This window comes from Zingiber officinale, chromosome 9A (assembly GCF_018446385.1).
Source record: "Zingiber officinale cultivar Zhangliang chromosome 9A, Zo_v1.1, whole genome shotgun sequence".
Classification (NCBI taxonomy): domain Eukaryota; kingdom Viridiplantae; phylum Streptophyta; class Magnoliopsida; order Zingiberales; family Zingiberaceae; genus Zingiber; species Zingiber officinale.
Genome location: NC_056002.1, coordinates 27,658,674 through 27,730,762, shown reverse-complemented (window position 1 = coordinate 27,730,762; position 72,089 = coordinate 27,658,674). Strand labels below are relative to the sequence as shown.

Below are 72,089 nucleotides of genomic sequence, written 5' to 3'. Positions count from 1 at the left end.
TCAAGCTTTACAATATTCGGCTCGTTAGCTCGTGAACACGTTCGTTAAGCTCATTAAGGAACTTTCAAATAAAAAAATAATAATTTTGATATTAAATTTATAGATTTTATACTTTACTTAAGAAAAATATAGACAAATATATTAAATTTATTTATTAGAATAAAGTTATCAATTTTAATAATAATATTATAATTTTTTCTAAATATATAATTCAGTTTTTAATGAATATTTAAATTTATGATTTATATTTATTAAGCTCGTTTAAGAGCTCATGAGCCATGAATATATTCGTTAAATAAAACTCAAACTCGATTCGATTATAAACGAATCAAACTCAAACATTCAAGAGTTTGATTCGACTCGATTACATTTTTATCCTAAACTCTTGCTCTACTTTTCGTTCGGAGTGAAAGAAATGGTCACAGAACAAAAGCTGCTTTATTGACGAGGCAATTAAGTCTGGAAGGGCATGTTCACATGAGAGAGGAAATGCAATGTGCCGTTGCCTTCAACTTTTCCACTGTCTATTTATTTATTTAATCAACAGCTTTCGAAGAGGAGACATTTGCAACTCCTTTAAAGACAATAATTATTCACTGTTTTTTATATTTTTAATATTTATTATTATTATTTATAATCAAAATATTTCACTTTCGAACGGACTAATTTAAAAGATGATGAATCTGATTATTATTAAAATAAATTAAAAAATATTTATAGAAAATTATATCAATGATCAACATTGTTAAAGTTATCATTTTATTTTAAAAAAATTTCTATGTAATACGTCGGTTGGGATTCAACCCTTAAATATTTGATTAACCATTTGAATAATTTAACCGATGTTTCATTATCTCATAGACTTATTTTTAATATTTACTATTAGAGTAAAAAAAAAGTTGATATTATATTATTCATTCTAGGTATTTTATATCATCACTCTTAGATAAAATATAGATAAATAAATAAAAATATATATTTTATTCAAATATACTAATCCTTTATATTTGAATAAAGGAAGGCATTTAATAAAATATTTTATATTTAAGTCTATATCAAATGCGTCGTGTTTTTAACACTTACGTTTGTTGGTCAGATGGGTAGGCTTTTGTCTTAGCCCTGACTTCTCTATCAAAGCGTAGAGCTGTGACCACATTAATGACAGATTGGCCTACTTATGCCTATTAATTCTTCTTAGAAATTAAATGCCGTGTCATTTAAGGGAGCTCCATTTTGATGTGGCTCTGCTAGTGCCTACTTAGGATGGGTAGACTAGAATAAAAGATTCGTCGGCAAAAAATTTAAAGTGCGTCTTATTATATTAGTGTATTAAAATAAATTATTTTTCAAATTTAACTTAATTAAAAATATTTAATATTATTTAAATTTGATCAACATCATTTTTAAAAAGATTAAAATTATTGTAGCGGCTTTTAGCGACTAACAGCCAATTTGTGGCCGCAATCAGTGTCAGTCCATGGCCAAAAGCTTGCGGCTAGTTCATGACTTGTGAAACGGTCCTATGCCGGCAACATGAGGACAGTCCATGGCGGTCGTGAACTTGCAGCTCGAGCACAGTTATGAGCTCAACGTGAGCTCGCAGGTTGCTGTTGGGCTCAACGGAATGCCGGGGAGTTGGCTCCAGAAGAAAGAAAGGTTATTTTCCATCCCTTCCCGTTGGAAAATACACAACTATAATTTACTTACGGTGAATGTATAATTTGCCAGTTCATGGTGTTCGGTTGTTTCTCGTAGAAATATTCTCACTCTTCTTTTTTTTTTTTTTTTTTTTTTTTTTTTTAAGTTTGACCATTTAAAAATTTTGTAACAATTTGTCTGCCGAAGCAATTGACCTGGGTAGCATTGTAAAAAAATTTTGTTGTTCACTCTATTAAAATTTTTAAATAGAAAAAAAATATAATTTAATTTTAAGTCAAAATTGATGATCTCAAAATTTGACGTAGTAGATGGAAAAATATATATTCCTTTTTATTCATAAAATTATATCATATATTAAAAAAAATGATATATGTATCTTTTTTAACTCATAAAATTATACTATGCATCAAAAAAAATAATGTATGTATATTTTTTTTATTTATAAAATTGCATCGCATATATTTATCTTCCTCTATCAAGATAAACAAGCTTACAAAAAAGAGATTTTTTCAACTTTTCTCTTTTTTTCCACCATAAATTTGTTTCTATGGGTACTAAATCTGAAAAATTATGAGGTAGGGGAATAAAAAGAATAATTTTCTTTTCTGAAAATTATAAAGTGTTTTTTAAATAAATATGGTATATTTTGCTGAACTCCTCTTTATTAGGTTGACCCAAGCATCCTTACAATCCGCCCTTAAATTATATAAACAGAGATAAATTATGAAGTTAATTTATAATTGATTGTCAAGTGATAAAAAAAGTGGGAGTTTCTAAATTGAATTCCTATAACTATATTCGTTTGTCAAAATCTCATCCAAAAATTACCCAATCTCTCTCTTATATTTTAGCAATTGACCAGGACGCACTTCAAGTTACAAAATTTTAATGTCATATTTAACTTTTAAAATTTTTAAACGTACATTCTATTTTCATTTTATCTCTCCTGCTAACTACCGTGGTATTACATTTAAAGAATCTCATCATAGAAAATAGTATCATTATGATATTATTTTTTTAAAAAAATAATATCACTATAATGTTAAATTTCAAAGTACAACACTAGTTCTACATTTTAAAATCAGCATCACAACGATGCCGTGTTTTAAAAATTAACACAACTTTATATAAATTCTAAAATCAATACTACTATAGTGTTAATATTTTGAAAATACCATCACAGTTATTTTGTTTTGAATATAACATTATAGTGGTTGTTAGGAGGAGTAAAATGAAAAACATAAGTACGTCCTTGAGAAATTTAAAAATGTAAGCCTTTTAAGATTTCACAATTTTAAGTGTGTTCAATTAATTACAACTTATATTTCTACGAGTCTTAAAGTCATTTTATTCTTTTAATTTTATTGTTTGAAGTCATCTCTTATATTTTGGCTTATGCCCCCTCTCTTATGGTCTATGAGCTTCTAAAGTCATGAGCCTAACGCCTATAATTACCTCAAAAGACTCTAGGGAACGTAATAGGAGGAATCATCTTTGAAATATAGAATATTGAGGGCTATATAATAATTTTGATTTTAAAAAATACTATAGGATTTTATAAGGCTCAAATAATAAAATTGAAGACCTTAGATGATTCCAAAGACCCTAGAGAAAACAACATATAAGTCACCTTTTAAATTAAGCAAGGTTAGCTTCATGTAGTAATTTTAATCCAAATTATTATGTGAATCTAAATGAGCCAAAATTGAAAAATAAAAGTATAAAATAACTTTAAAAGTTCCATAACACTTTAAGAGCATATAATAATCTTAATCAAAATTGTTAAAATGCCTCTGAAAGTATTTTTGCATGATAGTTAGATTTTTTTTTTCATTTTTTATTTCACAAATATTTAAAAAAATTTTGATTGGAGATGTAAATAATAGAAGTTCATTGACAAATAGACAAAAATGACATTTGCAACGACACAAAAATATAAAATGCCTCTGAAATAAAAATACAAAATGTCTTTGTCTGAAAGTATTAAAAAAAAAATGAAGGTTTGGGAAAGCAAATCCCTCGTGCTCGGACTCGTCATCGGGCTGCTGCCGGCTTAACAACTTGCAGTGGTCGGCTCTTGACTTTTCTTAAACTAAAATTGTTGGAACAACGCTATAAATTAATTGATGGGATTAATTAATATTTGATTATTGTTTATGTTTTATCAAAAATAATAAAAATAAAAAGGAGCGGCAGCTCTCCAACCCAATGTTACTTATGTCATCGGTATCCTTATAAATTATAAAATTAAATGAGATGTTTCAGTAAAAATTAAGAAAGATTAATTTTAGTTTTTAAATTTATTTTCTTTTAATGACATGAGACGAATTTCACTTTTTACTACTTACAAAATCGTTCATGTCATTGAAATAATGGGGTATAGATTAAATTTTTGACAGACGCATATCTTTAAAAAAAAAAAAAAAAAAACTACTCTCATCGTTTCGAATATAAATTATTTTCATAATTTATTTCTCTGAGCATATTCGACTGCGAGCGACTTAACGTAATAGGTGTATTTACCGCCTATAAAAATATCTTTTGGAGGAAAAATATATAATCTTAAAAAAAAATGAGACTTGTTTTGAAAGAAAGAAAGAGATAAAAGCAAAGCACGAGGATTCCTCCGTCGTCCACAACTACGACCTCAGCTGACAACGAACCAGCAACTTCATATCGCCTCTCCTCCTTTCTCCCTCTCTCTCTCTCTCTCTCTATCGTCACGGCACCGTCGACGCCTGCTGCTTCGCTGCTTCTCATCCTGGTGGCCGGCGCTGGCATGCTGGCATGATGCGCTACAGCGCGGCGGTAGAGGGGGAAATCGAAGAGGAGGAGGAGGAAGAAGAAGAAGAAGAGTTCCACGAGTCCTTGGACCGCATCCTCTCCTCCTGTTCCTCCGCCTCCGCCTCTGACGACGACTTGGATCGTCGTCGCCGCCACAGCTCTAGCTCCCTCCCGTCGCTCTCCTCGCTCGACATATGGACCTCCGTGCCCGCCCCTGTCGCCGAGCGTCGCGTGCTTCTCCTCCAGCGCCTCGGCCTCGCTGGCGATCCCTCCCTCGATCGTTTCGATGGCTCCCCCCTTGAGTCCGCCGCCTTCGGGATGATCCGATCCGCATCAGATGGCTCCGCCGAATCCTCCTCTGTGAGAAGACCCGATTCCGATCCCATTCGCCGGGCGTGCCGGCACAATAATCAGAGGTCGATCAATTTTCCTGTTTCCCACATGCCTACGGGCCACCACGAGGTCTCCGAGGGCGACGGAAGTAGCTGTGGCGGAGACGGCGAGGAGCTCGGATGCTCGATCAAGAACCTCGACAACGGGAGGGAGTTGGTGGTGAAAGGATTTGTGAAGGATGGGATGGGGAACAAGTTAAAGGAGGTAGGGACGGGGCGGCAGCTGACTATGGATGAGTTCGAGAACTGGGCCGGTCGGTCTCCCATCGTTCAAGAGCTGATGAGACGACAGAACGTGGAGGAGGCTGCCTCCGGCCGTGCGCCGAGCGGTGATGTGGTGCCTAAGGAAGTGAATAGGCCAAAGAAGAAAGGGGGTTGGTTGACGAGCATCAGGAATGTGGCAGGGGCTGCGCTAGGTGGAGGGGACCTTAAGGATCGCCGGAGTAGGAGTACTGATGTATGGCAATCATCGGATACGGGAGCCAGGAGGCTGAGCTCTTCCACGGATGATAACCAGGCGAGGACGCGTGGTCTCGACCCTCGAGTCAAGGTCCGGCAGCATGGGAAGTCCCACAAGGAGCTCACCGGATTGTACTTGAGCCAAGCGATTCAGGCGCATAATGGTTCCATCTGGAGCATCAAGTTCAGCTTGGATGGTCGGTACTTGGCCAGTGCAGGAGAGGACCGTGTCATCCACGTATGGGAAGTCTTTGAAATTTCTGCAAAGGATGGTTTTTTGCTGAAAGCATCAGAGCAGAATGAGACACTGAATCCATTTGCTTTGGCAATCAGTAGTTACCCAACAGATCCAGGACTAGGGCTGGTTAGTGGAGAAGCAAATCACTGGGAAAAGAAGAGAAGGGCAAAGATGCCTGGTAACCAGAGATCCGTTAGCTCCGACCCTCTTATAATGCCAGAGCAGGTGTTTTCTTTGTCAGAGAAGCCTATGTGCTCCTTCAGAGGCCATTTGGATGATATCCTTGATCTCTCTTGGTCAAGATCACAGGTAAAACTTGGTGCAATCACTACAATTTTTCGTGTGCTAACTGAATCTTCAATTGGGAGATAAATCATTGAGGCTTGCCTGCATTTGTTTTGGAGACGGATAACTTGATTGAAAATCATACATTGTAGAGTTCATTTTAATAAACGGTTCAAACTTAAAATTACTTTTAGAAAGTATGGATAAATTAGTAAGAAATGCACATACTTATATCAGCTGAAATATATTGTTTCAGACATATATCTATAAGAATCAGAGATTTTTTTTCTTTTCTTTAAGTATCTACTTGAACAGTGCTATTGTAGTATGATTGATTTAATTTTCTAGTATCAAGCAATGACAAAGGCGTTTAGGTCTTTGTCCCTTGCCCTATTATAATCTTTACTTGGATGCATGAAATAATAATGTCAGAAATGGAGTTGAGTTGATTAAGTAGGGTTGGGCATTTGATGCGCTTAAACATGTCAATCATATTATTCCTTTGTTTGCTTTTCAGTATCTCCTTTCATCTTCAATGGACAAAACAGTTCGACTGTGGCACCTGTCTAGTGTTTCCTGCTTAAAAACATTTACACACAGTGACTATGGTAAGTTTAACTTGACTCCTAACTTGTCAAAGGTTTCCCTGTTCTTGTATGCTATTGTTGTTCTAGCCAATGCCTTCATGGTCTTTTTCAATTGTGTCGATACAGTGACTTGCATCCAGTTCAATCCTATCGATGACAGATACTTCATCAGTGGGTCGCTGGATGAGAAATTCCGAATATGGAGTATTCCTGACCGGCAAATAGTGGACTGGAATGATTTGCATGAGATGGTCACTGCCGCTTGCTACACCCCTGATGGGCAGGTCTTTTGATAGACACCAAATTGCCTACTTGATTTAAGCATGACTCAGTTGAATTTTATGTCTAACTCTAGTTGTCTCTTTACCATTGAAGGGTGCTCTAGTTGGTTCGCACAATGGGAGCTGCCACTTGTTTGATACATCTGGTATTGAGGATCGAGATAAACCCCCCTCATACATTATCCTTCTGTTTTGTATGATCTCTTTGATTATATGATCTCTTCCTGTATTTAGGTAACAAGCTTCTCCAAAAATGTCGTATTGATTTGCAAAACAACAAAAAGAAGTCCAGACACAAAAAAATTACTGGATTCCAGGTAATTACATGAAAAATACTTCACATTTTTAAGACGTGGATCCTTATTTTAATTACCTTTATTGCGTGATCATCTTTTCTCACCTGCCTTGTTAACAGTTTGCTCCTGGGAGTTCTTCGAAGGTACTTGTTACATCTGCAGATTCACGTGTGCGGGTCATTGATAACAATGAACAAGTACACAAATTCAAAGGTTTGAGATTTCTCTTCAATAACTTACCAGATGCTTTACTAGCTGAAAATGTCCTGATTTCTTTTTGAGGATGACTGAGGCCAAACAATATGCATTTCACAAGTATTGACTAAATGCCTATCGGTATATAAGTAGGCTAACCAATGAACAAAATGTTCTTATACGAGAATTTCTACATCCTCATAGGTGCAGATTTCCCTACTTATCTATCTTTTCTGAACATTGTGTCAGCTTGGTAGTATATAGAATAATAACCAGTCGAGGGACATCTGCAAAGTTCATTTCAGTCATATTTCTTTTCATTAATCAATTAAGATGCCTTTTGTATTTCCAGTTAAGATTATAATCAAATGACTTGTAAATAAAATATGTTTATGTTCTGGATAAGAATAATATTTTAATAATTTGGATAATAGGAATGACAGGTGATGCGACTCTACTTTTCAACTACAAAAAAAATCTTTGATATTTAACATTTTCTTGCAAGTTACTTGATTATTGAAATGAATGTTTAAAAACAAGGAATCTATCCGAAGGGCAGCACACCTTTTAGATATATCATTTCCCAGCTATATAGGAGACTCATATCTGTCATCTGTGGAACTCATAAATAGCTGTGATTAAAATAAAATGCAAATTTTATAAAAATTTAAAATTTGGACAAATTTCTTGCTTTTTTCCTTACTCTGAGAAGTCCTATCACTGGGTTTTCCTATATGCCAAATACTTTATCATAGCCCAGTGAAAGTCTCAGTCTCGATGTAGATGTTATCTAGTTCTGTCTTGCCAATATTCTATCATCCAGTTTATCGATGTTTTGCTATATCTTTTTCAGGGTTTCGCAATACAAGCAGCCAAATCTCAGCGCACTGGGCTGCTAATGGAAAATATGTTATCTGTGCTAGTGAGGACTCTCATGTATACCTATGGGGATGTGATGAAGATTCAAGGTCTAGGAAATGTAAAACTGTCGAATCTGTCACAGAAACTTATGAGTACTTCCGTTGCCAGGGCATCACAGTGGCTGTGCCTTGGCCAGGCTCAAGAACTGGAGAGCTGGTCAGAAATCTCTCGAATAAGCAGAATGAACTAATTGGAGATTCTTATATTCTACCTCCTGTTTACCCAAGAAATGCCAGGCTCATTACAAACCAAACTCCCTTCAATGACAAGGTTTCTGCAACTTGGCCTGAGGAGCTCATGGTCGATAAACAGACACCCCAAAGTAATGGACTTCTTTTCAGCCGGCAATCGGCAACTCAAAGCAGATCGGCCTGGGGCCTGGTGACGGTCGCAGCAAGTCGAAGTGGTGAAATTAGAATTTTTCAAAATTTTGGAACTCCATTTCAAATGTAAATTGATTCATTTGCAGAGTGGAGACAGATCCATCAAAGATTGTGGTTTAAGAGCATCGCCACTTGACCTTCCATTCCCCAGGTTGATGCTCCAGCGAATGAAGGCATGTAGCAGCTACTACTCACCTTGAATTGGAAGAGAATGAAGCCAAAGTCAAGTGGTATTCATGGATATATACAACACTGCAATGATTGTAAACTGTACATTGAACAGACAGCCAACGATAGTTAATCACTAGGGCTGATTACTTCTCATTGGTCTTTTTGTTTTAATTTTCAATCCTTGTTTTGGTCAATTTAATCATGTCTTAGGGGCTACGTTCTAAACTCCCCCCATTTTTTTTTGTCACTATATGTTGCTGTAAGAAGAGAAAATTAAACTAAATGTCGATAAATGATAACTGGAATTGACGGAGGTCTTCTTCATTTGAGGCAAATTTAGTGTGTGGTTGATTGAAATTACATGGTTTAAATGTAGTTGGTTATGAATGTGGTCTATATTTCCATTTGCATGATGATCACTCCTATACCTTTATGTTGTGTTTATATAGAATGGAAAGAACTCTATGTTGTTTACTAAGTAAAAACATGGCTAGCGATCGCGCGAGAACTATGTGATCCCGAAGAAATGTAGGAAAGTTCTGCGAAATTGGCTAGAAAAATACTAAAATGTTGTGATGTGGCTGATTCTGTTTTGGAACTTTAAGTTCTGTTTGTTGTTGATGCTTGATAATTAATTCTATTTCTCTACTTTTTTGTTTGATTCCCTCTCGCCTAGATGCTCAAGCAATGTGATAAACAAACTTTTATTTTGTTTATTTAATTAGGAGACACGATATATATTTATATATTCATTTGGGGTTTGGAAACTGAATGTCTATTTTATTTAATGCTTATTATTTTAAGAAACATAAACAGTATGCAGTGCTTAAACATATAATCTAAATCTTAAACTTAAAATCTAAACCCTAAACTTAATAATAATAATAATAATAATAATAATAATAATAATAATAATAATAATAATAATAATAAATACATTTGATGCTCACAAGATATGCACTATGAGATGTGTAAGCTAATATATAGATATATATGTTTGTTACACAGTGTGCCGCACAGTGTGCAATTGTGCACTATGCAATAATTTTTAAAATTTTTTTTTTTTTAAGTTTAGGATTTTGATTTTAGGATTTAATGTTTAGAGTATACTATTTAGGCTAAAAAAATTATACATAATGAGCGCGAGATGAGCAACATAAGATAAGCAAGGTATCATTCCTCAATACAAAAAAAATTCAAAAATAACAATGGAATTAGCGACGATATTGAATTGTAGTCTCTAATTAGAAACGGAAATGTATGATTCATCTCTAATTATAGACGGAGGTTTATTTCCGTAGCTAATTTGCGATGTTCATTAAGTTCCGTCTCTAATTAGAGACCGATATTAAATTTCATATCTCATTAGAGATGGAAATATATAAGTGTCGTCATTATTTAGAGACAGTTTATATATTTTGTCACTAAATCGGAGATGAAATTAATATACCGGTATATATTTCCATCCATAATTAGAGATGGAATTAATATTCCACCTCTATGTAGCGATGAAATGTTATTTCATTTCTAATTAGTGACGGAATATTAAATCTCGTCGCTAATTAGTGACGGAATTTAAAATTCTATCGCTAAATCTCAATCAAATTAGTGTTCCTGACATTTCCTTTTTTGCTCATGCTCTCCTTCGGTGATCTCCTCTTTGTTCTCCGACAATCTCCTCATCAGTACACGAGTGCTCTCCTCTTTGACAGCCAGGTAATAATCTTTCTTCTTGGCTACCTCTCCCATCCTATCTTTGGTTACTTGTGGCCCCTTGGCCACGTCTTGGCCAGGTACAACCAAGCCAGCCGCAATCCCTTGGCCGCGAGCTTGGACACGAGGGGGTCGTAGCCAAGCTTCCCATGACCCCCTTGGTCATGAGCTTGGCTGGTCACGACCAAGTTGCCCACGGTCCCTTGGCCGCGAGCTTGGCTGGCTCCCCGTGATCCCTTGCAATTATCCGGTTGTGCTGTGTTTGATTAGTATTATGCTTGTGCTACGTTTGATTAGTATTTTTGTATCAAAAGAATCATATTTCCTTGTTTTGTCGCATATGTTTAGGTTGTAAACAATGCATGTTGTAGATCACAATTTAATTGTTTAGTTTTATTACACATATTAGGCTTGAATACTTTAGGGTAAACTTAATTTATTTCTATGGATGCTTAATTTTGTCCTTGTTTTTGGTAATGTTGAAAGTTTTATTTTCATTAGGATATAATGTACATGCACAAACCTTGGATGTACAATAGATTAGAAAATAGATGAATATTTTACTGACGTCGAAGAATTTGTGAACTTTACTAAGAGTCATCTAGAATGTATGAATGATATCACATTACAATGTCCGCGTAATCATTACAAATGTAGAAATAAAATTTTCTGTAATGAGGATACTATAAAAATACATATATGTAGAAATAATTTTATACCAAATTACTACAACCAGTACTATCATGGAGTCTTATTTGTTTCACCCAATTGGAACTTCAGTCACTTCTTCATCCGTCACAACTCCTGTTGGGGAATCATTATTTAATGAGAATGCAATACAATCAATGGTTCACGTGATGAATGCAGTTGATCATTCAAATATAGATAAAATACCAACACCTGAAATTCAACACAACTGTATGACATGTTAAAGGCTAGTGAAAGAGAAGTGTGAGAAGATTTATATCTAGTCATTCTCAACTATTAGCTACTGCAAAGTTATTGAGCATTAAGGCAGAACATCATTTCTCAAAATGATATCATGATGACATTTGTCAATTGATGTCAGAATTACTCCTTGTAGATCACCTAATGATTGATAGTTTCTACGGTGCAAATAAATTAATAAGGTGTTTAGGTTTATCTATAGAGAAGATTGATTGTTGTATAAACAAGTGCATAATATTTTAGAATGAAGACAGTGAACTGATTGAATGCAGAATCTGTACTCACCATCATTATAAGCATGGTAGTTGCATACCAAGGAAGAAGAAGAAAAATATTGTATGGAAAATTATGTATTACTTCCCGTTAATTGTTAGACTTCAACGTAAGTATGCATCTGCTGCAACAACGGGCCACATAAGGTGGAATCATGGTGGCAAAAGGAGAATATGCTCATCCCCAGCGCCCCCGCCAATCCGTCCCAAGGCCAACACGGAGGAGGTAAATCACGGGCGACTACTAGCCTTTGGAATCATGAGCATATGCACGAAGGAGATATATTGTGTCATCCTTGTAACTCCCCTACATGGAAACATTTTGATACAATATTTTTCTCATTTGCAATGGAATCACGTAATGTGATACTGAAACTTTTTGCAGATGGATTTCAATCATTTCGTCAGTCGAGACAATAATATTCATCTTGATTAGTTATATTAACACCATACAATTTATTGTCATGTAAGTGCATAAAAGACGAATTTATATTTCTTGCTGTACTTATTTTAAGTCCAACGAATCTGAAAGGGAAAATATATATTTTCTTGCAACGTCTAATTGGCAAGATGAATGAATTATGAAATATAAGATCGGAGACTTATGATATTACAAGTAAAACTAATTTTGGCATGTATGCTGCTTTATTATGGATGATTAATAATTTTTCAGCATACTCAATGTTGTCAGGATTGAGCACTGTTGATAAATTAGCATATATACATTGCATGATAGAGTCTGATGCATTTTTATTACCTTGCAGTAGGAAGATGTCTTGATTTGATAATCACCCTAAAGTTTTACCAGTTGAACACCTTTTCAGGTGAAATAAGAAAATTTTCATAAAAAATATTTTAATCAGAAAACTTCCACCAACAATCAAGTCAGGTGAATAAATTATTGACCAAATAGATAACTATGGATTCCTAGTAGTATCTCAATCTAGTTTTGATGCGGTAAATAAATATATTTTTAGGTTGTACAAATGTGATTGGAAGAAAAGAAGTATTTTTTAGGAGCTGTTATATTGGAAGTATTTACTCATTCGATATAATTTAGATGTCATGCATCCTGAGAAAATTTTTTGATAAGATCTTCTATATTGTGATAAATGTTCTTAGAAGAATTAAAAACACCACAAAATCATATAAGGAACTAAAAGAACTAGTTGGCAAATCTGAGTTGCATCAAAGTGAAATAATAAATCAATTTCCAAAGGCTTGTTATACATTGGACAAAGAAGATAAACAAACTTTATGTAGTTGGTTGAAAGAAATCAAATTCCCTGATGGATATGCCTATGATATGACCCAATGTGTGAATATGAACAAGTTAAAAATATTTAGAATAAAGAGTCATGAATGTCATGTGTTCACACAAAGGCTTATTCCAATAGCTTTCCATAACTTACTTCCTAAAAAATACTCATAGAATTGAGTCTATTTTTTAGAAATTTGATAGCGAGGTGTATTATGCCGGCTGATATGTTTCAACTAGAAACATACATTCCTATCATATTATGTAAGTTTGAGCACATATTCCCATCTAATTTTTTTGATTCAATGAAACATCTACTAGTCTATCTACCTTATGAGGCATAACTAGATAGTCATGTGCAGTACAGATGAATGTATCCATTTGAATGATTTTTGAGAAAATTAAAAAATAATGTTCATAGCAAAACAAGAGTTGAGGGGTCAATATGTAATGCTTATTTGGTTGAAGAAGCATTTTTTATTTGCTCATATTATTTTGTTGATAATATAAAAACTAGATATTGTAAGTGTTCTTGAAATTCTGATGATACTCAGCCGATAGACCCAAAGATGCTTTCTATTTTCAAGTTTCCTGGTAAGTCAATGAGTGCATCTATTTTAAGATGATTAAATCAACAAGAATATCATACTATAAAAATATACATACTCCTGAACTATAATGAGGTCAAAATCTATATAAGGTGAGTTGATTGATATAATAAAACACTTATCCCCTTATGTTTGTTTAGTATCATAATTGTCTTAAAATTACCCTTTGTTGATAGCTTTTATGAACAACAACTACAACTACAAAAATCTATCAATAAGTGTAAATGAAATAATGGAAAAGTTAGAGATGGAATTTATATTATGGTTTTAAATCTATGTAAGTTAGAGAATAATTTGTTAGAGTGTATACTAAAAGTCTAGCTTTTTGTATAAACAATTATTTTGAAATAAGAATCACATTGGTCAAATGTCTACATTTATGCTAAGTGTAGTTGTTCATTTAATTTATATTGTAGATAACATGGTGTGAGGAGGCACACAGAAGATCATGTTATCAGCTCCTTATAAATTATAAATAGTAGCTCACAACCAAGATGGAATGGGACAAACCATTGAAGTGGTTGTAGTGTAATTTAGTATTAGTTTATCTTGACTATAAAATTACACTAGTACACTATGAGTGTATTGAGTAGGACCATTTGAGGTAGTTTTTTTTTATACTGACTACATAAAAGAACAAATCATCTGTTATTATGAAAGTGCATACTCTTAATCATAATATAATAACAAGCGTGTATCCTTAATATTTATTTCTTTAATTTATCAAAGGGTGCGATTTAGTTCGTTAAATCAATAGGCTCGATAAGTTGGGAAATGATATTATTTATATGGTGTGTTGTTGATTATAGAATGAAACTGTGTCCTAGTAATCTAGGTTGATGATGCCACCTTGAGGAGCTCATAAAGATTGTCATGTAAACCCTGTAAGTGGACTTAGTATGACATGACAATAATGTTGAATGGTACTACTCTTAGAGCTAGATATTAATTAAGTGAGTTGTCAGTAACTCATTTAATTAGTGGACATTCAATATCTTAAACACAGGGAGACTAACACACTCATGATAAGAAGGAGCCCATATTGTAATATGGGATTGATACGGTAGTGCAATAATAACTCTTTAGTGGAATGAGATATTATTGATGAACCTGAGTTGAGTGTTCGGGGCGAACACGGGAAGCTCGAGCTTATCGGGAGATCAAAACCAATTCCTCCTCTCGGTCCCTGTTGTAGCCTTTTATTTATAAAGTCTTATATCTACTTAAAGTCAAACTTCTTACCCATCTTATTGTGGTCGGCCAAGCCAAGCTTGGAGCCCAAGCTAAGGCCGGCTAAGCCAAAGGATGGAGCCAAGTTGTGGCCGGCCAAGCTTGGAACCCAAGCTAGGTGGTCGACCACATTAAAATTAAGAGGGTATTTTATTTTTAAAATCTTTCCTTTTGTGGAAGCCATGATTTTAAAAGAGAGTTTTTAAATTTTAAAATCTTTCCTTTTATAGCTTTTTACAAAAGATTAAGAGAAAGATTTGATATCTTTCCTTATTTGTAGTTAGAAGAAATATTTTAATTTTTGATAGAACTTTCTTTTTTTTGTAACCATCCACATGTTTTAAAAGAGAGATTTTAATTTATAAAAATTTTCTTTTATAACCAACAAGGGATTTAAAAGAGAAAATTTTTTTTATTAAAATTTCTTACCGGAAACAAATAAGAAAATTTTAATTTTATGTTTAAAACTTTCTTTGTTTGGAGCACAAGGATATGGCCGGCCATGACAAGAAGAAAAGGAAGTTTTAATTTTTTGTTTTAAAACTTTCTTTTTTAGTCATTGGTAAGAAAAATAAGGAAATTTTAATTATGTTTAAAACTTTCCCTTTTTGCTAAGACTAAGGATTATAAAAGAGAAGGAGGGGTGCCTCACCTCAGAACACATCTTCTATTCTTCTCTCTCAATCCTTTGGTGGTCGACCCTTGTCCTTCTCTCTTCTCCTTTTGTTTTCTCTCTTGGAGGCCGGCGACATCTAGTTGGTGATCTCTTGGTGGCCGGTTGCTTGAAGGAGAAGAAGTGGAGAGGAAGAGATGCGGAGGAAGACGCTCGACAACGACTTTATCCTGCGCAACGGTCATCTCCCAATCGATCAACCGATCGATTGGGGAGGCTGAATCGATCGGCTGATCGATTCAGCCTTCTTCTGTGCTCTCTGGAAAATGGCATGAATCGATCGCCCGATCGATTCAACTCTCGCGCGTCACACGCGATTTCCAACCCCCAATCGGTTAATCAATTGGCAGTGCCCAATCGATCGGCTGATCGATTGGGGACTAATCTGTGCTCATGACATTTCTTCCCAATCGATCAGCTGATCGATTGGGATGTTGTTTGTCGTAGAACTGTACCCAATCGATCAGCTGATCGATTGGGCTCGGTCCAATTTGATCACTTGATCAAATTGACCAAGCCCAACATCAGTCAATCGTGACCTGTTGGGACTCCTCGTGCCTAACATTCGGTTAACCATGACCCGTTGGGACTTCTTCACCAAGTATCCGGTCAAGCCTTTGACCCACTTAGACTTTTCCCTTCGTGACAAGTGTCCGGTCAACCTTAACTCACTGTGACTTACCGTCTCCTGCCAAGTGTCCGGTCCTCCATCACCCACTTGGACTTCCACCAGATGTCCGATCACCCTTGACCCATTTGGATTTCCTCGTGCTAAGTATCCGGTCAGTCCTTTGGCCTACTTGGGCATCTCAACACTAGGTGTTCGGTTAACCTTGACCCACCTGGATCTCCACGTGCCTGGCTTCACTCATTAGATCTTTCCATCTACCTAGCTTCACTCACTAGGACTTTTCATCTGCCTGGCTTCACTCACCAGGACTTTCCATTTACCTGGCTTCACTCACCAGGAGTTTCCATCTACCTAACTTCACTCACTAGGACTTTCTATCTGCCTGGCTTCACTCACCAGGACTTTCCATCTTTCTGGTTTCACTCATTAGGACTTTTTATCTGCCTGGCTTTACTCACTAGGACTTTCACCTAGCTTTACTCACTAGGATTTTCACCTGGCTTCACTCACCAGGATTTTTCCACTGCCCGGCTTCACTCACCAGGACTTTCGCCTGCCTTCACTTACTAGGATTTTCCTTTGCTTAACATCCAGTTAGGACTTTCCCAGTCAAGTATCCGGTTAACCTTGACCGACTTGACTCTTCTTCACATCAAACTGGTCAGTTCTTCACCAAAGGAGAATTGTATCAACAATTTCCTCAATCGGATGATTGCATCTGCAATCTCCATGTATTATGAAACATCAAAATTCAAACATCAAGACTCAACATCAAGACTCAACATCAAGACTCAAGCTTGAGCCAACTCAAGCTTAGTCAACCTGGTCAACCTGACCCATGGGATATTGCACTAATAATTTTCCCCCTTTTGATATTTAACAATACCTTTAAGTTAGGCTAATCTCATAGCCTCAACTTATTCTTCATACTAATGCCCTTTGGATAATAAAGGCATAATTTAGACCATACATTCTCCCCCAAACAACTTTCCTTGAGGGACAAAGGCCTAACTTAAACCTTACATTTCTCCCCCTATTGGCACACATCAAAAACCCTCCCCCTGAAGAGTTACTCAATGTTGTTCACAATGTTACATGTTGTTCACAACACCACAATGAAGGTCTCATACCCTTCATTGTCTTCAATGCTCACCCTTGAGCATTAAACACTTCACAATCCCAATGAAGGTCTCATACCTTTCATTGTATCCAATGCTCATCCTTGAGCATACTCTTTTTTCTACAATGAAGACATCCAATCTTCCATTGTTCCCCAATGCTCAAACTTGAGCATTTATCCAAACGAAGGATTTACCACCTTCAATGGTTTCTGAAAAATATTTCCATGTTTTTAAAGAGTAGCTTCCCCTAAAAACATGCTTCAAACTTCTGTCATTGCACCAACAATGACTTGAAGTTCCTAAATCATTAGGAAATCTAAAATTTGAAGTTTTGAGGTTTAAAGGATTCAATGTTGAAACTAACCTCATCCTAAACTTCAACCTAGTGTTCCTTAACCATTTCTCCTTGTTTTCATCATGAAAACTACCCCTAAATGTATACAAATGTGTATCAAGGGTTTAGGAATAGTTAAAGAGGCTAAAAATGACTTAAAGTATTGAAATAAGACTTTTCCAACTAAAATCAGTCTTTTCAATCGATTGGGTTGGGGCTCAATCGATTAACACTGGTTCAATCGATCCACTAATCGATTCAGAGAGGTTTTGTTCGCAGAACCTGCCTCTGAATCGATTGCTCGATCGATCCAGGCATGAATGGATCGATCGGCTGATCGATTCCGTGAGCTACTACTTATGAGAAACACATCCCAATTGTTCGGCTGATTGATTGGGGCTCTGATTTCCTGAAATTCAATTTTAGCGAAATTCAGAAATACCCTAAAAATTCTACAAAAATTTAAAAATCATGAAAATTATTGTAGACATTATTTGGGGTATTTATTATCAAGGAAAAATAGTTTTCTAAGAAAATACTTCCTATTTTCAAATATTGACACAAACTTGGAAACTTGCAAAAACTTCAATATTTCTTCCAAGTTTATGTTTAACTTTTCAATGATGATTACTATCAAAAGATAGCCTTCACCAAGATTTTTCAAAGTATATTTAAAATATTTTTTAAAACTAATTTTCAACCATGTTCTTTGGGCTCAATGCACATGACTTGTACATTAGCTTTCCCAATGATTGAAGTACACATAACTATGTGTTTAGATGAATTCAAAACTCAATAAGATGCACTAAATCAACATCTTGAGTCTTGTTCATCATCCTAGCATCTCACTTATATCTAATGTGCACTAAAACATATACAAGTCAACTTATAGTTTTTGTAAGATGTAGATTTTAATTTTGCTCTAAACTAGGGATCATCCATATCTATGCGTTTTGAATTTTGTACATCCACCTAGGATGCCACTTGTTAGTAAATGTCATTGTCCTTAATTTCAAAGAATTAAAAATAATGCATAATGATTTTATAGCATACATCAAAAAGAATAATTTTTAAAAGAAAATATATCATAGCTACATGATGTATGTATGACATGACATAGTATTTTTATATTTTTATAATAAACATGAATAAAAAAATGATGTCATGACATATGATGAGCAAACAAAACATGACAATTTAGCATAAATAAAATATACCTAGATATTCGATCTAAGTATCCTTAATCCTTAGCTAAACCTAAAATTGATTCTAGATTTGTCGTCATTTTCTCAAGAAAATGTCAAAACCCAACTTGACATTTCTTTTGTTCTTTCCTTTTTGTGCCAATGAAAATCAAATCTATTTCCTCAAATTATGACACATTTTACTCTTCCAAAGAGTAAACATATGATTCATTCCATTTTCAAAGGTTTACAAAAATCTTGAAAATGCTCTCCAAGTGCCAACTACATCAAAGTTGGGTTAACCACCTTTTCAATTTGAGTTTGTTGGTTTGTCCTAAGAAAACGTACCGGTTCCACTGTACAAAAATTTTTGTACAAGTGTCGAACCTTTTCTTAAATAACCTATTGTGTTCTTTAGAAATTAAATTAGGAATCACAGACGGAACTTAACATCATTGATCCCAAATTTAACTTATCCGTTCTTAATGGTTTAGATTTGAATCGCAAGCGTAACTTAACACTATTGATTCAAATCTACCTAAGATATTAATTCCATAAATATTAATTTCCAAAATTGGCTTCCAGGACTGCATGGCGAGGCACATGACCTTCTTGGATATGGGAGCAACCACCACCGCCTAGGCAAAGCCTTTAAAGGAAAGCTAATATTTATTTCCTTAAATAACTCTAGGTTAACCAAAAAGAACAATCGAATCACAAATTCGAAAAAGAAGAAAACACAAAATCGAAAAATAAATTCGATAAATTAGATCTAATTGCCTCTTGTATTTAGAATTCATACAAAGAAAAATAACTAGTATGATGCGGAAGAAAAATACTAGTTATACATTCTCTTTGCAAGCTAATAACCTCGAGATCTTCTACCGTATTCCTCGCCTCGCCTTAGACGTCGTGTGGGCGACGATCCTCCAAGATGAACACCACCCAAAAGAGCTTCTCCTCTTCTTATAAAATCCGACCACCACCACCACCAAGGAGAAGAGAGCAAAGGGAAAGGGAGAAGGGAGAGGGCCAGCCACCAAGAGGTCTCCAAGCAAGAGAATAAGAGTTGTTTTTCATGAAGCCCCCTCACCCCTTCTTTTATATTACTTGCCCAAGGCAAATAAGGAAAAACCTTTTACAAAAAATAAAATCATCCAAGAGTTTTTCCTTTTCCCTTTTATTTTTCTTTTTCTTTCCTCTTGATTGAATCAATCACCAATCAATGGTTGTGATCAATCCTATTTGGTTTAGGATTAAGCTTGGCCGGCCCCTTGCTTGGGCACCAAGCAAGGTGGCCGGCCACCATATTTAGGAAAGGAATAATAATAATAATTTTTTTATAAAATTTTACAAGAAGAAAAACTCTTATAAAATTTTACATGCTCTCTTTCCTAAAGTTAAAAAAGGAAAGTTTTAAAAAATTAAAACTATGTTTTAAAATTTAAAACTTCTCTAACAAAATTTCCTTTTTTAATACGATGATAGAAAATTTTAATTTTAAAACTTATCTTCCTTTTTTTTTCTTAAACCATGAGGATGGTTAAAAAAGGAAAGTTTTAAAACTTTTAAAACTCTCTATTAAAACATGTGGCCTAATTCAAATAAGGAAAGTTTTAAAAATTAAAATATCTCTTTTAAAACTTATAATTTTCTACAAAGAGAAGATTTTAAAAATTCAAAACACCCCTCCTATTTGAATTAATCTTGGTCGGCCCCTACAAGCTTGGTCACCAAGCAATAGGTCCGGCCCCTATAAAAGGATGTGGCCGGCCATTGCTTGGTCACCAAGCAATGGTCCGACCCCCTTCTTGGACACCAAGAAGAGCCTTACATTTGAATGGACTTGAGGCTATAATGAGGCTACGACAGGGACCTAGAGGAGAAATTAGTTTTGACCTTCAAATGAGCTTGAGTATCCCGTGTTCACCCCGAACACACAACTCAAGTTCATCGATAATAACTCATTCCACTAGAGAGTTATTATCGCACTACCGCACCAATCCCAAATTACATTATGGGCTCCTTCTTATCATGAGTATGTTAGTCTCCCTGTGTTTAAGATTACGAATGCCCACTAATTAAATAAGTTACTGACAACTCACTTAATTAATATCTAGCACCAAGAGTAGTACCACTCAACTTCATTGTCATGTCGGACTAGGTCCACCTGCAGGGTTTAACATGACAATCCTTATGAGCTCCTCTTGGGGACATTCTCAACCTAGATAATTAGGACACAGATTCCTTCTATAATCAACAACACACACTATAAGTAATATCATTTCCCAACTTATCGGGCATATTGATTTATCGAGCTAAACCTCACCCTTTGATAAGTCAAAGAAATAAATATTAAATATATGTGCTTGTTATTATATTAGGATTAAGAACACACACTTGCATAATAACTAAGGTCTAGTTCTTTTACTAAGTCAGTACAAAAAGAATATACCTAAATGGTCCTGCTCAATACACTTTAAGTGTATCAGTGTAATTAAAATAAACTAATACTTAATTATACTATGACTATTCTGATTGTTTGTTCCTTTCCATCTTAGTCATGAGCAACTTGTTTATAATTTATAGAGAACTGACAACATGATCTTCTGAATGTGACACCACACTCCATGTTATCTACTATATAAATTAATTGAACAATTACATTTAACAAATAAATACAGATATTGACCAATGTGATTCTTTTATTTCAACTAATAAATGTTTACAAAAGCTAGGCTTTTAGTATACACTCTAACAGAGTTGACATTCTCTAACCCTTTAGGGTGTAGAGAATATGCTCCTAGGAACCCAAAACGTACTGGTGCTCCTTTGATGCTCTAGGTACTTACTAGGGATAACTTCCCTAGATACTTTTCTAATGACCTTTCTAGGCTTCTTAGAAGCCTTGGTCACTTCCTCTAGGTCAACTGTAGGGATAGCTTCCTTTGTGACCTTCTTAGTGACTTTCTTTGACTTCTTAGAAGTCTTAATCACATTTATCTTGACAAAAATACTTCTAAGGATAACTTTCCTTATATCTTTGACTTGACCCCTAGACCTAGGGTTAGTTCCATAATTATATGGAACCCTATGATAAGAGGTTTTATCCTTCTTGATTTTAGGTTTATATCCCAAACCCCTCCTACCATTGGATGATTCTTGTCTAATTATCCCTAGGTTATACTCATTTTGACCCTTAATAGTATTTTTCATTTTCTTTAGGGTCTTTTCTAATTTATCAAGCCTTGACCTCAAGGCTTGGTTTTCCAACCTTAAATCCCTAGATTTTGATTTTTTTTTCTTGATTTCTATGAGCATTTCTATTTTTAGGCCTATAATTAAAATCCTTAGTGAAGCTGCCTAAGTGTCTGGCTTCACTCACAGGGAATTTTCATTAGGCAGCTTCACTCATTAGGATTTTCATATAGCTTCACTCATCAGGATTTTCATCACTGTCTAGCTTCACTTACTAGAGATTTTTACTTGGCTTCACTCACCAGGACTTTTCATCACTGCGTAGCTTCCCTCACTAGGGATTTTCACCTATCTTCACTCATTAGGACTTTTCATCTGCCTACCTTCACTTACTAGAGATTTTCAACTGCCTAGCTTCACTCACCAGGACTTTCACACAAAATGTCTGGTCAACATTGACCCACTTGGATTTTCTTTTTCGGCCAACCTTCCTGTTGGTCTTGCCCTTGCTCAACCTCCAGTTAGGACTTCCCAGTCAAGTATTTGGTCAACTTTAATTAAGTTGACTCTTCTTCACATCAAACTGATCAAACCTTGACTAGAGGAGAATTACACCAATAATCTCCCCAAACAAACAATTATACCTGCAATCTCCATATATTGTCAAACAACAAAATTCAAACATCAATACTTAAGATTAAGCCAACTCAAGCTTAGTCAAACTGGTCAACCTTAACCTAGAGAAATTGCACCAACAACTGTCAAATCTCTTAAAATAGACTCAATTATGTGAGTGCTTGCCAAACATTATGAGGAAATAAATCATGGAAAACTATTGGAATAAGTCTTTACATGAAAATATGACAGTCATGATTCTTTATTACAAACATCTTTAACTCTCGAGCTGTATTTGAGGCATACCCATTTGAAAATTTTATTTCTTTCAACTAACTACATAAAGCTTGTTTGTCATCTTTATCCAACGTATAACATACTTTTGGAAATCTATTGATTGTTTCATTGTAAAGCAACTCTGGTCTGTTTACTACTGCTTTTAATTTTTTACGTGATTTTGTAGTGTCCTTAGTTCTTCCAGACACGTTCATCATAGTGTTAAAGATATTATTGAAAAAAGTTTTCTCAATATACATGTCATCTAAATTAGTTGAATGAGTAGATACTTCTAATAGGGAAGCACTCAAAAATACTCTTTTTCTTCTAACCACACTTGCACATCCTAACAATATATTTATTTATGTCATCAGAACTAGGTTGAGATACTAGTAGAAATTCATAACTATCTATTTATTCAATAATTTCTTCACCTAAAGGATGGATTATTGGAGGAGATTTTCTGACTACAACATTCTTTAGGATTTTTTTTTTACCTGAAAGGGTGATAAACAGGTAAAAATTTACGATGATTATCAAACTAAAATACCTTTCCACTATAAAGTAATAGAAATGCATCAGAATCTGTCATGCAATGTGAGTATGCTAATTTATTTACTAGCCGTGCTCCATCCCGACAATATTGAGTATACTGAAAAATCACTGATCATCCATAATAATATAGCATACAATTTAAAATTAGTTTTACTTTTAACATTATAAGTGATCGACCCTACATTCTATAATTTATTCATCTTGGCAATCAAAGGGTGCAAGAAAATATCTATCTTCTCTTTAGAATTGATTGGACCAGAATAAGCATAGTAAAAAACATAAATTTATCTTTCATTCACATCCATGGTGGTAAATTATACGGTGTTAATATAATCAGCCAAGATGATTATTATTGTCATGACTTACCAAATGGCTGAAATCTATCTTCAAAAAGTCCCAATCTCACATTATATGGTTCCATTGTAAAGGAGAGAAATAAATGTTGGTGCGGGAAACATCCGACGATCGAACCTGAATTTTGATAATGACAAAGGATTCAAAGTTAAGGTTATTTGTAATCTAATATGTTGAATGAGTTTGCAAGAAAAGTCCTAAGGTATCTTAGGCAAAAGTTTTAGCTGTGGTTAGGTAGGCAGGAAAACCCTAGGGGATGGTAACCCTAGGTCTTAGGGGGTGGTAACCCTAGGCGAAAAGCCTTGGCGGGTCGAGGTCTTCGAGCAAAAGTCCTAGAGTCGGATACTCTATGTGAAAATCCTGGTGTCGCGGATCGGGTGGGAAGTCTGGGCGGGTCGTGGAGTGGACGTCCAGCAAAAAGATTTGAAGATTGGGACGCTGAGCAAAAGCCCAGTCGATCCGGAGGATCGAATTGACAACATGTATACTCTCCTGAGTGGAGTAGATAAGGACGCGTTCCCCACTGAGGGAACAGTAGGCGTCGGTTCGACGTAGGATTTCCTATCGAAAATTCAAAGTTAGAACCGGGCAGTCCGGAGACTGTCAAATACTTCTGTTATCATGTTTATTATGTGCTAACTTTGTTTTGCAGGATATGTTATTGTTTTGTGGACTAACGTACCTTGCAGGATGAAGAAAGAGCTCAAATCCCCGAATGAACAGTGTCCGGGGCACCTCCATGGAGCTTGGAGGCACCTCGGATGCTTTGGAAGAAGGAGCGCGCGAAGTCAAGCTGGAGGCGCCCTCAAGGAGTGCTGAAACGTCTCGGATGGGCTTAAAGGCCCCCTCTATGGCATTGGAGGCGCCTTTAAGAGGATGAGCGGCGACTTCTTCAGCCCTTATCTTCGCTGTGGAATCGGCGGAGTTGAGGACGCCCTCAAGGAGGTTGAAGGCGCCCTCAACGGGCTTTATAAGGAGGTCTCGAGCAGCAACATGAATAATCACTTACTGAGCAATCTTTCTGTAGGTGATCGGTCAGCCGGTTTAAAGGGGGGGTTGGATAGACGACGCCCCCAAATCGATTGATCTTCCTACACTTGTTAGTATGCGTAGCGGAATATACAAAACAAACAAGCTAAAGGAAATTAAACTAAAGATAAGAAAGAATGCAAACTAAGCTACACGATCATTTACGTGGTTCGGAGATAAAACTCCTACTCCATGGCGTGTCCTTGAGGTGGGCGATCCCTATCCGTCGGTGGATTACTCCCCAGAAGACCTCCGGCTAGCTCACGTAGCTCCTTGTGGGTGGAGAAATCTCACCACAACTCTCACCAAGGACTCTTTACAAGCTAGGGCACAGGTAGACTACTAATAGAGATTAACCACATCTATTTCGTCAACTATAATCAAGCTCCCAAGGCTTGGTTATATAGGTCACGGGTTGGAAACTCCGCCTACCAGTCGACTGCCAAAACATGCAGTCGACTGCTCTCTGTGGAAATTCGACCGTTACATCCCAACGGCTCGATACCAGTCGACTACTAAAACTAGCAGTCGACTGCTCCACACTGGTTGAGTGAACAGAAGCATTCTGTTCGCTCCCAGTCGATTGCTCCAGTCGACTGCACCAGTCGACTGCACCAGTCGACTGATGAAACATGCAGTCGACTGGTACCGAGTACATTCTCTCACAGCACTCGAACCCTCACCCTTATGACTCATTTGACGCTTCCTTAGCAGCCTTGACCTTTTGCCTTTAAGCCTACTTCCTCTTTGGCTCTCATCTCTCGGATGCATACAAGACCGCGGCTCGTCCCTAATGTCATCCTTCGCGTATGACTCAAAGTCGCTTTCGTCGGCCCTTGTCCTCGCTGCCTTGTCCACGGTCCCTCGGATGCTCCATCCTTCACCGGACCCGAAGCCATCAACCTGAATCACATGTGTATCCTGCAGTCCTGCACAACTCAAGTACACATATCAAATACAAAGGTGAACCTAACTTAAACCCTTTGCCTAAATACCAAAACACATGGTCCCACGGACCATTGAGATTGCTCCAATAATCTCCCCCTTTTTGGTGTTTGGCAGTATGTTTAAGTTAGGGAAAACATAATAGCAAATAAACATGCTAAAGTAAAAGGACTTACGTTGCCAATGCTACACACTTGGACTTACATCGCCGAAACAATGCAACAAGCATTGGAACCTATCACAAGGCTCCCCCTACACCTATGCTCCCCATTGAGCTAGGATTTTCCAACAGGGCTTTTTAAGAACCTACAAGGCTCCCCCTACGCAAAGACACTAAGGTTTTCCTAACTAAACCTTACTTACTTCTCCCCCTTTGCCTAACATCCAAAAAGTTCTCCAACAATATTCCAATTGTTGAAAACTTGTCATCCAAATCGACCCTAAACTCGTGTATTCATCCCCCATGGATCTTATACATATATATGAGCTGACCTGGTCAAAACCAAAGCTGACAACAGAATCAACCTGGTATCAGTCGACTGCCCTCATCGAAACAACACACAGAACCATTTAGCTAGTTTTGGGTTTTGCAGTAGGAAGATGTCTTGAGCTCTCTCTTCCTTGGGCATTTGGTGTGGTAGTGCCCTATTTCACCACAAGTGAAACATTTAATGTGCTTCTTCTCTTTCTTCTTCTTGGCACCATCATTCCTACAACCCAAATTAGTATCTAAAATAATTTGAGTGGGTTTAGGAGTTACCTTCTTACCCATTGGATATCTACTTTTGTAGTATCCCCTTTCATTGCATCCGAAGCACACAATGTGATCTTTTGACTTTACTTCGGTGGAGGTGCTCACTAGATTGACTTCTTCCAAGATTTCTTCTTCTTCTTCTTCACTTGTTTTGGATTCTTCTTAAACCTTTGAGGATGTATCCTCATCCACACTAGTGGATGACATTTCTTTATCCTTCTCCTCTTCGAAAGTTGAGTGCTCGTCACCTTCCGGTTGCTCCTCATCTTGAGCCATTAAGCCCATCTCCTTGGGCTCTTCTTCTTCTTGTGTAAGCATAGGTTCTTCCCATTGAACCTTCTTTATCTTGTTCCACAAATCGTGGGCATTCTTATAGTCACCTACATGACTCATCAAGTTATTAGGCAAAATATAAATTAAAATCGATATTACCTTTGAATTTGTCTTTGACCGTAAGGTTTGCTCTTCCGTCCAATATCGCGGTCGGAGTTTCTTCCCTTTCTTATCCTTCGGGACTTCGAACGGTTCATTTACCACCATCATGGTGTCCCAATCCGTGTCGAAGAAGATCTCCATCTTCATCATCCAATAGGTGATGCCTCCAAGGCTTCCTCCTTCAAACTTTGGAGGTTCAATCAAGCCGATCATCTTCTCGGCGATTAGTCCGGTGAAGTGCAACCTTCGCTCTAATACCACTTGTAGGTGATCGGTCGGCCGACTTGAAGGGGAGTTGGATAGATGGTGCCCCCAAATCGATTGATCTTCCTACATTGTTAGTATGCACAGCGGAATATACAAAATAAACAAGCTAAAGGAAATTAAACTAAAGACAAGAAAGAATGAAAACCAAGCTACACGATCATTTACGTGGTTCGGAGATAAAACTCCTACTCCACGGCATGTCCTTGAGGTGGACGATCCCTATCCGTCGGTGGATTACTCCCCAGAAGACCTTTGACTAGCTCACGTAGCTCCTTGTGGGTGGAGAAACCTCACCACAACTCTCACCAAGGACTCTTTACAAGCTAGGGCACAGGTAGACTACTAATAGAGATTAACCACCTCTATTTCGCCAACTATAACCAAGCTCCCAAGGCTTGGTTATATAGGCCACGGGTTGGAAACCCCACTTACCAATCGACTGCCAAAATATGCAATCGACTGCCCTTTGTGGAAATTTGACCGTTACATCCCAACGGCTCGATACCAGTCGACTGCTCCACACTGGTTGAGCGAACAGAAGCATTCTGTTCGCTCCCAGTCGATTGCTCCAGTCGACTGATGAAACATGCAGTCGACTGGTACCGAGTACATTCTCTTACAGCACTCGAACCCTCACCCTTACGACTCATTTGGCGCTTCCTTCGCAGCCTTGACCTTTTGCCTTCAAGCCTACTTCCTCTTTGGCTCTCGTCCCTCGGATGCATACAAGTCCACGGCTCGTCCCCAATGTCATCCTTCGCGTATGCCTCGAAGTCGCTTCCCTCGGCCCTTGTCCTCGCTGCCTTGTCCACGGTCCCTCGGATGCTCCATCCTTCACCGGACCCGAAGCCATCAACCTGAGTCACATGTGTATCCTACAGTCCTGCACAACTCAAGTACACATATCAAATACAAGGGTGAACCTAACTTAAACCCTTTGCCCAAACACCAAAACACATGGTCCCACGGACCATTGGGATTGCTCCAACACTTTCTTCAACGCACTGCTAACGAGACAATCCGGTTGAGCTACAACAAGACACCGACAACCAAGATCTTCATTTTTTGATTCCCTTGTGTCGGTATAGTCTTTCGGTACAATTAAATTGTAATAATCTCTTGTACTATTTTGCGATTATAGTTGTTGCCCAAAGTAAACGCTTAACGAGCGTGGGCCTTGGAGTAGGAGTCGCCCAAAGCTCCGAACCAAGTAAAAACACTTGGGTCTTTCTGTGTTGTGTTTTATATTTTCGCTGCATTTACTCGTTGATTCTCTAAAACGAAAAGTGAAAGCCACGAGTGCTATTCACCCTCCCCCCTCTAGCGCGTTTCGATCCAACATAAAATATCAAGATGTTTTCATATAAGAGAATCACAAAGATGACATATAATACCTCCTTCGTGCACATGCTTATGATGCCACATCATGTGGCAAGCTGTAGCAGCAAATACATACAAATGTTGAAGTTTAGTAGTTAAAGGAAAGTAATTTATCACTTTCTAAGTAATATTTTTCTTCTTCTTTCCTGGTATGTGAATACAATGCTTATAACAAGGGTGAGTACAGATTTTACATTCACTCAATTTGTTGTCTTCATTCTAAAATATCATATAGTTATTTATACAAGAATCAATCTTCTCTACTTGCAAACCTAAATCTTTAACCAATTTCTATATATTGTAGAAGCTATCAATCATTATGTTATCAGCAGGGAGCAACTCTGACATCAATTGACATATGTCACTGTAACATCTTTTTGAAAAATAATGTTATGCTTTCATATTCAATAACATTATAGTAGCTGATAGTTGGGAATGATCAGAAGAAATATCTTTCCACACTTCTCTTTCACTAGCCTTTAACATTTCATATAGTTACTGATATTCAGGTATTGATATTTCATCTATATTGGAATAATCAACTGCATTCATTATATCGTAAACCATTGATTGCATTGAAATATCATTAATTGATGATTCATGCGCAGTAACAGTTGTGTCAGATGACGAACCAACAGAAGACCCAATATGTTCTGTCAAATAAGATTCTCCGTAACAATATCAATTGTGGCAATTTGACACAAAATGATTTCTACATATATGTATTTTTATAATATCCTCATTACGAAAGACTCTATTTCTATATTTAGAATATTTACACAGACATCATAACTCGACATCATTTATGTATTCTGGATGACTCTTAGCAAAATTCATAAATTGTTCAACTTAGGCAATAAAATCATCTCTAATAAATACAGTTTTTAATTGATTGTACATCTAAACTTTGTTTATATACATTGTTACCTAATAGAAATATAATTTAAAATACTATTAAACTTGTACAATTTAATTTAAGTTTAAAAAAACAATCAAAAATAATATAGTAGTGATAGTTTCCATTTAACAACTAATAAGTTAGATCGGGATCTAAGGAAATTAAACAAAGTGCAGGGGTAGTTTCCATTTAAATAAATGATTGGATTTTTTTTCAAGATGTGTCATTTAGCATCGAGTGTGAGACAATTATGTTCTTGATCGAGATCTAAGGAAATTAAATATTAACTAGTGTCATATTTAATTTTGGACTTAAATAAATAGTGATACATAATTTTCTATTTCAACTTAGTGAATTAAAAGAACCAGATTATTTTCTCATATATTGAATTTATAATATCTATCAACCTAAAATACAAGAAATCTAAATTTTAGATCGGACAAATAACTAACTATGCTATCTTTGAGGCTCCAACCAAAGATAATAAACTTTAAAATTAACATAAATATAAATATACCAATACTAAAATCATCAAATAATTATATCATGTTATATATCAAAATACTAACTTAATCTACATCTAAATTCAACCATTACAAACAAGGATTGATTTTACTTCCACACCTAGTTACTCATGCGCTTCTTGGGCCCAAGACTCTTGAAGAATCTTTTCCATTCTTCGGTTATGTATGGAAAGATAGAAATAAAATGACTATCATTTTGGGTAAAATAACAAATATATACGATTTATTAAATTATATCTGAAAAAGAGTAGTCTAGCCTAAGAAAAGTAGCAAACGCAATATACTATAAAAATATTAGTAAAATTTAATCACAAACAAATATAACAAAAGAGTATACGGTGAATCAAACTTGTAGCCGTGAGTTTGTGGCAAGGCGAGCTCGTAATCGTGATTTAGCTTGCTGAGCTTGTAGCTAGCCATGCAGGAGGCTACGAGTTGGTGATTGACCAAGTAGCAGGCTACGAGATGATGGTCGGCCACGCTGCCAGTAGTCGGCTAGCATGCCGCTGGCTGCCTATAGCCGCTTGCTGGTGGCCGGCACAGCCGTCGATCGACACAGCCACCAACCTCTTTGTTGAATGCTGGCACGGCCGCATGCTGGGGTGGCAAAGCTGCCAACACATAGCTGGTGGTCGGAAAAGCCGCTAGTCATGTGCTAGTGGCCGGCAAAGCTGCTAGCCGTGTGCTGACGGCCAATGAAGGTCGGAAAGGAAGAAAAGGGCTTGGGAAGGAGAGAATTTACCCGAAGATCACTGAAGAGGAGAGATAACGTCAAGATCGTCGGAGAGGAGAAATACAAGCACGCGAGAGGAGGACATGTGCGCTAATTTTATTTTTGGGATCCCGACTGAACAAAATTTAATTTCTATCAGAAATCTCAAAAAGATTCCTAACTAAATCTAATTTCTATCGAAAATCTTGAAAATTGATTTTGAACGGAAGTTAAATTCCGTTAGAAATCCTATTATTTTTTCAAAGTTTACCGGCGAAAATATTCAACCGATATATTCTGGCAGTAAATTTAATTATTCTGGTAGGATGAACATGCATGTCATATTGTACTATTAATATACTCTGCTAATATCTGATTATTCCTATAGCGTGAACGTGTCATATTGTACTATTATAATACGCGTATAAATGAGTTGACCTCTATCGAGCGATAAGGGGAATAAAAAATTATTACAAAATAATGCTTGGTCCGAAATTTAATACTCAAAATGCTTAAGTACAATTTTAATCAAAACTGATCAAAATTGATATAAGGTTTTGCAATTTTGATCAAAACTGCTTCAACTTAGAAATATATTATTCTAAGGGCACGAGCAATCTTAACTAAAGGTACAACATATTTAAATAATTTTAATCAAAATTACATCACCTTCGAGCAGTTTTAAACAGTTTGGATCAAAGTTACTCGAAAATGATATAATTTTAATTAAAGTTATTTTAAAGTGATATAATTTTAATTAAAACTACTTCAACAAATATTATATTATAAATGAGATATTATTTTAATATATTTTTTAAAAAAGTAAGCGCTCGATATAAATAAATAACAATTAGGGACATATTTTTATGTGATAGAACTAAGTCATTCAATTCTTTAGCACACTTCTACCCTTATATTTGATTCCACTTGCATATGTTTTTTTAAAGAAAGTATTTTTGATATGGCAAGGTAAACCCTCAGTTTTTTTTTTTTAATAATTTTAAATTATTTTTAAATTAAAAAATAAATAATTATTTATTGAAACAAAAGATGATATATTCATCTCAAATGATCGGTATTGTCGGTTCTTTGATAAAATATATATAAACTGATAAGACAAGAGAAATATTTTATCTAGATAGTATAATGATCCTTTACATATAATAATTTCAAATGAGGCCTATCAAACTCGATTGATGAGGTCTAGAAAAAAACTCCACATTTGATTTAACTAGTCCACTCATCTGCAACCTTCAGTTATATATTAAAGGATAAAAAAAGAATATATATATATACTTTTATTTTGTTGGGTCAAAACTCAAAGGGCATTATATTGGTTGATGTTTATTCGTTTAAATTCCACGGATGTTGACCGAGTAGGGTATTGAAGTCTACACAATCATTTTCATGGATTAATCAACTCGATAAAGGACTGATAATTAATTGCTTGCGTAAAGAATATACTAAGTAGGAGGAATTTATTACCTACGGAAATGAATTTTAGGAGATTCAAATCTTACTCCGGTTCTGTATGATAATTTTATCATCCGATTATTAACTGAGTCTTGTGGGATAGTCATATACTTCGTGAACAATATAAAAAAATATCAATATTAAAGTTAAATATACTTTTATGAATTTAATGAGAGCTATATAATTATTTAGTGATAGCTATTTACCGGTAATAATTATTTAGTGACATAGTTTAATCATGTATTATTATAATTGGGTTTCTTTATCTTTTAGTTATTTGATGGTTGATTATAATATGAGTTCGTAATTTATTTTTTTCACATGATTTAAGGATGGAGAATAAGAGATATTTAAGATGAGTGTAATTATTTTTTTATTATATATTATTACAACTTGTCCATAAAAAACAATTAAATAATTATGGGAGCTTGTTCCCGTAGAAATAAAATAGAGTTAATTAGTCAAAATTAATCTCAACATATATTTTTTTTAAAAAAATCCCTAGTTATTACAATTATCAAAATAGTATCTATTTAAAAAAAATAAAAATAAAAATAAAAGAGCACCTCATTATATTTTTTTATATTAAAATATCTTTCGAATACTATTGTGCAAGCTAGATACATAATAAAATATGTTAAAATACGGTTCAACTTAATTAAAAATATTATACATATTTTTTTTTTTGACAATTTAATCAAAATTTTTAAAGTTTTATCAAAATTATTTAACACCATCAAAGGCATTGTAAAAACTATTATAATAATTATTAATTTTTTTTACAATTCTACAATGACTATTTAATGAAGTGAATTTGATCCTGTTAAAATGATTTTGATTAAATTTAAATATTTTTTACTAAATTAATAAATATTTTTTATATAAAAGTACTTTGTATATATTTTTATCTAAACTAAAAAAATTAATTTATTTTAATATATTTAACAGCCGCTTACATGTTATAATAAGAGTAAAGTAGAGAAAAATCTCCAATCAGAATTTGAATTTTACATGCAATCCCCACTCGTAAAAAACTTTGTTTTCACTCTCTGCATGCAAAGTTTTATTTGCTTCAACTCCCTCATGCAAATATTGTGACCTAATTGTCCCTCAGATTTTTTTGGTACAAAAGGTCCAAAAATGAGTATAATTTAAAGAAAATCTAGTATATTTTCTATTTAATTGAGTATCATTTAAAGAAAATCTAGTATATTCGAGTATATTTTTAATTAAAATTGTCTTCCATATATTTTAGGTATAAATAGTCTAAAAATGAGTATAATTCCTATTAAATTCAGCATTTTAAACTAGAATCGAGTATATTTTCTATTAAATTGAGTACGACTTTTTTCCTATTTAATATAATTCCTCCTAAATTGTACCATTTGAAAAAAATCTAGTATATATTTCATCTAATTGAATATCATTTAAAGAAAATCTAGTATATTTTACATCTAATTGAATACTATTTAAAGAAAATCTAGTATATTTTCCATCCAATTGAGGTGGAAAAAGAATTGTACTCAATTTGATAGAAAATATACTAGATTCTAGTTTAAATATACTGAATTTAAGAGGATTTATACTTATTTTTAAACTTTTTATACTTAAAATATCAGGGACAATTAGGTAAGTATATTAGACTAGGGAGTGAAAAGAAAGATTTTTTCCAATAGGGAGTCGCATGTAAAGTTGTGTTTATCAATGCAAATTTTTCCTTATAATAATTATGCAGTAATTAGAATACAAATATTTTTAAAATCAGAAATATGATAGTATTATTTTGATTATTTTAAAAAGGATGTTTTTTCATGAAAATAATAATTAATCGTTCTTTTAATTTGTACCTTAATAAATTTATTAACGTAGAATGCTGCAGGCCGGGAAGCTTCTGTTAAGGACTGGTACGCCAATTTGACTTCCTCAGGTACTTTTGTAAAAAACCTCTCTCCCCTCGTCCTTCCTTCTCCCCTACCTGCGCATAATTTTGAATAAACGATTTACTCTGCGTTACCGAGGCACTCTGCTCGGCTGCTGACTCCGAACCGCCCGCTTCCGTGGGCATTAGAGAGAAGCAGCTGTGTGCGGACATCCCCATAGACGCGATCGTCGCCGTTAGGAAGAGAAGAGTCGTCGGCTCGTCGCCACGACTCGTTCTCCACAATGCTGCCCTCTTTTAAAAATACTTCCTCTCTCCTCCTCCATCTCGATCTGGTCGCCTCCCCTCCTCCTCCTCCCCTGCGTCATTCTGCTCGTCGGAGACCTTGCGATGATGAGGGCTCGGCCGGCCTCTGCCACAGCCCGTTTCCTCGTAGCCGTAGCCGCATTGCTCCTGCTCTTCCCCCTCGGTCGTTGCCAGAGCTTCGGAGGAGTCAACCCCCCTCCGTCTCTGACGTCGCCGTTATTGTCGCAGCTCAATGAGGACGTCAACAATGTCACCCGGAGCTTATTCCCACTCATCAACGATCGCTTCGGCTTCTGCATCAAGGATGCGTGCGTTTCCTCTTGGTCCTTTTCTTCTTCTTATTTTTTTTTGGTTCACGAATGTTGATGTGGATTTGGACTGTGGGCTTCAGGCAATCGGATTGGGATCGGGCGTTCAATTACAGCACGGATATGAGTTTTATGGTCGCCTGCGCAGCCACAACTCCAGGTACGCATGATATTTTAGTTTTGACTAAACTGCATTTGTTTACTACGATTCGGAATTGTAACGATTCTCGAGTCAGTTGTTACTACGTACCCCGGGCTGTGTTAATCCTGCTTTTGGTTTGTCAGGTCAGTTTTTTTTTTTATGTTGTTGTTGGATTTTGAGGATGGATCTTGGTTCTATTACTGATTTTAGAAGATGAAAACATTATTAATATGGCAGGCCGACGAAGTTTAAAACCATAACTGCTGTTTACCTTCTTTCATGGAGGGAAAAAAAAGTATAATAACTGCTAATTTAACTCCATGCTACTTCTAATTTTAGGAATTGAAAGCATCGTTGATTTGGCTGGCTGGTGTAACTCAATATGATGACTGTTTGCATATGTTGTTAACACGTGTATTAATGTCTTCATATATTTCAAAGATCTGTAACAGGATGCTGCTTTAAATCATGCATAAGCTCTTAAAGCTTTATCAATTCTTTTTGTTAGATTTATTTGAGTACAATGAAAAATTGTGTCTAACTTTAGTATTCCTGATTCATTTGGAGAAAGCAGATATTGATGGACGCTTATGCACAGCAGCTGAAGTTACATTTTACTTTAACAGTTTCATTGATAGTGGAGGAAGGACTAACTATATGAAACCCAATAAAAACTGCAACTCGAGTTCATGGGTTCCTGGATGTGAGCCAGGATGGGCAAGCAGTGTCCCTCCAGACGAGAAGGTTGACCTTCAAGAATCACAACAATTGCCTTCACGAAATGTTGACAGCAAACCATGTTGTCCAGGCTTTTACTGCCCGTATGGAATAACTTGCATGATACGTAAGTGTAGTTGCCCATTGTTCCCTCTTTTTTCTTTGGCATGCTCTCATCTCACTGTTTTTGTTTTCTATTCTCCTTATTGAAGCATAAACATTGATTTACTAAGACAATGTACCAAATGCTCATTTCGTTGTTTTTGTTTTCTATTCTCCTTATTTGAAGCATAAGCATTAATTCACTAAGAAAATGTATCCAATGCTGGAAATGAATAATTTTGGGAATTAATCCCAAAATCATTTCAGGATATAGTCAATTAATTACATTTATAGATCAGTTAACTCTCCTAATAAACCACCTATAATTTCCCATATCAATTTATACCTTTGATGGAAAGGTGTATATAAAGGATTATGATGTCTTTTGGTCCCTACTGTTGGTGCAATATCCCTCAGGTCAAGGTTGACCTGGGTAACCAAGCTGAGTCTTGGTTTGGGTTTAGATGTTTGACAATAAGATATTGATTGAAGAAGAGTCAAGTAGGTCAAGGTTGACTGGATACTTGACTGGGAAGTCCTAACTGGGATGTTAGGCAAAATGAAAGACCTAGTGAGTGAAGTTAGGCAGTATGAAAGACCTAGTGAGTGAAGCTAGGCAGTATGAAAGTCCTGGTGAGTGAAGCCAGGCAGAAGAAAAGTCCTGGTGAGTGAAGCCAGGCAGAAGGAAGTCCTAGTGAGTGAAGCTAGGCAGATGGAAATCCTGGTGAGTGAAGCCAGGTGAAAGTCCTAGTGAGTGAAGCTAGGCAGATGGAAAACCCTAGTGAGTGAAGCTAGGTGAAAGCCCTGGTGAGTGAAGCCAGGCAAGGGAAAATCCAGATGGATCAAGGATGATCGGATATCTGGTGCTGGGAAGTCCAAGTAGGTCAAAGGATTGACTGAATACTTGGCATGAAAGAAAAGTCCAAGTAGGTCCAAGGGATTGACCGGATACTTGGCACAGAGAAAAGTCCAAGTGGGTCAAAGGGATTGACCGGACACTTGGTAAGGGAGTCCTAGCAGGTCAAGGGAGTGACTAGATGCTAGGCATGACATACTAACAGGTCAAGGTTGACCGGATGTTGGTTTGGGAGGTTTGGGACTTGGTTTTGGACAAAAATCAAGTGCTGGATCGATCAGTGGATCGATCCGGAGTCCCCGCGAACAGAGCCCTCTGGATCGATCCGTGGATCGATCCAGAGGTCCCAATCGATCAGTGGATCGATTGGGACGCGGCTGCTTCGCGCGATAAGCGCTGGATCGATCCGTGGATCGATCCAGGCGCTTTTCCAGAGCACAGAGGCGCTCTGGATCGATCCGTGGATCGATCCAAAGCCTCCCCGATCGATTGGGAATATTCGAATCGATCGGGATCCGACCGTTGGCGTCGTTTATAGCTGCAGGCGTGTGATGGCTGCGGCAGCTCTTCACGATTTCATCTCAGATCTTCGCCAGCTCCTCGACAGCACTCTCAAAAGCTTGTGATCGCCAGTTCTTGAAGGTTCTTGGAAGCTCTCCGAGTCAAGAGGCGGATCAAAGGCAAGAAGAGAAGCTAGGGTTAGGGTTTTCTGCATTCATTGTAAGCTTTGTGCTTGTGTTTTGTATCCTTTCCCTCTCTTCTTGTATTGAGTCTTGTAGGGCTTCTCCGCCCTTGGTAGTTACCATAAAGGAGAGTTTTATTTAGTGGAGGGTGTGTGTGTTGGTGTGGATCCTTGGATTAGTCACCTCCTTTGGAGGTGGATACCAAGTAAAATCCTAGTGTTAGCGTGGTGTGTTTGTTTCTGTATTTTCCGCTGCACATCTTTGAAGGAACAAGCAACGCCGAGCAACGCCGAGCAACGAGCGAACGCGACGAGCTATTCACCCCCCCCTCTAGCTACTTTTGGTCCTAACAAGTGGTATCAGAGCAAGGTTGCGCTTCACCGGAATCACCGCCGGAAGGGGCAAACATATCAAGAAAAGCTAGAGGGTGAAGAAGTTGGAGCAAATTCTTCAAGTTCAAGATTCTATCAAGCTCAACTTCAAGATGCAATTCCAAGATGGACTTGGATTTGACACAAGGGTGGCTCCACCATATTCATCTACAAGCTTCGATTCTTGGAAATCAAGAATCGAAAATTTTCTTATGATGGAGATAGAGCAATGGTTTGCTCTCATGGAAGGTTTTGAAGCTCCCACAAATTCCAAGGGCAAAGTACTCAAAAGGAGCAAGTGGAGCAAAGACCAAATCCAAAGATGTGAGGCCAATGACAAAGTGACCAAGCTTTTGGTCAATTTATTGCCAAGCAACATCTTGGAACAAATTGGAGAGTTTGAAGATGCCAAGGAGCTTTGGAGCAAATTGGCAAGAATTCATGAGATCCCCTCCACTGTATCAAATCATGAAGAATCCAAAGAGGGTGACTCTTTGGAGCAAGACCAAAAGGAGGATTCCGAGGTTGATAGATGCTCAACCTCCGAAGAAGAGGAAATCCAAGAAGCTTCATCCTCAAGGGAATGCAACGAAGGGAACAAGGAGGGAGCATACTCCTTGTTTCATATTCAAGATGATGAAGCCTCCACCTCTAGGATTGAGGGGGAGCAATCCTTGGTGACACCGGATCAAGAAGAAGGAGAAGCTTCTACATCCGGGTCAAGAGATGAAGAGGATGAAGAAGCTTCCACCTCCACAAGTCAAGAAAAATCAAATGGAGGAGCATCACTATCGGATCAAGAGGAAGCCCCTACATCCACATCACATGGAGGAGAAAGCACCAACCCTACACAAGAAGGTATAAATGTTTCAATTAAAAATAAAAATCATATAATATGTTTTGAGTGTAGGGAAAGTGGGCACTACAAGAGCAAGTGTCCCAACTTGGCCAAGAAAAAGGGTCAAGTGACACAAAAGGGCAAGGAGAAGCCCAAGGAGACCACCCCCGGAACAAAGAAGAGCAAGGAGCACATTGTGTGCTTCTTGTGTCAACAAAAAGGGCATTACTGAAGTCAATGCCCCAAGGGGAAGAAGATGGTCAAGGTTCAAGGAGGTACTAGTCAAGGGGGAGCCTCCAAGGTAAAGAAGAAGGTAACATTTATTGAGCCTACCCCTTTACGTTATGGTAAAAAGGAAAATAGATCAAATTTTTATCATTTTAATGCAATTTACCATAAGAATAGAAAGCATGAGGGCATTAAGGAAAAACATGTGGCCCTACATGCCAAGACTACCCAACCTAAGGTCAGGAAGGTAGATAGACATTTGGGCAAGAACACTAAGGATAATAGATACAAGCCCAAGAATAAAAATGCTCATGGATCAAATGAAAAACCAAAAACTAAGGACTTAGTGATAGAAAATCAAGTCTTGAGATCAAGGCTTGATAAAATGGAAAAGACCCTAAAAAGGATGGAAAATATCCTATTAGGGCAAAATGAGCATAACCTAGGTTTAGGGGTACAAAAGCCATCCAATGGCCATAGAGGTTTGGGATACAAACCAAAGGCTAAGAAGGATGTGCCCTCTTACCATAGAGTTCCATATAGTTATGGAACAAACCCTAGGTCTAGTGGTCAAGCCAAAAATATTAGGGAAGTCATCCCTAAGAGTATTTTTGCAATAAATGTGACTAAGACTTCTAAGAAGTCTAAGAAAGTCACAAACAAGGTCACAAGGGAGGTTATCCCTAGAGTTGACCTAGAAAATGTGACCAAGGCTTCTAAGAAGCTCAACAAGGTCACTAGGAAGGTATCTAGGGAAGTTATCCCTAGTGAGTACCTAGAGCATCCAAGGAGCACCAATAAGTGTTGGGTTCCTAGGAGCATCTTCTCTACCCCATAGATGGGTTAGAGAGTGTCAACTCCGATTAGAAGGGTAGTTAACCCAACTTTGAGGAAATTGACACTCAAGGAGCATTTTCAAGGTGTTAGTTAACCTTTGAAAATGAAATGGAATTATTGATTACTCCTTGAAAGAGTAAAATGTGCCTAACGGTGGAAGAATTGATTTTAATCTTAAATGGCACATATTGGGAAATTAATAAGAACTATCAAGTTGGGATTTTGGTATGTTCTTAGGCAATTTAAGGCAATCCGGGCCTTAAATTTAAAAGTGCTACTCTTGAGGAAAAATGGAATATGCCAACATTTGAGGACATGTTTATTTTCAATTGGCATACATTAAATCAAGGAAATTAGAAATGCCAAATTTAGGCTTTGGCATTTTCGTGTAGCACTTTAGGGTAATCTAGGTTTAAGTTGTAAGTTTAGCTAAGACTTTAAGGATACTTAGATAGTTAATCTAGGTATATTTTATTTATGCTAAATCTTGCCATGATTGTTTGCCCATAATATGCCATGACATCATGTCTAGTTTTGCATTCATGTTTTATTATGAAAAATCCAAAAATACCATGTCATGACATTCATACATCATGTAATTATAGGAATCTTTCTTTTGAAAGTTATTTTATTTTGATGTATGCCATAACATTATCATGCATTAGTTTAATTCCTTGTAATTAAGGACAAATGGCATTTAACGACACTTATTGACAAGTGACATCCTAGGTGGATGTCTAACATTTCTAAAATGCCTAGATAAATATGCATGATCCCTAGATTAGGGCAAAAACCAAAATCTACATCTCACAAAGACTATAAGATGACTTGTATGTGTTTTAGTGCATATTATATACAAGTGAGATGTTAGGATGATGAACAAAGCTCAAGATGTTGATTTAGTGCATTCCTTTGAGTTTTAAATTCATCAAAACACATAGTTATGTGTTTTCCCATCATTGGGAAAGCTAATGTACAAGTCATGTGCATTATGCCCAAGGAACATGATGGGATATTGGTTTTGAAAATGTTTTCAAAATGATTTTGGAAAACCTTGGTGAAAGCTATCTTTTGATAGTAATCACCATTGAATAGTTAGACACAAACTTGAACAAAACACTAAAGTTTTTGCAAGTTCTCAAGTTTGTGTCAATCTTTGAAAATATGAAGTATTTTCATAGAAAACTATTTTTCCGTGATAGTAAACGCCCTAAATAATGTCTACACGAAATTTCATAATTTTTGGATTTTTGTAGAATTTTCTAGGGGTTTCTGAAGTTGACTGAAATGGAATTTCAGCAACTATCAGAGCTCCGATCGATCCATGGATCGATTGGAGTTCCTGAATCGATCCATGGATCGATTCAAACGGCAATTCCCGCGAGCAGAAGCTCGCTGGATCGATCAGCCGATCGATCCAGGGAGTCTGAATCGATCAGTGGATCGATTCAGAAAGGTTCAATCGATTGGAACCCAACTCCAATCGATCCAAGTTGCTGATTTTGGCTGGGAAGGCTTGATTTCAGCATCTTTGAACCTCTTTTAGTCTAGGTAACCATTCCAAACCCCTTAAATACATTTGTATACATACAAAGGGTGTTTTCATGTTGAAAACAAGGATGGATTGGTTAACGAAGACTAAGTAGAAGTTTAGGTTGAGGTTGTTTCAAATTTTGAATATTTGAACCTCAAAACTTCTAAATTTGGGTTTCCTAATGTTTTAGGGATTCCAAGTCATTGTTGGTGCAATGACAGAAGTTACCACCATGTCTTTAGGGGGAGGGACTCTTTAAAGACATGAAAATTATTTTTCATGAACCTTGGAAGGTGGTTAACCTTCTGTTGTGAACTTGCTCAAGGTTGAGCATTTAAACTTGAAATGGGGAGAAATGGGGAGTGGATATCCTCATTATTTCAAGTGGAAACTCAAGTGGTTGAAAATGCTCAAGGTTGGGTATTTGTCTACATTGAGGGAGAAGTTAAAGATAAATGAAGGGTATGGGACCTTCATTATCGTGTTGATCACAACGAGTGATGTTGTGAACAACGATGAGCAACTCTTCAGGGGGAGAGTCTTCAACAAATGGATTTGTTGAAGTGTGCCCAGAATTGGAGCATAGGTTGATGTGTGTCCAACGATGGGTTGATGTGTGCCAATAGGGGGAGAATGTATGGTTAAGCTTAGGCCTTCATTACCTATGGGAAGGTCTTAGGGGAAGAATGAAGAGCTTAATTTATGCTTTCATTATCTAGTGGCATGAAGAAGGAGGCTATGGGATTAGCCTAACTCACATATGGGATTGTAAGTGTTATTGTGGTATTGTCAAACATCAAAAAGGGGGAGATTGTTGGTGCAATATCCCTCAGGTCAAGGTTGACCTGGGTAACCAAGCTGAGTCTTGGTTTGGGTTTAGATGTTTGACAATAAGATATTGATTGAAGAAGAGTCAGTAGGTCGAGGTTGATGGATACTTGATCAGTAACTGGGATGTTAGGCGAAATGAAAGACCTAGTGAGTGAAGCTAGGCGGTATGAAGACCTGGTGAGTGAAGCTAGGCGATGAAAGTCCCGTGAGTGAAGCAGGAAGCATGGTGAGTGAAGCCAGGCGGAAGGAAGTCTAGTGAGTGAAGCTGGGCGGTGGAAATGAAGGTAGGCGGTGAAAGTCCTAGTGAGTGAAGCTAGGCGGATGGAAAACCCTAGTGAGTGAAGCTAGGTGAAAGCCACAGTGAGTGAAGCCAGGCTGAGGGAAAATCCAGATGGATCGAGGATGATCGGATATCGGTGTTGGGAAGTCCAGTAGGTCAAAGGATTGATGAATACTTGGCATGAAAGAAAAGTCCAAGTAGGTCCATGGCCGGATACTTGGCACAGAGAAAAGTCCAGGAGTCAAAGGTTGGCCGGACACTTGGTAAGGGAGTCCCAGCAGGTCGAGGGAGTGACTAGATGCTGGCACGACATACCAACAGTCAAGGTTGACCGGATGTTGGTTCGGGAGGTTTGGGACTTGGTTTTGGACAAAATCAAGTGCTGGATCGATCGATGGATCGATCCGCCGATCGATCCATGGTCGGATCGATCCGTGGATCGATCAGAGGTCCCAATCGATCGATGGATCGATTGGGACGCTGTTTCGATAAGGCCGGATCGATCCGTGGATCGATCCAGCGCCTTTCGATAAGCGCCGGATCGATCCGTGGATCGATCCAAAGCCTCCCCGATCGATTGGGAATATTCGAATCGATCGGGATCCGACCGTTGGCGTCGTTTATAGCTGCAGGCGTGTGATGGCTGCGGCAGCTCTTCACTATTTCATCTCAGATCTTCGCCAGCTCCTCGACAGCACTCTCAAAAGCTTGTGATCGCCAGTTCTTGAAGGTTCTTGGAAGCTCTCCGAGTCAAGAGGCGGATCAAAGGCAAGAAGAGAAGCTAGGGTTAGGGTTTTCTGCATTCATTGTAAGCTTTGTGCTTGTGTTTTGTATCCTTTCCCTCTCTTCTTGTATTGAGTCTTGTAGGGCTTCTCCGCCCTTGGTAGTTACCATAAAGGAGAGTTTTATTTAGTGGAGGGTGTGTGTGTTGGTGTGGATCCTTGGATTAGTCACCTCCTTTGGAGGTGGATACCAAGTAAAATCCTAGTGTTAGCGTGGTGTGTTTGTTTCTGTATTTTCCGCTGCACATCTTTGAAGGAACAAGCAACGCCGAGCAACGCCGAGCAACGAGCGAACGCGACGAGCTATTCACCCCCCCCTCTAGCTACTTTTGGTCCTAACACCTACGCCTAACAATTCTTCCAAAAGAATACAGCATCATATTTTGATTTGTTAGGTGTAGAAGATTCACAATCATACCTTTGATTTTCTCAAGCAAAAGCAAAGACATCAATAACTAACTAGAGGAATATCTCTATTGATGTTGTGTATAATATTTTTTTACATTTGATATCAGAGCAATTTTTAGCCTCTAGCTTGATGTGTTTTCGTTGATTTTTGGATTATAAATATTTGCAAGAAATCATGTGGTAATTGGATTGAAGGTTTCTTCATAATTTATCTTGAAATTGAAGATACATAAGAAACTTATTTTTGAACTAATTTGGGGTTGAATATATTTATAATTTGGAATATGGAATGGGGAGACATTGATCGCCTGTACCAATTATCTGCTACAAAAAAATTAAAGTTTGCAGACCTTAAGATTGAAACATTTGATGCCGTTTTAGATTTCTTAAATGGGCTCATAATGTGTTTTATTTTTCTATGCCCACCTTTAACCTGAAATAAATCCAATTTAATATCCTTGGCCCACATTTCTTTAGTTAATAATTTTTAGGCCTTTATAATGGACTAGTCTACATGTGATTTGAGTCATACTGTTCTGGGCCTATTTTGGCATTTAGTATTTAAATAATAATAAGTTGATTGTTTAGTCTATCAAAATTATTTATGCAAGTGATGTTATGACATTTGTTATTATTTGTTTCCGTGTTCATGTAAAATACCAATGCAGTAAATTAATTTGTGATTTCCACGAAGCAATATTGTTGCATGCCTAAAGTGACAGTGGTATACAATTGTTGAAATTTAGATGCATGTCCTTTTATGTCTTGTGATATATATGAATTTTATGATTAGAGAGTAGCCACGACATTTTTAACTATGTAAAATTATATATTAAATATCTTGGTCACATTATAAAAAAAAGGTCATTAAGTTGTAGAATCATATGTAATATAGTAAGTTTTTTATCCAATAGGAATTTTTTATTATATTTATATGATTAATTTAGATGAAATGTCAAATCGTTCTTAATTTAACCAAAGGAATTAAAAGTTAGAATATAATTTCGTAGAATTATCATTAAGTTGTATGAATCTACTTGATGACAAGTGTAAAGTTTAGAGGGAGAGGATTCTCCTTCATTTAGGGTGGCTATATACTAATTATGCTATAAGATAGATTAACCACTTGCTGTTACTGATATCAACATTCTCGATGAGGCAAATCTTTATGAAAAATAGGAGCGATCTAGTTGCCTTAATGTGTTGTTCATAAAGATTAAGATCTCTAATGGTATTTGTGGTTCAACTAGTATTTGTGGTTCAATTGATCAGTATGACAATGTGAGGACTCTGTCCAAGGCGATGAAAAATTTGAGTCTTCAAACAAAGCATTGGCTCATACCCTAACCATAAAATTCTTATTCATGAAGCTTATCATTATGTAAATGAGGGATATTGCAACTCAGTTAAAGAAGCTCCAGGTTGAGATGCCATAGTCTTTCTTTGTACATTACATTCTTAATATTCTTCTATATTAGTATGGACCATATTCTTGTCTCATATCGCGGTCTGGTGAGTTAACGGGTGGCAACAGTGGAGGGGAGGGGCTCGAATGCTTTGGTGATGAGGAAATTGTATGGGATATCTGCACAAAAAGAGGTTAGAATGGGCATTGAGGGTAGACTCAGTGTGACCACTCTAACGCTCAAGTTAGCATAAGGCTACGTGGAAGTAGGGAACTGGAGTGGTAAAGGAGAATTTGTGGTTGTGTTTAGTACTTGTGCTCGCAGGGGCAGACAACTTTATATAGAGGGGCGAATGCATATCCGTTGCTCCGATACATGTGCATCCATTTGCCACGTTCTCTGAGATATGCGTTGACGTTTTCCACTTCTTCTGGGAGAAATGGTCCCATGAATGAAGTTGTCATACCACTTCCCACGTCTTTAATGGGTCACGTGGGATGAGGGGGTGATCGAGCCTGAGAAGCCCGGTTAACTGAGTCATGATAGTCGGATAACTGAACTAAGGGAGTCGACTATACTGAGTCATGGGAGTTGGGCGTATTGACCCGAGAAGCCAGGATAATTGAGTCGTGATAGTTGGATAATAGAGCTAAGGGAGTCGGTAATACAGAGCCATGAGAGTCAGGATTAGTGACCTGAGAAGCCCGGATAACTAAGATGTGATAGTCGGATAACAGAGCTGAGGGAGTCAGCTACATCGAGCCAAAGAGATCTAGTCATCGGGTGGTTGGATTTAGGGGTGTCAATTTTTTTGCTATTTTCCTAATAATTCTTCACTTTTATCTCAATACTTATACATAATTTTCAAAATAAAATTTGATTTAACCATACAAAACCCACTAAACCCTAAATTTAGGTCAACCTGGTCAATCCGAATCAGACCCGAACCTGGACCCGATATTTTTTGGATCAGGTTGGCGAGTCAGGTTCATTTTTGACATCCCTAGTCGGATTGAAGGAGTTGAGTGAACCTTTTGACTTCTACATCCGCTTGACTTTTGACCAATGGCTTGACTTCTGTTTTAATCTTTCCACATGGAGCCTTCCATTATCCATCACATTAGACCCTTTAATATCTTCTACAACACACAAAGATAAATGGTTAATCAATGAACTTACAGCCATATGTGTTCAGAAGGAGGATCTATTGACATTGGAAGTGAGAGAAAATGTACATCTGAACACTTAAGGAAAGAACAAAATTCAAGTCAAATATAAGGAACAAGGAAAAATTCATATTCAACCAGAAATTAAGAAAGAATCCAAGAGCTTTTTTTCTTGTAAAAAGAAAGGACACACAAAGAAGAAGGATTATCAAAAATTCCAGAATTGGTTTTAGAAGAAAGCCAATCTCATTCCGTTTGTTTGTTGCCATTACTTCAATTTTTTTTTAAAAAAATATATGACATGGATGGCCAAATCATTCAAGTAGTACCACTGCTCTAATATTTGAGAATTTAAATATCTATACTTATGTCACTAATGATAATCTTTTTCTTGATGAAGCCTGTCCATTGGGTGCATATTGCCCATTAGCCACCTTCAATGTGACTACAGGTCTTTGTGATCCGTAAGTTGATTGCGTTTTCCTGTATTCCTTTACTGATCTTCATTTTTATGGTAAAAATGGAATATTATAGAGTTTATTTTTGTGCAGATACCAATACCAGCTTCCCTCTGGGGAAACAGATCATAGTTGTGGTGGCGCAGACATCTGGGCTGATGTTGATCATAGTAGTGATCTATTCTGCCCAGCAGGTTACTTCTGTCCAAGCACTGTATTGAAAAACAACTGTAGCAGTGGGTATTTTTCATATCCTCCATGCACAATGTTTTTATTTGTACTGTTATCATATTGTGCGGCATACGGAATAGGTATTGATGTTTAATGATCTTCTAATTAAGGATTTTACTGCAGTTTTGGCCTTTGAAGGGAACCGTTAGTTTCAGTGTCATGTCAGTACTTGGCACGATTCTAAGCATTCTAAGATCAACTTAAATGGGTTTTAATTCTATAATTACCATCTAGTTAGTTTGTTTAGCTCCAAAGATAACCCTATACCAATATGAACATAAATATAAGAAGTATCTTTCTTAACCATTGAGATTTGGTTTGAACTGAGACAATTGAAACTAGAATAGGCATATGTATAGAATATAGATATGAGTTGGTCCTAATCTGACACAATTTAACTAGAATAGGTGTAAGTATAGTATATAGATTCACAGATTCTAGGACTCTAGCATTACTCCCCTTTTCTGTAGTTGGCGCTTCATTTGATGCATCTGCTCTTCCCTTCCCCTCTCTTTATAGTGTCTCAGCTTCTATGAATCATGGGAAGAGAGTATTCTTATTTATGTGGCATTACCCGTTGGTGCTTCTTCTCTTTTCCTCCTCTCTTTTAGAGTTTTATCTTCAACTCATACTAGCATACATAATCCAAGGATGAGATACGAGAAGGGAATATTCTAGTCTCGGTCAATTTCTGGTAGTACTAGCAGAGACAAGCGTGTTCAGTTGGTACCATTGAAATTGTATCAGTATGGGTGACACAATGATATTTACTCATATTGACATAGTATCTGTATCAGTATCCAACCAGAATGATAGGTTTTGATCATGATGGCCAATACACTGCATCCACTTAAGTATAAATGACTTTCCACTGTGTTTCAGAAGAAACTCAGTGTGCTTATGTTTTGCCTCACTTCCTTCAACATTCTGTATTGAGTTTTTTGTTTAATAATTGGAGGAAATGTGATTTTTTATCAGTTGTAAAAACCTTGCATATCGGTAAAATTAGTGTGAATTTTGACTCATATCCTTTGTGTAAAAAAAGTAACAAGATAACAGAGAATAGTCCTGAATTCCTGATTATCTTTTGTTCTCCTAGCTTTTTAAATCTCCCTTAGTTCTTGCTATTTCGCTACAACTGATTTAGTGTTTGCATTTTACAGACACTATTGCCGTATGGGGTCTACATATGAAAAAAGTAAATATCAAATTGTTGCTGTTCAATTTTCACTCGTTTCTAAAAAATAACTGATATTGGTACTGCATTACTCGATATGCATATTTTCAATTTTTTTTCCCATATTATATGGGTCATGTTCCTGAAAGTTGTTGATGGATAGCAATCTTAACTTATTTTCTAAGTGTAATTTGACAAAGTAACTATAACATTTGTTTTCTGAGCATCCGCTGTTAACCTAAGGAATATAAAACACTTCATTTTACTTAAGTCGAAGTGTCATTATAAAATTAAGTTAATATTCCTTTCTAGAGAGATAAAATTGGACCTTTGAATGTCATATTATATAATCAAGAAAATCAATCTAAAGCTCAGACTAGTTAGTATACTAAGCATAAATAAGATTTGAAGTTAGAACCATGGTACTGTGAGGATAATCAATTGTTAGAGGTGTGATATATTTCTCTGTTACAATTGTTAGAATACATCAAAGCACCTAGATGCTGTAGAGGTAATAAGCCAGAGAACAAAAACAAGAGAGTTACAAGAACAATTAAGAAAGCAAGATCAATCAAGAAACAAGTTTTATGTGGTTTGACAATCTTACCCACATACACGACCTCAAGGAGAGATTCTTATTATTTTTTGGTCAAAAGTACATCACAATGTCACTACAATATGATGAATCACCAAATGGTTTTTACTTATGCTCTCAAAGATCAATCAGGATATACACAATATAGGATCACTTAATTGCTGAATCTTAAAGTCACATGCTGTATATGACTTCTTTAGCTTCTAGAATGTTGAGGTTGGGACCACTAGATCAGTTCTGCAGAACTCAGGTCAGCTACCATCTTGTAGGATTGGCTAATCACCTAGCTGATTCTATTGAACACCAAGCAGGGTTGGTAAGGTACCAGGTTTGGCCAACTGAAGCAAAACTTGCCCAATGCACTTCTAATGAGCTCACCTGGGAACTTGACCCTTGAAACCTTAGCATGGCAGGTCATTCCAAATCAATTACTTTTAGCAGACGTCAAGCATATGTGGAAATTTTATTTTACTAGATCTCTATGCTCAGATGCTTCTTTAGTTCTGTGCATGATAATGCAGCATGCTTCTATAAATTTGCTTTTATATATATAAATATATAATTATATGGATATTATGTCATTTCTTGAACAAAGTTAACTAACAGCTTTATTGTAGGTTGCTTCAAGTCTAGCTCATGCGATGCAAATTCCTATAATCAAAATATCACAATTTTTGGTGCTTTAGTGATGGTATGCTGTTTATTAAGCAAGCAAGTGATTTGGTTATATTCTTGTCTTAATGTTTGGCCTTTAAACCTCTGTCTCTATCAATTGTGTGATGATATGACTAACTCTAAAGCCTTTTGTCTTGTTCTCCATTTGAAAATAGCTTTGATAATCTATAAGTATTTTCATTTCTTGACTTTTTGGGCTGATCCTTTACATTCTCAATGACCCAATGCAAGTGATTCCTTGAGTATACTTGTGGCTATATATTTTGTATTAATTTTATTTTCATTATCAATGGTGCATGCAAGACTGCTTTATTGATTATTTTTCATTTCTCAAGAAGATTAAATCATTGAACATTGTTGATAATATACTTTTACCATATGTCGATAGGTATGCAATAGAAAACTCATTATATTTTCCCACTTGTTAGCAATACAATAGAATAGACACAATAGAGCATTATAAATTAGGAGAAAATTAATTGACTTGTTTTGGAATGCATTGCAATGAGTTAGGTTATTCCAACAGAATAGTTGTCTTGTTTTGGATTGCACTGGAATGAGTTAGGTTATTGCAATAGAAATGGATCAGTAAAAAATTAGATCAGTTAAGTAAAAAAGACATATTGCACATTATCCATTTATCCTAATGTTCCATTATTGTCTGATTTATTGCTTTATTTCTTTTTGTTGCTAATGAAACCTGGAGTGTGCATTACAAAGTGGATTCTTAAATTGTACTATTCTGACCAGTTAGCAATTTATTTTTCTTTAATAGAATCTGATATACTTTATCTAGAAACATATGTTAATGTTGTCTAAGCACTTGCTGCTCTACACTAAGATATACAGCTAGTTCAATATGAGTCACTTGTGGAATGAGTATCTTCTAGTATATTAAATCCCTCCAATTTAGTACATTTACTAGGCAGGATCATTGAATTCCATTAGTGTTTGAGTTAAATCTAATGTAGGCTTGTTTGGGATTGGGTTTCAAATTTTGGCTATGAAGTATGTGCCTCCCACGCATATCTTATGTTGATCTCATGATTTAAAAGTTAGCATTGTGCTAGTGAAATGAACGAAATTTACCATTTCGTCCGTCTCCTGGCATTGGCACTGTAGCCTCTGTGACCCCGTGGGAGGTCACAGAAGTTGCCGCTATCCCGCGAGAGGTCATCACAATCCCGTGGAGGCCGTAGTGACCTCTCGCAGGGTTAGGGAGATCGTCGCGACCCCTTGCAAGGTCACGGAGGTCGCTGCGACCCCACCACGATCTCCTGCGACCCCCACGGGTGCGTGATTTAAAACTTAGCCTTTAATTAAACTAATATTAATAATTTCAATCAACTCGTAACTACAATAGAGATAATCTAATTAGACTTAATCAAACCCTAATAAAATTCTCCCATTAATTTAATATATATATTATTATTTTATTTTTAAAAAATATATTATAAAATTTTTATTTATTCACTGATCATATAGAAGCGTTTCGATCCCATATATATATTTTTCAAAAAAATATTTTATTATTTAATATTTAGGTTGAATTTTGTATTTTTAATTAATATATTTTATATTTAAAAAATATCGAAATCCTATCGGCATGACATGATACGGTATCGAAACCGTATAGTTCAGTTATAAATCGAAACTCTTATACAGATCGAGATTTTAAATCATACTTGATTGTTTACAAATTCTAAAGCACTAGTGTCAAAAGTTAGTTTCATATTAACAATTAGTAATCCTAAGTTCTTAACCTCGTTAGATATTGAGGGTGACCTTTTTGTTTTCTAAAAGGATTATTCTCCCATATAACTTATTTATAAACGAATCATGAGACACACAAAACTCATTTAACCTGATTACTTAAATAGGTTTGGTAGGGTTGACCTAAGTAACCTTATCAGGTTCCAATCATGAATCTTGACTCACTCATGGTTACATATATTATTTACCCGTTGTTTTGGATTTTCAGATGTTTAGTCACAAATGTAGACTGAAAAAAAGTTTCTGAACACATATTGGTAGAGGAAAAATTTAGTATTCATTTACAAATAATATCAAAGGTGGTAATTGCTAAGCTGTGGAAAACAAAAATGCAACCATTAGATTTAAACTCATACTGTAACCTAGAAAATGATGTTTGTTTCAAGTTCAAGAGGGTTTAGTCATTTGCATTCATTAGTTCACCACAATTTTTCATTCTTTTTCTAACATACACATTATATGCCATTAGAGTTAAAGAATTAAACATGTCTAATCGTCATGCTTGGTGATTTTCTTTTTACAGAGATTGAAAATTTGACCGATTTTTAGCTTCCAGTTGTGTGATCCACTTTTTCTTTACAGTGTTCTTTTGTGAGAAAAATTGTAAATGCATGAATTTACCTTATATTTTTCACTATGATATTCCTTTTTTTTGAAGAAGAGCCAAACAGCTTTACTTGATAACTATCTGTTAGTCATAGTTCCTTTCTGACTATTGTAGGTTGCTTTAATTTTGCTGTTGTTGATAATATACAATTTCTCTGATCACATTCTCTCATACCGGGAAAGAAGACGAGCTGAATCCAGGGAAGCTGCTGCCAAGGTTGCTAGAGAAGCTGTGCAAGCTCGTGAAAGGTGGAAAACTGCAAAAAATGTTGCAATCAGGCATGCAGTTGATACCCAAAAACAGATATCTGGGACATTTTCACACAAAATATCCAATGAACTTCAAGAGCCACAAAATGATGCTGATATATCCAGGCAGTCTTCAGATGTATTAACATCAGAGATTGAGGAAATATCTATTCTTCATAATGTGCCAAATTCATCAGAAAAGAACTTTGAGAAAGCTGAAGGTCCTCATTCAAATATTGGGGGCAAAACCCCTAAGAAGAACACAATTAAAGACAAATTTAAGCATACTCGTACTCAAATTTTCAAGTTTGCATATAGTGAAATTGAAAAAGAGAAAGTTGAACAACAGGAAAATAAGAAGTTGACCTTCTCAGGAGTAATCTCAATGGCCACAAAGAATGAAGTAAGAACAAGACCAGTTATAGAGATTGCTTTCCAGGATCTAACGTTAATTCTTAAGAGAAGCAAGAAGCAACTTCTGAAGAGTGTAACTGGGAAATTTATTCCGGGACATGTAACTGCAATCATGGGTCCATCTGGTGCAGGGAAAACTACCTTTCTTACTGCTTTGGCTGGAAAAATATCTGGATGTCAAACAACAGGATCAGTTTTGATAAATGGAAAGGTTGAACCTATCCAGTCATACAAAAAGATTATTGGCTTTGTGCCACAAGATGATATTGTTCATGGAAACCTGACAGTGGAGGAAAATCTTTGGTTCAGTGCTAACTGCAGGTAAGAGATGGGCACAATATAAAATAGGTAATTGAGTTAGTAAAAATTATCACCTGCAATCTCATGAGCTACTTTTAATGTCAAAATCTTTCTCTTATGCTAGTTTGAACATGACTTATATTTAAAGATGAGCATTTATGGGAATATGATCTGTCATTGTCATAATCAGAAATCTGAATAACTATCGTTACTGACTGAAGATTTTATACTCATGCTTAAAGGCTCATAGATCTTGTCAAGCATTTCCACTTATCTTTTGCATTTTAATATCTCATTTTTTCTTTTTGTTTTTGCATGTGTATGTCTAATGTTGCATGTATAAAATATTCTAGGACTTGTGGATTCAAAAAGTTGACATACTCTATGTTTTAACACCTACATTCTACTTATCTTCATATTATTTCACTATGTTACTTGAACTTGGGTAACTATGCAACATGGGTGTAGATCCAAGTATCTGACACTACTACCATATCTAAAACTTTTTACACGTGATCAATTGAAATAATGAATGTCAACTTGAAGAATCAGTGTTTGAGTTGGTATCCGACACTGTACAACATAGATTAACATCCAAGTACATAGCTATTCATATGTCAGATAGATTGCATATATTCCTTGCATGTTTGTTGCTTCTTATTGAGATAAATACCAGAATTTTGGTTATGGAATTGGAAGCTATTCATTTGATTGAAAAAGCAAACATATATACTGTAAATTAGTGCTTGCCATACCCTTGCACTGGATTCCTAACTTGTCTTGGGTGCATGCTAACTAGCTTCAATCTTTGCTTAGTCAATTCATGAAAATGTTCACATATTGTATTTTCTTTCTATTTCATAATTTTTATTTGGAAGGTTAAAGTCTCTCTTCTTTTTTCTTCTTCTAATTGTATCATAACTTGTTTGGTTGATATATGTATATGTCTTTGCCAAATAAGGAGTTAAGTGCACCAATTACCAATGTAACATTTGTTTTCCCTTGTTAGACTTTCTGCAGAAATGCCAAAAGTTAATAAAGTTCTAATTGTCGAACGAACAATAGAGTCTTTGGGTTTGCAAGCTGTACGAAGTTCCTTGGTTGGAACAGTGGAGAAGCGTGGAATATCTGGTGGTCAAAGAAAGCGAGTAAATGTGGGGTTAGAGATGGTCATGGAACCATCTCTTTTGATACTCGATGAACCAACATCTGGTCTGGACAGTACTTCATCTCTTCTGCTGATGAGAGCTCTTCGTCGTGAGGCACTTGAAGGGGTAAACATCAGCATGGTGGTCCACCAGCCCAGGTCCGCGTGAGAAAAATAGTGTGCTAGAGTTTGGTTTTGGTTTTCATCACTTATTTTTTCAAAGCATTTCTAGTAAAATCAAATCTGCAAGTTGCATATAGGATTTACAAATGCATACAACATCATCATGGATTGTAAAACTGACTATCTTTGCAAGATTCAAATACTAGTCTGATATCATTTTTGATGCCTGGTTGATTTGTGTTAAATGTAGATAGATTATAGTCTTTAACTCATAATTTAAAATTTTGTTCTGGTTGTCATAGGTGATATGCACTGTTCTTGTGTATCGAAACTGAAACCATGGAAAAGGGTAAAATTTACATGTTTCTCTTGTGTCACTTATTTCAACTGTCCCACCCCATGTATTGTCTAGACTGGGTGATGCAATTCAGCCTTTATGGAGCCAAACTAAGTTAAACCTTTCATTTAACCTGAATTAATCCTAATTTACATCCTATTCTAAATAATTACTCAATTAAACATATAATTTGGATTTTTAACCAAATTATAAAAAATTATGCACTCCATGACGTCTTCTAGGCTCCGGAATGCTCTACTAGTGGGAAGATCCATAGTTGCCGCATTCACAACTATCACAGTGTTAAAAATCATTCAAAAAATCCATTAGAAAAAGTTTGCTCAATGTTTGAGCCATAGTTGGGTCTAATAGTCCCTATTGGCCCACAAAAACAAACTCATGTGCATCAATGATGCACAACACGATCTTTGGAAAAATGTGCATCAAATATTTTTAATAGCTAAATTATCAGTAGAATCTCTATATATCTATTTCAGATTATCTTTTGAATTCAATACTCAATTCAGACATTGAAATTACGAAGATAAACCTTCAATGATGGTGATTGCAAGTTTCCTAGATTGGTATTCTGGAAGTGAAATTAACATCTATAGTGAGAGCAATTTTCACTTTCAAAGAAAGTGATGAACACACCTTATAGCCTCTATTTTCTAACATGGAGTGTAGATCACTGGGGATCTCTCAGCAGTCCATCATTAGGCTGGTAAATATTCTAGCTTGACTACTATGGAAACTTAATTACTTGCTTTGTGTTTGTAGTTTATTATATATTTGATTCCATGGAGAAGCTTTTGAGAGCTCCATTTATTGTTCATTGTGTTGTGAAAGTATTGCAATCTAACTTTTTTCTAGCATTTAGAAGATTTTTCTTTAAATTATAGACTACAAATTTCACGTCCTCTTGATAGTTAGGCTAGAAAATTTTGAAATTGAAACAGAAAAATTGTCGAATAATAGCGGATAGTACTCCAATCTGACTTTAGAAATTGAAGCTTCAATATTTACCACACTTTTATGGAAAGAATATCTAAGTATCCAATTTGATTTGGGAAGTTTAACTGTCATTTGTAATTTTAATAATAGTTCTGTAAAAAAAAATGTTTAATGTAGTTCGACTAATCGTTAATTCCTCTGAATTTAAAAGTCATGCATTGTGATTATTTTCCATGAGAATAATGCGACTATTTTTTTTGGTGTTTCAGCTATACTTTATTCAACATGTTCGATGATTTAATACTTTTGGCAAAAGGTGGTTTAGTTGCATATCAAGGACCAGTTAAGAACGTTGAAGAATACTTTGCAGGCCTTGAGATTAAAGTTCCTGATCGTGTCAATCCTCCGGACTACTTTATTGATATTCTAGAGGGCATGGTAAAGTTGAGCACAAGTACAGGTATTATATCTAGCCAGCTGCCAGTGATATGGATGTTGCATAACGGGTATCCAGTACCCCCTGATATGAAAAATGAGCTCAATTCTGTCCATTCATCATTTAGAGATAGAACAAACCCTGTTAACAGTGGCTCAGATGTGGTATCTGGTTCTATTGATTTTTGGGGAGGAGTAAAAGGTGCGATAGGAGAAAAGAAAGAACACTTGGAGAATGTTTTTTCAAAATCCAAAGATTTAGCAAACCGAAGAACTCCTGGTAAACTTTACCAGTACAAGTATTATCTTGGAAGGTAATTTCTTATCGTTGAATAAAATTACTCTCAATAATGCTGTAAGTTGTAATGGAACATGGACTGCACTTGTGACTACAGGGTATCCAAGCAGCGATTGCGTGAAGCTACATCCCAAGCTGTGGATTATTTGATTCTTGGTCTAGCTGGAGTTTGCTTAGGAATACTTTCTAAAGCAAACGACTCAAATTTAGGAGCAGCTAGTTACACGTACACTATTATAGCTGTTTGTAAGTTGAAGATGATTTTCACTTCTTTGAACTATCATTTGTGAGTAAATAAAGTAGCTTTAAAATTTACTGATCATGATGACAGTTATTTGGCTTTAATTTGGTAATATAGGAGTATAGTTCAAGTTTTTAGTATACTCCTAAAGGATGAGGAAGGACATCCCACTTCATCTTATAAGATGTAGAATTGATAATATTCACGTTAGTATTTTGTTTTATGGTTGTTGAACAACTATAGTGAAAATTTACTTTATTGTGCAGCAATGGAAAACATGTCAACTATTTTGACTCTGAAAAATTGCTTGGATCGGAACCATTTTACAAAATAATGTAGAATTTTTTGGTTCAGGTGTATATGCTGATCATTAATGTGAAATTTTATAGCAGTGATTACCATTGTCAATAGTAAATGCTAGGTCGATCAATGTTTTCAGCCAAATACTAACAATTAATAGTTTGCAATTATTAGTATATGGGTCATATGGTTCAGTTCTTCTCAGGTCACCATTTCTTTTAGCATGTGGAACTATCTTGATGGTAAATGTCTTCCTTATGTGCTAGTCACTATTCTAAAGGCTAGTAGCCACATGTGATTTACCTCCTCTGTGTTGACCCTGAGATGGGTTGGCAGGAGCGCTGGGGCGAGCGTATTCGCCTTTTGCCACCATATGAAACTATCTTGAAAATAAAAATTAACTATTGTCTAACTTGCCGAACTGTCTTTTAAATTAGTAAGTGAAAAAACTCCCATTTTTCACTACAACTGTAATTAGTTGAGCTTTGTTTACTCTGTTGCAGCTCTCTTAGGTCAGATTGGTGCTTTAAGGTCATTTTCACTTGAAAAGCTGCAGTATTTGAGAGAGAGAAGATCTGGAATGAGTTCTCTTGCTTATTTTCTTGCAAGAGATACAATTGACCATTTCAATATTGTAGTCAAGCCTATTGTGTATCTCTCAATGTTCTATTTCTTCAGCAACCCCAGGTCATCATTTGCAGACAACTATATCATTATGCTTGCCCTTCTCTATTGTGTGACTGGTATTGGTTATACTTTTGCCATCTGTTTCCAACCTGGTTCTGCCCAACTGGTGCGTATTAGCCATTTACTAATCTTGTTTTTTTAATCTTCTTTATCTTTAACACGAAGCAACATTGATTCTGCAGTGGTCTGCTCTTCTTCCTGTCGTGTTAACTTTGATAGCCACTCAGCGGCGAAATTCACAAATACTAGCAAATTTATGCTACCCGAAGTGGGCCTTGGAAGCTTTTGTCATTGTGAATGCAAAAAGGTGGTGATTTATTTCTATCATTATAGTAAATGAGAAGCCTAGATGACCAAACCTTCTATTTCAGCATTTACAGTTGTTTGGTAAAATCATTTAGAGTAAGCTATTGTTATCATGCTTTAAAAACGGTTATGTATCCTTTTACGGGGTATGTGCCTCATAGTTAGGAAGCCACAAAACCAGGTCACCATGAGACAAAGATGTTAGATAGCGGTCCGATTGACAATGGCAACGTGGAGCTCGATATGGGTTAAACAAAACTCAATTTGGGAGAGATAACAAACATACTTGTCACCTCTTCTCTACTCTCACTGTCTCTTGAGTGGCTTCTAGGTCTCAAGAGCGGTGGCACTTGCTCGAGGCATCAGTATTTACATAAACGAGTTGCTAATGAGTTTTATAAGTCAGTTTGAATTTCCCTGTGCACAATGATACTGTTGGCCTCCTTATGCCCACCTATTCTACTGAGGGATATAAGAAAAGATTAAACCAAATTGAGAAAGATTTTGATTGTAATAAATCATTAGTTGTTTATATTAACTGACATTCAACATTTTTCAACTGATAGTAGATCTTGATGCTCATTTGTACAGTCTGACAGTGTGGCTTGGTATAAAGTCATCAGTTTGTGTCCTACATCAATATCGTACCAAAACGTCAAACCTTGATTATTATGATCAACGCTACTGCTGCTTTTCCTTGCAGGTACTATGGCGTGTGGCTTATTACGCGGTGTGGAGTACTTCAAAATTTTAACTACAACATCAATCATTGGGGGCTTTGCTTAGGCGTCCTCTTTCTTTATGGTTTCACTTTCCGCTGCATTGCGTTCATTTGCATGGTGTTGCTGAACAAAAAATGAGGAAGAAAGCTTCTCTACTTCTCCCTAATTCATCAGTGTACATGAGCTTTACGTTTCCCATTTAACTTATGCCTAGGATCGTCGATACAAGCATAGAAGATGCTATAGTACATGTATATCTATACGATAGCATTGTAAGCAAAAGATGTAAATCATCGTAAGATGTCTCATTTTAATTCTTTAACAGAACCACTGTGCTGTTGCAACTGATTTCGCTTGAGTACTTATAGTCGGTTGCATTTTGGATAGTTATAAGCTCGAAATATTCTGTAGATTGAAACCTCATAGACTCAAAGGTCTCTTGCATGCTTGTTTGCTAATCAATTTATCGAAAATTGTTCGGTATAATATGAATTATTTACCCTTAAGCATATGTAGTTTTGACTTTCTTTTTCAGGAAAGATATTCCAACTTTCAGATATTCTATAGTGAAAATAGAATGATGAAAGAGTTCTTCCAGCTGCAAGAAAAAGATTCCTAAAATGAGTTTGATAAGGTTGCACTTTGGTATTGAAAGACACAAAACTCAAGTTGTGGTGAAAGAGAAGAGCTTTGCAAGTTATGGATTGTGTGAGCTTACCTTGATAGATTTGTTTTCTATCTTTTTAGTAAATTCAGCTATCTAATAATTTAGGTAAAGTTTTAAAATTACCATATTGCGTAAGGTAGTTTCAAAATGATCAAATCATATATTCACTTTCTATTTTATCCCTAATCAGCCAATTAATATTAAAAATAAAAATTAGTCGAATTGATTTCTGTTTGAAATCAATCGACTTATTTTTTTTCTTTACAAGATGAATTAATTTCTCTCTGTGTCGAATTTTTGAAATTTTGAGCAAATCACTGATTTATTTTTGTATCAACAGTATTGTTATATTAAAGTCGATTTTGGATAAAATTGGTTGATGCATCAAACAATTTTAGATTGACATGAAACTAGTTTCTATGTATTTTGTTAGTTCTTTTGATTATATTCATGCCCTTAAACATTAATTTGACATAATATATTAAGAGTAACAAATGTGTTTGAAAAATTTAATTCATGTTCAAAAATCTTAATATATTGGTCCATCAGCCGATTTTGGGCAAATATCAATTTGACCTAATATATTGAGAGCAATAATTTTTTAAACACGAATTAAATTTTTTAAAAATCTAAATTCGTATTTAAAAAATCACCGCTCTTAGTATATCAAGTCAAATTGACATTTGAGGACATGAATATAATTAGAAGAATTAGACAAACATATATAAACTAGTTTCATGTATTTGTCTAGTTTTCCTGATTATATCCATGTCTTAAATGTCAATTCGATCTAAAATATTGAGTGCATTGATTTTTAACACGAATTTCAACTTTTTACCAACTAGTTTTTGTGTGGAAGTTAAAATTCTTGTTCAAAAAATCACTGCTCTTAATATATTGCGTTAAATTAACATTTGAGGGCATGAATATAATCAAGAGAACTAGTCGAATATATAGGAGCTAATTTCATATCAATCTAAGGTCATTTGTTCTATAAGTCAATTTTGCCCAAAATCGACTAATAGACCAAATGATATAGGATTGACATGAAAATATCTCCTATGCATTCATTTACTTGTCCTGGATATATATTCATGTTATCAAATGTCAATTTGACTGAATATATTAAGAGGAATGATTTTCTGAATACGAATTAAATTTTTTTGAATACATTCATGTTCAAAAAATCAATGCTCTCAATATATTAGGTCGAATTGATATTTGAGAGCATGAATACAATTAAGAGAATTAGACGGACATATAGGAGTTAATTTCTTATCAATCCGAGGTCATTTGGTCCATCAGCTGATTTTGGAAAAAATGATTGATGGACTAAACATCCTTGGATTGATATTAAACTAGTTCACATGTGTTCATCTAATTTTTTTAATTATATTCATGCTCCCAAACATTAATTTGATCAAATTTATTTAGAGCAATGATTTTTTGAATATGAATTAGATTTTTCGAACATATTTATGTTTAAAAAATCAATGCTCTTAATATATTAAGTCAAATTGATGTTTTAAGATATGAATATAATTAAAAGAATTAGATAAATACATAGAATCTAGTTTTGGACAAAATTGATTGATCGGTCAAAATATAAAAATTAGTTCATATGTGTTTATCTAGTTTTATATATATATATAGAGAGAGAGAAGTGATTTTTTTAACATGAATTAAATTTTTTTAAATATATTCATATTCGAAAATTCACTGTCCTTAATATATTGAGTTAAATTAATATTTAAGAATATAAATATAATTAAGAGAACTAGACAAATATATAGAATTAATTTTATGTCAATGATATCATTTAATATATAAATTGATTTTATTGTCAATCAATTGATTTATTCAAAATTTTAAAATTTTGACTTAAAGAGCAATCGATTCTGACTTAGATTGATTTTCAAACAGAAATATTAATTGTTAACACTAATCAGGGTAAAGAGGTGGAAATGTGAATAGAATAAAGATGTGGAGATATTGAGATTTTATTGTGCATGGATTATTAGTCCCATATTAGAAATCTCTTAGTTTTATTGTTAGTTTAAATTATGACATATGTATTGATGTTGTAAACATATGTATGGGGAAAGATTTTCTCACGCGTGAGTGTGCAGGGGTGGGTGTAAATCTAGGGCCTAGATTGTATTAAACCAAAGTTGATGAATGCCGGACAGATCGAGACAAGACTTGCTCAAGTGAATAAACCAATATTTTGCCACCTGAATCATTTTTTGCTACATGTTCAAGAGTGTAACAGAAGCATTAATATAAGATCAATAGCAATTTTGTATAGTCTCGACATTAATGGTGACATTAAACTCATTAGTGATGAATTTGTAATGTCTCGGCATTAATGACATCATTAAACTTATTAATAATGATTCTATAACGTCTCGACATTAATGAAGACATTAAACCCATTAATGACGACATTAAATTCAGTATTAAATGACTATAATTTGATCATTCATTGCAGGCAATGTGAGAGTTCCTATATAAGGAGACTGGATCTTGAGCAAAGAGTTCCTCCACCTTCGTTCTCGATTCTTTTATCTCAGTCGTGCATCCGTTCGACTGAACTACTCATGATAGCACTCGGATGCATTCTTAGTTCGCCACGAACAATTAGTGTTTAGTTGTGTGCATGGTTTTACCATTGTATCTTGGGAAACAGATGACCTGAGAGAACCTCGAAGCACAGCTGGAGGTGGGACAAATCTGTTTCAAGGAAATTGCATTGAACGCAAGCCTAGGTATCTTAAACAGCAAATTTTCTTCCTGATTCGATGATCGACTCCCAATTCTGTTATGCACCATATCAACTCTGCAACTTGGACCACGAGAAGCTTAGCAGAACCAGCCTCGATAACAGCCTGAGATTATCCGCTCAGGTCATCTCACAAATAAGTTAGAATTGATTTTGTGTAATTTTAATTATGTAATTTTTCCAATATCTCAGCAACAGATTGTCCAACAATCTTGAAACAGACTCGAGTTCTATTGAGATAGCCATAGAACAAAGTGTTGAGGTGCAACAAACTCAACACCTTAAGGCCCCCTCCGCCCCGATTGGAACTGTGCCAATCAACCATGGGGAAAGGCCAGAGAAGTTCACTAGAGTGAAAAGTAAACTTCAAGAGGTGGCAATAAAAGATGTTCTTCTACTTGATCACACTCAATTTGACTCTATTCTTGACCGATGACCCTCCCAAGCGTGCTGAGGATGCTGATGTGCAGACCATCAATGCAGTGGAGGCATGAACTCATTCTGAGTTCCTTTACCGAAACTACATCCTCAACTGTATTGTCGACTTGCTATACGTTGTATATAGTATGAAGAGAATGAATAAAAAGTTGTGGGAGTCACTGGACAAGAAATACAAGACGGAGGATACAGGGGCCAAGAAGTTCATCGTGGGTCGATTCCTGGACTATAAGATGGTTGACTCCAAGATAGTGATCAGCCAAGTTTAGGAGCTTCAGGTGATTTTGTAGGAGATCCACTCAGAAGGGATGATTCTGAGTGAAACCTTCCAAGTGGTTGCTATTATTGAGAAGTTGCCTCTAGGCTGGAAAGACTTCAAGAATTACCTGAAGCACAACCGGAAGGAGATGAATGTCGAAGAACTTATTGTTAGACTTCGTATCGAAGAAGATAATAAGAGTTCAGAGAAAAAGTTATTCTCTCAGGTTACTGTGAAAGCCAACGTGGTCGAGCACAGTCAAAATTCGAAGTGGAAGAACCCAAAAACTTCCAAGATGGGACCTAGAGGAGGCATTAAGAAATTCTCTGGGAAGTGCTTCAACTGTGGTCGAGCTGGTCACAAATCTTTGGAATGCAGAAAATCAAAGAAGAAGTAGGAGACCAATCTTAACGGGGGACTAGAAATAGACGACCTCTGTGCTGTGGTCTCCGAAATGAACTCGGTCGGTTCAAACCTGTGGTAATGGTGGATTGATACTGGAGCCACTAAACATGTCTGCTGCAATAAGGAGCTACTCCACAACTTTGAAAAAGTCAATGGAGACAAGCTATTTATGGGAAACTCAACAACCTCTGACATCATGGGCCAAGGAAAAGTGGTGTTGAAGATTATCTCGGGCAAGGACCTTACTCTGAACAATGTGTTGTATGTTTCGGAGATTTGGATGAATCTAGTGTCTGGATCATTGTTAATCAAGAATGACTTTCACATTATTTTTAAGTTAGACAGAGTTGTACTATCAAAAAATGAAATATTTATAGGAAGGAGTTATGTATTTGATGGGTTCTTCAAGCTCAATGTAATGACCATTAGACCTTAGATAAATAAAGATGAAAGCTCTTCCACTTATATGCTTGAGTCTTCATGTTTGTGGTATAGTAGCCTAGGACATGTTAACTACGATGTGTTATATAAATTAATAAATATGCGAAGCATACCTACATTCCACCTTGAACCAAAATACAAGTGCTAGATTTGTGTTGAAGCAAAAATGACAAGGTCATCCTTTCAACATGTTGAGAGAAACAACGAACCACTTGGGCTAATTTACACAGACGTGTGTGATGTCAAAGGTACACCAACACGTGGTGGGAATAAATACTTCATCACTTTTGTAGATGATAGCATAAAATATTATTATGTGTATCTTTTCAAAAGTAAAGATGAAGTTATAGAGAAATTTGCACTATATATATAAAAATAAGGTTGAAACCCAACTTAATAAGAAGATTAAGGTGCTTCGAAGTGACTAAGGCGGTGAATATGTATTATTGTTCGCTGAGTTGTGTGTTGAACATGGGATCAGACACGTAATAACAACTCCTTATACTCCTCAACAAAATAGAGTTACTGAGTGGAAGAATCAAACTCTAAAAGAGATGATGAATGCTCTTCTATTGAACTATGGACTGCCATAATTCATGTGTTGGGGGGGGGGGGGAGTTGTGCTAACAGCTAATTACCTTTTAAATGAGGTTCCCCGGAAGAAGATAGATAAAAGCCCTTATGAGTTATGGAATGGAAGACAATCATTCTATAAATATTTGCGAATTTAGGGGTGTCTTGCCAAAGTGTTGGTGCATGATCCGAAAAGGATTAAGATAGGATCAAATACTATTGATTGTATATTTATTTAATATACACATAATAGCAGTGCATACTAATTTTTTTTGTGTATGAGTCACAAATACCAGATATACACAAGAACTCGATAATAGAATCGAGAAATGCCCTGTTATTTGAGTATGTGTTTCCGTATAAGACTCGAGAGGATGCTAGCTCCTCAAAACGGGTATATGAAACACAAGGCGAAGAAGATGATGATGAACCAGTCGAGGTTGAGCTTAGACGGAGCAAAAAAGCTCGGGTGGAAAAATCCTATGGATTATATTTTATCACTTTCATGTTGGAAAGTGAGCCTCAAAGTTATTCTAAAGCCGTAAGTTCTTCTGACAAATCTAACTAGAGAGTCAGTCCCTTACATGGATAAAATTCTTGAGAAATTCACCAAGGGTGATACTACGTTAGCACGAACGTCGATAGATACAAGTCAACATCTATCAAAAAATCAAAGTGAAAGTATCTCTCAGATAGAATACTCTCGAGTGATTTGGAAGTCTGATGTACCTGATGAGATGTACATGACCAAACTTGACTTACACAGTAAGTAAACTGAGTAGATACACGAGTAATCCCGGTGTTGAGCATTGGAAAGGGATAATAAGAGTACTGAGGTACTTGAGGTATACTCGTGAATATTGACTGCACTATACTAGATATCTTGTTGTGATCGAAGGATACAGCGATGCAAGTTGAATATCTGACATAAAAGACTCTAAGTCTCTGAGTGGATATGTATTCGCTTTAGGAGGTGCAACCATTTTCTGGAAATCTTCTAAGCAAATGGTAATAACCAGATCTATAATGGAATATGAGTTTGTAGCTCTTGACAAATGTAGTGAAGATGATAAATGACTACGACAATTCTTAGAAGATATTCGAATATGGTCGAAACCTGTGCTAGCAATTTGCATACATTGCGATAGTGAATCGACAATTGGTCGTGCACAAAGTCATCTGTATAATGGTAAGTCTAGACATATATGTTGTAGACATAATACCATTAGACAACTACTCTCAACGAGAGTTATCACTGTTGACTATATGAAGTTAAAGGATAACCTAGCTGATCCGCTAACCAAATCATTAAATCAAGAGTTAGTTGTAAGGTCATCATGAGAAATGAGTTTGATGTCGTTGTTAGCGTTCAGTGCAGAGGACACCCAACCTATACTGATTGGAGATCCCAAGAAATAAGTTCAAAGGAACAACTAATTTGCACTGACTAGACACACTATAGAGGATAACCCGATAAAGCAGTGACCGGACTAGGATAAGCCGATGGACTTTTAATGATCAAGAAGAGTAGATGGTTACTCTTGAGGGATTGTCTATATGAGAAAGAAGTGGGACCACTTCGAAGAGAATTGGAGACAAAATTCTTAGAGTTTCTCATAGAACCAAGCGTGCTCATGGCAAAAAACGAACGCACTCATGAGAACTAAGTTATATCAAGGAGAGTCTTGGATGATATTTGTCAATACTTACACAGACGGCAGAACGGTTCAAGGACATCATGTCTACTGTCAGCCAGTAAGCAAACATATCTTCACAAGGGAATGTTCAAAGGGTAAAACTCGTCGATCATATATTTGACTCAATTGTTGAATGCTATCACATATCATGCATTCTATTCATGTGGGGGGTTGTTGGAAATGTGAATGTAATAAAGAGGTGGAGATGAAGAGACTCTATTGTGCATGAGTTGTTAGTCCCACATTAGAAGTCTCTTAGCTTTATTGTTGATTTAAATTATGAAACATGCATTGATGTTGTAAACATATGCATAGGGAGAGACTCCCTCATGCGTGGGTGCGTAGGGGTGGATGCAAATCCAGAGCTCGGATTGTACTGAACCAAGGTTGACTCGTGTGCGAGCATGACCCGCACACGTTGAATGCCAGATCGGTCGAGGCAAACTTTGTCTAAGTGAATAAACTAACAATTTGCCACCTGAATCGCTTTTCGCTACCTGCTTAAGAGTGTAACGAAAACATTAATATAAAACTAATGGCAATTTCGTAACGTCTCGACATTAATGATGACATTAAACTTATTAATGGTGACTTCGTAACATCTCGACATTAATGGTGTCATTAAACCAATTAATAATGATTCTGTAACATCTTGGCATTAATAAAGATATTAAATCCATTAATGACGACATTAAACCTAGCATTAAATGATCATAATTTGGGCATTCATTGCAGGTAAGGTGAGAGCTCCTATATAAGAAGGTTAGATCTTGAGCAAAGCAAGAACGAGAGTAAAAGTGAAAGCAAAAGAGTTCCTCCACCTTTGTTCCCCGATTCTTTTCTCTCAGTTGTGCATCCGTTTAGTTGAACTACTCGTGATAGCACTTGGGCGCATTCTCAGTTTGCCACGAACAACTAGCGCTTGGTTGTGTGCGTGGTTTTGCCATTGTATCGTGGGAAACAAACGACCCAAGAAAACCTCGAAGTATAGCCGGAGGTGGGATGAATCTATTTTAAGGAAACTGTGTTGAACGCAGGCCTTGGTATCTTAGTCAATAAATTTTCTTTCCGATTTGGTGATCGACTCCTGATTTTACTACACACCGCATCAACTACGTAACTCGGACCACCAAAAACTTGGCAGAACGAGCCCCGCTGACAGCTTGAGATTATTCGCTCAGGTCATCTCAACAGATAAGTTAGAATTAATTTGTGTAATTTCAGTTTTGTAATTTCTCCAATATCTTAGGCATCAGATTGTCCAACAGAAAGATATTCCAATTTTCATATATTCTATAGTGAAAATAGAATGATGAAAGAGTTCTTCTAGTTGAAAGAAAAAGATTCCTAAAATGAGTTCAATAAGGTTGCACTTTGGTATTCGAAGTCACAAAACTCAAGTTGTGGTGAAAGAGAAGAGCTTTACAAGTTATGGATTGTGTTAGCTTACCTTGATAGATTTGTTTTCTATTTTTTTTAGTAAATTCAGTCATCTAATAATTTAGGTAAAGTTTCAAAATTACCATATTGCGTAAGGTAGTTTCAAAATGATCAAATTATATGCTCACTTCCTGTTTTATTCTTGATCAGTCGAATTGATTTTTGTTTGAAAATCAATTGACTTATTTTTTTTTTACAAGATGAATCAATTTCTCTCCGTGGCGAATTTTTGAAATTTTGAGCAAATCACTCGACTAATTTGCTTTTGTATCAACAATGCTGTTGTATCAAAGTTGATTTTGGGTAAAATTGGTTGATGCATCAAACGACCTCAGATTGACATGAAACTAGTTTTTATGTATTTGGTTAGTTCTCCTGATTATATTCATGTCCTCAAACATTAATTTGACTTAATATATTAAGAGCAATGATTTTTTGAACACAAATGTGTTTGAAAAATTTAATTTGTGTTAAAAAATCTTAATATATTGGGTCTATCAGCCAGTTTTGGGCAAACATCAATTTGACATAATATATTAAGAGCAATGATTTTTTAAACATAAATTATATATTTTTTAAAAAAATCTAAATTTATGTTTAAAAAATCACCGCTTTTAATATATTGAGTGAAATTGATATTTGAGGATATGGATATAATCAAAAGAACTAGAAAAATCTATATAAACTAGTTTCATATCAATCGAGGATGTTTAGTTCATCAGTCGATTTTGGGCAAAATCAACTAATGGATCAAATATCCTTGGATTGACATGAAATTAGTTTCTATATGTTTATCTAGTTTTCCTGATTATATCCATGTCTCAAATGTCAATTCGATATAATATATTGATAATAGTGATTTTTTAACACGAATTTCAACTTTTTACCGACTGATTTTCTTGTAAAAAGCTGAAATTCGTATTCAAAAAATCACTACTCTCAACATATTAGGTTAAATTGACATTTGAGGGTATGAATATAATCAAGAGAACTAGCGGAACATATAGGAGCTAATTTCATGTCAATTTGAGGTCGTTTGGTCTATCAGCCGGTTTTGCCCAAAATCGGTTGATGGACCAAACGACTTAGGATTGATATGAAATTAGCTCCTACACATTCATCTACTTGTCCTGAATATATTCATGTCGTCAAACGTCAATTTGACTGAATATATTAAGAGGAATGATTTTTTTGAATACGAATTAAATTTTTTTGAATGCATCCATTTTCAAAAATCACTGCTCTCAATATATTATGTTAAATTGATATTTGAGGGTATGAATATAATCAGGAGAATTAGATAAACACATAGGAGCTAGTTTCATATCAATCCAAGGTTATTTGGTCCATCAACCAATTTTGGACAAAATCAATTGATGGACTAATTATCCTCGGATTGACATTAAACTAATTCATATGTGTTCGTCTAATTATTCTAATTATATTTATGCTTTCAAATATCAATTTGATCTAATATATTTAGAGCAACGATTTTTTGAATACGAATTAGATTTTTCGAACACATTTGTGTTCAAAAAATCATTGCTTTCAATATATTGAGTCAAATTAATGTTTGAAAATATGAATATAATCAAGAGAATTAGACAAACATATAGAAGTTAGTTTCATATCAATCCGAGATCGTTTTGATCTATCAGTTAATTTTGGATAAAATTGGCTAATGGACCAACATACTTAGATTGATATGAAAACTAGTTCTTATGCCCTCAAACGTCAATTTTATCCAATATATTAAGAGCAGTAATTTTTTTTTTAACATGAATTTATTTTTTTAAATATATTCATATTTAAAAAATCATTGCTCTTAGTATATTGAACCAAATTAATGTTTGAAGACATAAATATAATCATGAGAACTAGACAAATATATAATTTAATCTATCAACTGATTAGTATACTAGTTGATGGACAAATTCATATCAATTCGATATCATTTAATCTATCAATTGATTTTACCTAAAATTAATTTTGATATCACAACATTGTTGATATAAAAATAAATTAATCGATTGATTTTATTGTCAATCAATTGAATGGTTAAAATTTTAACTTTGAGAGAAATGGATTCTGACTAATTGATTTTCAAATAGAAATATTAATTTTTAATACTAATCTATTAATTTAGGGATAAAATGAAAAATGAGAATAATAATTTCACCGTGGGTCACTCGTCTCAAAGGATCACTGTTCTAGGGTACTGGATAAAAAATTTTATCTTTCTTCTACATCGCATAAAATAGTTGCTCCAGAGCGAGGCATATCATCTTTTACGGTAATTATAAATACTAATTTGCCTCGGCTGGGCTGTGGTAAAAAGAAATAGTGTACTTTGCCAGGGACGGGGCCGATTCTTGATTTCTTGTTTTACAAGACTAATCCTGGACGTAGATGAATTTTCTTACGAATAAATATGGAGCATAATTTTCTATGTTTAGTACGTGCAATTAGCGTTTTCCATTTTCGGCTCGCGCAGGTATTTTTGACGATGAAGGAACGGCGATGAGTTAAAAGGCGTAGCGGCGGCTGAAGTAACTTTTCCACTGTTATTTAGGTCAATGAGAGGGGCGTTCCGTGTCGTTGCTCCGCTCTTTGCCGCTTCTTCCGCCGTTTCCTCCCGTCTATCGCCGGCTCTTGCTCCTTTCCTTCCACGAAACCCTCCCTCCCCTCTCCGCCGCTTGTTTTCGGCCTTGCCGCCGATGTCGAATCACTCGCCGGCAGCGACTCCTCCCTCCGCAGCTGTTTCCCTTCTAGAGTCTTCCTCGTTTGAGAAGCAGTTCGATGATTTCCGCGTCCAGCTCGAGGAGTCGGGCAACGTTCGGGAACGCATCCGCGCGGTCGTGATGGAGCTCGAGGCCGCTGTCCGGCTAATGCATTCCAGTCTTCTCCTCGTCCATCACACAGCTCCCAACTCAGGTTCCCTTTATCCACTGTGCACTTCAATCTTTCCCTTCTTCTTTTTGTAGGTTTTTTTTTCTTTTTCCACTAGGATTTGGAAGTGTTTCTGATTTTTTTATGGCTATGTTGAGTTGCAGAAGTATTGGACAAGGCTAGGGCTCAGATCGAAGTGTTGAAGGGAGTATTCCATAAGCTTACTGATATTCTGCGTGAATGCCCCGGACAGTATTACAGGTGAGAAGATTCTTTTTGGTTTCGGCATTGCTCTTTCGTTTCTCATTTGAACGCCTACAATGGGGCTTTAATTTAATGTTAGGTATCACGGTGATTGGAGGAGTGAGACACAGACATCAGTATCACTCATCGCATTCCTTCACTGGTTGGAAACTGGCAATCTTCTTGTACATGCGGAAGCTGAGAAAAAACTTGGATGTGAGGCTTCTAATATGATTCTATCTGATGACCATCCTTTCTGACTTTCAATATTTTAGATTCTTGTTTTGTTACAATGAAAAAATATTAGCTATCAGTTGAGACTAGAATTCCCTTGATGCTACTACATATCAAAATTGTTTGTGACAATTTATACAACACATCAAAGAAAAAAAGGAGACAATTGTAGCACCTAGTGTATAAATCGACTAAAATTTTTTTGATAGCAATATCTTTTTATGAACTATGACGAATAGAGAAGTGCTATCACTGCCAATTTTTCTGTTTTATGTTTATCTGGTTTACAATTCTTCAATATTCATGAAAAATTTCTGATGTGCTGTGTATGCTATGTGCTTCTGTGTAGTGGACAATTCCGAATTTGGTCTGGACATTGAAGATTATCTTATCGGTTAGTTGACTTTCATGACATAGTCTGCACATGTTTTCTTGCAGTTTGGTTATCTACATGTCTGCAAGTTATCATAGAAACATTCCTTTTAACCTAGCGACAAAAGATGATCACACATGACTCTAGAATCTTCTCTCTCTATTTTATCTGTCCATGAATATCTTTTGTTTTTATCATACTAGTTGTGTTTGATCAAATTTTTATTTTGATGCTTTTGGATGCTCCATCTGACTAGTGTGGTTGAAAAGTGTGCATAAAGTAGCATCAACTGCTGATGATTTTATCATGGCACGATACCTGCAATGTAGCATATGATGTTAAAGTTTTCATTTGAAAGATTGCAGAACATACTAGAGAGTCATGTTTACTGTACTAAGAAATGTGACAAGCCAGTCAAACCCAAAAGTAAAATATTAAAGCTCTCTGACATTGAATAATTGGCTTTCTATTCTTCAAGTTGGAAAATCCAATTCAGTCCTTGGATCATATGATTCTGTGAAATTAATGTTTGCGAGTTGTAATTACTCAAATTATAGCTATCTTATTTTGTGAAGAAGTTAAAATAGATTTTTTGCTCATCTTGGTCTCCATATTCAAAGAATATGAGGATGAGATGATCTAGGTTTCTGTCCAAATTTGTCAAACTGTTCCATTCAGTTGGGAATTAAGGTCAAAATTCAGGAGGTCAGATCTTAAAAAAGTGGAAGCTGTGACTTTCCAGAGATGTACCAAACATTGACAACAACTTTGGCTTGTCAAGAAAGGGCAGGAAACAAAAACTGCAAATAAGTTATGTATCTACTGATCATAGAAAATTACAGTTTCACATGACGGTTTATAGTGTATTCTTTACACACACGTTTATTTGTTTTTATATGTGTTTTTACATGCTCTTGGTCAATTAAGAATTTGTGTAAAATGCTGACATATCCATCATACTGACACCCATTTTTCATTGTTGCAGGATTATGTTTCATGTCCAATGAATTGGTAAAAATTCCTTTCCTTTGATTCAGTGAACTATACGCCTCATAGAACATTATTAATATTTTGAACTTTTATTCATATGAATGTTTTAGGGGTTGTGGGTTTAGGCTCGCATTGGATGTTTTAGGTATAGAGTAGAGGGTTAAGTCCTAGATATTCCATGTAAGTTGTCTGTTGATATTAACATCAATGCAGTAGTATTCTTCTCACATTAGCATAGTAAACAAAATCAGTCTGTCTTCTTGGGCGAGGTTTTTTGTTGCAATCACTCTGAAGAAAAGGTCTATTCTCAGTCTGCTACATCCAAAAGAGGGTCAATCAAACTGTGACATACATCTTTCCTTCAGATATACTTGTCTTCTACTTGATATGCTTGCTGTACCCTATGAGGCACTTTCTTCCAGTGCAATATCTAGCACAAAGTCTTTAGCAAGGGAATCCTCTTCTCCTTGACCAGGATTCCCTGTCTATCAATGTGCGACCTCCATGGTGATGTCCAATGGTTGCTCTAGAACCCTTGTCAAGTGCTTTGCTTCTCTCCATTATCAGTCCCTCTGTCTGCTATGAACATCGCCTCACGGAGAACCTTGAACTCATCCAAGAGATTGCCATTTGTGGTGTCGCCTCATCTTTTGCTAGTATTGCATTTATGTTCTTATAATGGTCATGTCTTAGCTGTTATGGGCCTGTTTTATTAGTTTTATCTTCTCCTTTTTGGTTAGACCTTTCACAGTTTGTTTAAACAACCTAGGCATAAATAGTTCCTATGCTCTTGTTTGAGAGGTAGTCATTTTTTTAAAAAAATTTGTGTCTGTCAACATTCTACAAATTCCATTATCTTTGTGAGCAAAAGATGCACTGAATTGAACTTTTGGAGTATTTTGCTCACCTTAAGTTAAT

General features: G+C 35.9%; 4 protein-coding genes across 5 annotated transcripts in view; all 4 read left to right on the top strand.

Moving 5' to 3' along the window:
- The first annotated feature begins 4,271 nt into the window (after positions 1-4,271).
- On the top strand, positions 4,272-8,975 carry LOC122019841 (WD repeat-containing protein 44-like). The gene is made up of 7 exons (XM_042577402.1): positions 4,272-5,841; positions 6,335-6,425; positions 6,531-6,688; positions 6,780-6,831; positions 6,920-7,002; positions 7,101-7,194; positions 8,030-8,975. The coding sequence occupies exons 1-7, from the start codon at positions 4,447-4,449 to the stop codon at positions 8,548-8,550; spliced, it is 2,394 nt and encodes a 797-aa protein (XP_042433336.1). The 5' UTR covers positions 4,272-4,446; the 3' UTR covers positions 8,551-8,975.
- A 25,128-nt stretch (positions 8,976-34,103) lies between these two features.
- LOC122019106 (ABC transporter G family member 28-like) lies at positions 34,104-46,550 on the top strand. Its single transcript, XM_042576614.1, has 6 exons — positions 34,104-34,531; positions 34,615-34,691; positions 35,248-35,517; positions 46,113-46,176; positions 46,264-46,384; positions 46,482-46,550. The coding sequence occupies exons 1-6, from the start codon at positions 34,308-34,310 to the stop codon at positions 46,548-46,550; spliced, it is 825 nt and encodes a 274-aa protein (XP_042432548.1). The 5' UTR covers positions 34,104-34,307.
- LOC122018787 (ABC transporter G family member 28-like) lies at positions 46,276-58,032 on the top strand. The gene is made up of 10 exons (XM_042576201.1): positions 46,276-46,410; positions 47,565-47,599; positions 48,791-48,864; positions 51,343-52,211; positions 53,200-53,496; positions 55,021-55,500; positions 55,582-55,730; positions 56,529-56,818; positions 56,895-57,019; positions 57,722-58,032. The coding sequence occupies exons 2-10, from the start codon at positions 47,578-47,580 to the stop codon at positions 57,876-57,878; spliced, it is 2,463 nt and encodes an 820-aa protein (XP_042432135.1). The 5' UTR covers positions 46,276-46,410; positions 47,565-47,577; the 3' UTR covers positions 57,879-58,032.
- A 10,869-nt stretch (positions 58,033-68,901) lies between these two features.
- Positions 68,902-72,089, top strand: part of LOC122020597 (translin-like) — a 4,056-nt gene continuing 868 nt past the window's right edge. Inside the window, exons 1-5 of one of the 2 annotated variants that reach the window (XM_042578590.1) lie at positions 68,902-69,376; positions 69,496-69,592; positions 69,675-69,790; positions 70,158-70,202; positions 71,167-71,192. In XM_042578590.1, coding sequence (XP_042434524.1) covers positions 69,019-69,376; positions 69,496-69,592; positions 69,675-69,790; positions 70,158-70,202; positions 71,167-71,192 — 642 coding nt within the window. In that variant the 5' untranslated portion in view covers positions 68,902-69,018. The remainder of the gene's footprint in view (positions 69,377-69,495; positions 69,593-69,674; positions 69,791-70,157; positions 70,203-71,166; positions 71,193-72,089) is intronic. The other variant, XM_042578589.1, reaches the window with a different exon arrangement.

Excerpts from the sequence above, each read along its gene's own strand:
- LOC122019106 (XM_042576614.1), top strand. The coding sequence starts at position 34,308 with ATGATGAGGGCTCGGCCGGCCTCTGCCACAGCCCGTTTCCTCGTAGCC. Across the intron at positions 34,692-35,247 it reads CTGCGCAGCCACAACTCCAG|ATATTGATGGACGCTTATGC; the intron begins GTACGCATGATA and ends TGGAGAAAGCAG. Across the intron at positions 35,518-46,112 it reads TGGAATAACTTGCATGATAC|CCTGTCCATTGGGTGCATAT; the intron begins GTAAGTGTAGTT and ends TTCTTGATGAAG.
- LOC122018787 (XM_042576201.1), top strand. The coding sequence starts at position 47,578 with ATGGGGTCTACATATGAAAAAA. Across the intron at positions 53,497-55,020 it reads ATGGTGGTCCACCAGCCCAG|CTATACTTTATTCAACATGT; the intron begins GTCCGCGTGAGA and ends TTGGTGTTTCAG. Across the intron at positions 56,819-56,894 it reads AACCTGGTTCTGCCCAACTG|TGGTCTGCTCTTCTTCCTGT; the intron begins GTGCGTATTAGC and ends TTGATTCTGCAG.
- LOC122019841 (XM_042577402.1), top strand. The coding sequence starts at position 4,447 with ATGATGCGCTACAGCGCGGCGGTAGAGGGGGAAATCGAAGAGGAGGAG. Across the intron at positions 5,842-6,334 it reads TCTCTTGGTCAAGATCACAG|TATCTCCTTTCATCTTCAAT; the intron begins GTAAAACTTGGT and ends TTTGCTTTTCAG. Across the intron at positions 6,832-6,919 it reads CCACTTGTTTGATACATCTG|GTAACAAGCTTCTCCAAAAA; the intron begins GTATTGAGGATC and ends TCCTGTATTTAG.